The sequence below is a fragment of the Olea europaea genome, chromosome 16 (genome assembly GCF_002742605.1).
Source record: "Olea europaea var. sylvestris chromosome 16, O_europaea_v1, whole genome shotgun sequence".
In the NCBI taxonomy this organism is placed as follows: Eukaryota; Viridiplantae; Streptophyta; class Magnoliopsida; order Lamiales; family Oleaceae; genus Olea; species Olea europaea.
The window spans coordinates 16,215,599-16,271,198 of NC_036252.1; the positions used below are offsets into that span (position 1 = coordinate 16,215,599).

General features: G+C 35.0%; 2 protein-coding genes and 1 long non-coding RNA gene across 4 annotated transcripts in view; 1 reads left to right on the top strand and 2 right to left on the bottom strand.

The window, feature by feature from the left end:
* LOC111412685 overlaps nt 1-2,481 on the top strand; it is a 3,314-nt gene extending 833 nt beyond the window's left edge. Inside the window, exons 1-5 of the mRNA XM_023043608.1 lie at nt 1-92; nt 648-756; nt 1,085-1,247; nt 1,386-1,724; nt 1,936-2,481. The exon at nt 1-92 is cut by the window's left edge and continues 833 nt beyond it. Of these exons, the coding sequence (XP_022899376.1) occupies nt 1-92; nt 648-756; nt 1,085-1,247; nt 1,386-1,724; nt 1,936-2,481 (1,249 nt within the window). The remainder of the gene's footprint in view (nt 93-647; nt 757-1,084; nt 1,248-1,385; nt 1,725-1,935) is intronic.
* A 10,631-nt stretch (nt 2,482-13,112) lies between these two features.
* On the bottom strand, nt 13,113-34,803 carry LOC111412280 (GBF-interacting protein 1-like). Of its 2 annotated transcripts, none has more exons than XM_023043140.1 (11): nt 34,431-34,803; nt 32,602-32,645; nt 25,617-25,716; nt 25,138-25,267; nt 23,346-23,740; nt 23,058-23,228; nt 21,854-22,238; nt 20,347-20,641; nt 19,954-20,115; nt 14,647-15,123; nt 13,113-13,966 (listed from the first exon to the last, which is right to left on the bottom strand). In XM_023043140.1, exons 1-11 carry the CDS (start codon nt 34,615-34,617, stop codon nt 13,676-13,678), a joined length of 2,637 nt encoding a protein of 878 aa, XP_022898908.1. In that variant the 5' UTR covers nt 34,618-34,803; the 3' UTR covers nt 13,113-13,675. The 2 variants fall into 2 exon arrangements, with proteins under 2 accessions (XP_022898908.1, XP_022898907.1); XM_023043139.1 differs by having other exon boundaries at nt 23,058-23,231.
* A 10,452-nt stretch (nt 34,804-45,255) lies between these two features.
* Nucleotides 45,256-47,144, bottom strand: LOC111412281. The gene is made up of 2 exons (XR_002706003.1): nt 46,785-47,144; nt 45,256-46,669 (listed from the first exon to the last, which is right to left on the bottom strand). It is a non-coding gene; the product is annotated as an uncharacterized LOC111412281 (long non-coding RNA).
* Between the last annotated feature and the right edge of the window lie 8,456 nt (nt 47,145-55,600).

The following is a 55,600-nucleotide window of genomic DNA, read 5'->3' on the forward strand; positions in this document are numbered from 1 at the left end:
TAGGTTGCAATTAAATGAATGTGGGGAGGTTAAGGTGACAAAAAGGGTGTTGATTAATTTTTCCATTGGGAAGTGTCATGATGAGGTGTTATGTGATGTTGTACCTATGCATGTGGGGCATTTTTTGTTGGGACGACCTTGGCAATATGATAGGAAAATAATGCATGATGGGTATAAAAATAAATATAATTTTGTGAAAGAGAGAAAGTCTATCACTCTTGCGCCAATAACATCGGCACAAGTGTGTGAGGACCAAATCAAATTGAAAAATGAGGAAGAAAAGAGAGTGAGAGAGTTAGAGAAAAATAGTGAGGTGGCCAGTGGGTAAGAAAAAAGAGTGGGGCCACATGAGAGAAAAGAAAGAGAGTCTTCCGAGAGGAGAGAAAAGCCGAAAGTGAATTTCTTTGCAAAAGGGAGTGAATTGAAAAAGGCGATAGTGGAGAGACAACCAATGATTCTTTTAGTATATAAAGAATCACTCCTCAATTTTGAGGAGTCTAACACATCCCTCCCTAGTTTGGCTCCTTCTTTATTGTAGGAATTTGACGATGTGTTTCTGGAAGACGTGCCTAATGGATTGCCATCCATTAGGGGGATCGAACATCAAATTGATTTCATACCTGGAGCTGTCATTCCAAACCGACCAGCTTATCGAAGTAATCCGGAGGAGACAAAGGATCTTCAAAGCCAAGTGGAGGAGTTGATGAGCAAGGGCTATGTAAGGGAGAGCATGAGTCCATGTGCCGTACCCGTATTGTTGGTGCCAAAGAAAGATGGAACTTGGAGGATGTGCGTGGATTGCCGAGCTATCGACAACATTACGGTAAAGTATCGTCACCCAATTATATGGTGCTTGCATCTTTTCTAAAATTGACCTTAAGAGCGGGTATCATCAAATTCGTATGCGGGAGGGTGATTTATGGAAAACAGCATTTAAAACGAAATATGGGATGTATGAATGGCTAGTTATACCATTTGGACTCACAAATGTATCAAGCACATTTATGCGATTAATGAACCATGTTTTGCGTGCTTTCATTGGAAAATTTGTTGTGGTTTACATTGATGACATTCTAATCTATAGCAAGGGCCTAGAAGAGCATTTAGAACATCTTAAATGTGTACTTGTGGTTTTAAGAAATGAACGACTTTATGCTAATTTCAAGAAGTGCACATTTTGCATGGATAGAATCATATTTCTAGGATTTGTGGTGAGTGCTAATGGGGTTGAAGTTGATGAGGAAAAGGTAAAAGCTATTAAAGATTGGCCAACACCTAAAAACATAACTGAGGTTAGGAGTTTTCATTGGTTAGCTAGTTTTTATAGGCGATTTGTTAGGAATTTTAGTACACTTGCCACACCATTTACTGAAATTATCAAAAAGAGCATTGGGTTTCAATGGGTTGTAGAACAAGAACATGCATTTAACACCATCAAAGAATGTTTATGTAAAGCACCTATTTTAGCACTTTCTAATTGTGACAAAACTTTTGAGATTGAGTGTGATGCATCAGAAATAGGTATTGGAGCAGCTTTGATGCAGGAAAAGAGGCCGATAGCATACTTTAGCGAGAAACTAAGTAGGACGGCTCTTAACTATCCTACTTATGACAAGGAGCTTTATTCTCTATTTCGAGCCTTGGAGACATGGCAACACTACCTATGGCCAAAGGAGTTTGTTATTCACACGGACCAAGAATCATTGAAACATTTGCGGGTCAAGGTAAGTTGAACAAACGACATGCACGTTGGATGAAATTCATAGAGACTTTTTGATATGTCATTCGATACAAACAAGGTAAGGAAAACATAGTAGCCGATGTATTGTCGCGAAATTACTTGGTTTTGAGTGCAAAATTACTTGGTTTTGAGTATGTTAAAGACATGTATGAAAACGATCATGATTTTCTAGCATCTACAATTCATGTAATAAGGGGGCTATTGACAAGTTCTTTAAGCATGAGGGGTATTTGTTTCAAGAAAATAAATTATGTGTTCCTAATTGCTCAATACGTGAATTGTTGGTTAGGGAGGCACGTAGTGGGGGTTTAATGGGTCACTTTGGGGTAGCAAAGACTTTAGACATGTTAAATGAATACTTTTATTGGCTTAAAATGAAGATTGACGTAGAACGAATTTGTAGTCGTTGCATAACTTGTAAAAAGGCTAAATCAAAGGTTTTACCCCATGGACTTTATACACCTTTACCGGTACCTAGCGAACCTTGGGTTGACATTTCAATGGATTTTGTATTAGGTTTGCCTAGAACTAAAAACGGGCGTGATTCAATTTTTGTTGTAGTGGATAGTTTTAGTAAAATGGCACACTTTATACTATATCACAAAATTGATGATGCCACTAACATTGCAGACTTGTTTTTCAAAGAAGTAGTGTGTTTGCATGGTGTTCCCAAAAGTATTGTGTCCAATAGGGATGTTAAGTTTCTTCGTCACTTTTGGCGGGTCTTGTGGAATAAGTGAGGCACGAAATTATTGTTTTCTACAACTTGTCACCCACAAACCGATGGTCAAACTGAAGTAGTGAATAGAACAATGACACAACTATTGCGCACTGTGGTTAACGAAAATCTAAAGAATTGGGAAGAATGTTTGTCTTTCATTGAGTTTGCGTATAATAGGACCACGCATTCTACTACGTCGTTTTCGCCATTTGAAATTGTTTATGGTTTTAATCCTTTAACACCTATGGATTTAATACCTTTGCCTGTGAATGAACGAGGCAACTTGGATGGGAAAAAGAAAGCCGAATACTCCATGAAAAGGTAAGGGAGCAAATAGAGCGGGAAGAACAATCAACGCACAACACAAGCAAACAAAGGCCGAAAATATGTTACTTTTGAACCGAGAGATTGGGTTTGGGTGCATTTAAGGAAAGAGCGATTCCCAGAGCAAAGAAAATCTAAGTTATTTTCACGAGTTGGAATCCGCTTTGCGCAAGCTTTCCCGGCATTTTTGGATGACTCTCCTCTCCGACCCGACCATTCCTTCCTAAGGAATGGAGTCAGGGTCTGGAGCTAAATGCGGAGACAGAGAGAAAGAATTAGATTGCACACACGGGAATGATTAACTGCCTCTGGTCACTTCACTTAGCTTTCATGCCTGACTTCTTGTTATTTATACCCTGGTTTCTAACGGTTCACTTCGCATTCTGGTTTTGCTTTTTTTGACGCCCAGAATCAGAAAAAAAGTAACCCCTTTCCTTTCTTTTATAAAAGATTTTGTTCAAAAAAAGTGAGAATGGCCCTCTGGTCTGGTGATTTAGGCGGTGTTGATCTGATCTGGAAAAAATTCCTTATACCATCGCTCGAAGGGCGGATTCCGCGGAGCTTCTCCCCCCTTACTCAACATAGGGAGAGTAGGTGCTATCCCTTACAAAGAGGACCGTTCCAAGTGATTGAGAAGATCAACGACAACGCTTATAAGACAGGTCTTCCAGGTGAGTATAGTGTTTCTACAACTTTCAATGTTTCTGACTTATCTCTTTTCGATGCAGGTGCAAATTCGAGGTCGAATCCTTTCAAAGAGGGAGGGGATGATGAGATCAGGAAGCACAAGTACTAAAGTCAAGTCCAGAGTCGAGCCCGAGGAAAGATCCGTAGATAGTCGAGGGGCCGATGACATGATCGAGGGCCAAGCACGTGAAAGAGGTGATGGGATTGCTCGTCAAAGCAACGGTTGATGAAACAATGTTCGGGATGCAAAATGGAGCAAGTTTCGGGTTGGGATGAAGGCTGAAGAGTATTGGATTAATGTGTTTAAAGCTGAAGAAAACGGAGCTGGAACATTAAACCATGCGACCGCACAGGTCTAAAGTCCTGCGGTCTCATATACCCAGCAGAAGTCCTAAAGTCACAGACCAATTGCACTATGCGACTGCATGCTCTAAAGCTATGCGGCCGCATAAGCCAAGTTTGAGGCGAATTTTTACAAATTTCGTGTTTTTTCCTTATTTTAATAGAATTTCATTATTAGTAGATTTTTACCATAATTAGGCTATTGTGGACAAATTTTACATTATTCTTAGATATTTTTCCTAGTTTACTTAGGTTCTCTAGAATAGTATAAATACTTTATCCCTTATTGTAAAACATTACAACTCTCATATTATTAAATATAATTCGTGAGGCATTAATTGCTTTCTCTCGTTCTTCGTTGAACAACTTGTGAACTTATCAAGATTAATCTTGTGGCGTTCAAATCAACCAGGTGAAATTCATTTAAATTGTGTAATTAAGAGGTCCGCATATTGTTGACGATTCGGGTTGCTTGGTTCCAGTTTATTGGGTTTAATCCAAAACCTTGTCTTTGGCTTTCTTGGGTTTGATTCTAAATTTGTTGTGGGTTTGGTAGTGATCGCGCTACACAGGTTCGCATCATTGCCCCCTTTGTAAGCTCGCAATCACCGTACCCACTGATCCATTATATCCCGATTTCTCCAAACACCACATTCGTTCGCTCAAGATGTTGCTGCATAGCTTTCAACGTGAATGATTGATTCTTCTCCTCTCTAGTTATTGATTCTTCTCTTTCAGACATCTTAATAACTAGAATTATATGCCTCACGTGTTTACACAGTGTTTCACTTAATATTGACTTTTTCCCGATAAGAAGCCACACCACTCTTGCCTTTTTTCCTCTCTATGCTTTCTTAGTCATATTCTCTTAAAAAAGCAAAAAGAAAAAAAGAAAAAGAAAACCTAATTGATCTCAATAAAAAAATCAACCTCTTGTGAGGTTCAACCCGCAAGAACCAAAGGAAAAAAATTGAAGGATAATGGCTTGAGAAGGAAAGAACGAAAGAAATTGAATGAAGACACAATACAAAATTTCGAGAAAGTGTTTCTTAAAATTGATCTATGCATTCTCTCAACAAGATTGATACCAAAGGATTATATTGGTATTGAATGACTAGAAAGATCGTATTTCTTAATAATTTCACCACAACAATTTCAAGGTGTTTCTTGAAATTGAATCAACATTATCTTGACTTTCGAACTGATCTATGCCTTTTCTCAACAAGATTTATGCCAAATGAAGATATAGGTATTGAGTGACTAGAAAGATTGTATTTCTTGAAAATTTCACCACATGAGTTTCAAGAAGGTGTTTCTTGAAATTCTCTTGACCAATTGCCTTTTTCTTGAATTTTTTTTTTCTAGTCTTTTTCCTTTTTTGCGCCCCCCCCCCCAACACTAAATATGTGAAAAGATCAACAAATGCAATAAACCAAAAAAATTGATGAAGACTCGACGAAGAAGACCGAATGAAGAAGACCGAATGTTCAAATTTGAAGAGAAAAAAGAGAGATATTGTCCATTTCAAGAATTAGTTTTTTAATTTAATTAAAAAAAATGTGCTCACACGCCGGTGTAGTCTTGACTTTGAAGAATACAATAGAAACTGTGGAAGTTTGAAGCATTAAGTTCTTGGAATTAAAAAATTGAAAGTTCGTGATACAGAATTTATTCAGGAATTTTCATCGAATTTAGGTAAAAATTCGAATCATTTATTCTTGATATAACATACAAGTGAACATCTAGGTGATCTTGAATGTTGCATTAAAAAAAATTTTAAAATTTTTAGATAATTCCACTTCCACATTTCAACAAGTGAAACAAATTTTTACTCGATTTTTTGGATGGATTTAGCTATGAAAAGATGAGCTCACATGCAAGTTCTGGATTTTTCTAACCAAGTTAGGTTGGACGGACAGACCGACTTCGAGACACTAAATATAAATCTTTTTAAGAAATGTTTTTGTAAGCAATACCAGATAGTATCGTAGCTAAAAAATAATTTATTTTTTGTTCTTTAATATTATAACACTTGGATAATTCAAACATTCATGAAATGAACCTTGATTAAGATTCAATGCAACGGCAACAAGAAATGTTCGTTGGCCGTCTATCTTGATGGAGAGATCAATACATTTATAAACCTTAATATTTTGGTGTGCCCTTGGAAAATAAATAGATTTCATAATAATTTTAGTATGAGAAAATAATGCCCATTTTTTATCATTACTTTTATTTTTTTATTTTTGACAAATGTAACCTCCTCTCCTCATAAATCTTCCTTCTTTGCATGAACTTTAAATCATTTAAGCATTCTCATAAAATTAGGCAAATTTAACGAGACTTTTTTTTTATATATACATTTAAATACCCTAGTCTTACTCCTCAACTTAATCTGAACGATACGTTAATAAAAAAGGCATTACCGTCATTTTACATGGTTGACTATCATATTTAGTGGAAGACAAGTTTCATTAGCGGTGTGTTTCCCACTCTTTCACGTGGTGTGAATATGGATCATCAAGTAAAACTTTGAGTCTAGCATATCTGACTATGTAAATTTGAGTCCCTAAATGATAAAATGCTTAATATTGAACGTCAAAATCAGATGTAACTTTTAAGTTGAATTAGAGATAAACAATTAAGTGATTTGAATCCTTATCCAAATTTTTTTTATTTATCTTCTATAGTTGATAAATAAGGGTTCATGTGTTAAGCCACTTCATAGCAAGCTAAGCAAAAAGCCACAAAAGCAATGGCCACTTAAGGTTGGCATCTACTCGACATCTCCTTGCCCAAGCCTTTTTCAAGGTGATTAAGCCAGGCAATTTGAGTCTCGCTTGGAACAGTGACTATCCCCTCTTCTGCAAATGTTCTCCGAGATGATCTAACAATGTCCTCAGGCATTCCGTCCAAAAATTATTATCCAAGGTGATAAGCATCTTTCACAAGCTTCACCTCGACCATACCATGGGTATCTTCCACAAATCTTCTCCGAGTCGATCAAACTATGTCCTTAGACATTCCACCCAAAAATTATTAACTAAGGTGATGGGAATCTTCCACAAGCCTCACCTCGACCATACCATAGGTACCTCGCATGGAATTGTAATTATCACTCTTTCGCAAGTCTTCTCCTAGGCGATTGAGCCTTTTCCTAAATGTCCTACTCGGAACAATTATTATCTGAGATGATGCATCACATCTTTGCTACAGTCTATATCGGAGGTAATTGACATGTTCTGTGATGGGCATCTTTCACAGGCACCGCCTCGACCAAGATACATCATACATCTAACATATATGACAATCTACAGCAACATCACTCAATCGACTTTTCAATTTCCAAGAGCTTATTTGCATGAAAATTGTCAATTAAATGTATTTGATTGATTTAATTTTCAATCTAAAAAATGTTATACTTGCCCATTTTTTATTGGCAAGTAGATGAGAAAGAGAGGATGTAGATGAGAGAGAATTACTTGAAAAGTAAAAACATTCTCCCCTCTAAGAAAATATTTTCCTTGTTTTCAAGAAAAATATGGTCATCCAACCAAAAGTAGGAAAATATTTTTCATAAAAAAAATAAATCAATCGAACCGCACAAAACGCTTTCAGCCATAGGCAGTGTTGTCATGTTCCCAAATCTCGAACAAGTACATAAAGTTCTTTCCCATATGTAGGATAATTCAAAGCTTCCCCCCTCCCACCACTTAGCTTTTTATTGAAATAAGCTATTGATCGCCTATCCTACATTAAAACAGCTCCAATTCCTGTGCCTAAGGTATCACATTCAATCTCGAAAATTTTGTCAAAGTTGAGTAGTGCTAAATTAGGTGCAGAGCACAACATATCTTTAATAATATTAAATGCTTTATCTTGCTCAATGTTCAAATGGAATTCAACTCTTTTTTCCAAAATCTTAGTAAGTGGTGTGGCAAGTGTACTAAAATCTTTTACGAAACGCCTATAAAAAGCTAGCTAAACCATGAAAGTATCTTACCTTAGTTATGCTTTTAAATGTTGATCACTCCTTATTGGCTTTGATTTTCTCTTCATCTACTTCAATACCTTTTGTGCTAACAATATAACCACGAAAAAACATTTTCCATTTAAAACACACATTTTTTAAAGGTAACAGAAAGTTGTTCTTGCTTCAAGACAACAAGCGCACATCTCAAATGCTCAATATGTTCATCTAAATTCTTACTATCCACTAGGATGTCGTCAAAGTAAACTAACACAAATTTACCTATAAATGCACGCAAAACATGATTGATTAATCTCATGAAAGTGCTAGGTACGTTAATAAGTCCAAATGGCATAACTAACCATTCATACAATCCATATTTAGTCTTAAAAGTCGTTTTCTATTCATCTCTTTCTTTCATCCTAATTTAGTGATATTCATTTTTAAGATTTGTTTTACTGAAAATACATGATCCAGGCAAATCACCTAACCTAGGTATGGGATAACGATACTTTACCATTATATTGTTGATCGCTCTACAATCGACGCACATTGTCCATGTCCCATCCTTTTAAGTACAAGTAGCATTGGAGCATGGACTCACGTTTTCCTTCACATATCATTTGCTCATCAACTCCTCCACTTGCCTTTGAAGTTTCATTGTCTCCTCAGGATTGCTTCTATGAGCTGGCCAATTTGAAATAACGTCTCCAGGCATAAAATCAATTTGATGTTCAATGCGGTGGTAACCCAACAGGAATGTCCTTAGGTAACAAGTCTTCAAATTCCTGCAATGAAGAAATAAGCAAAGTAAGGAGGGGTTGGTTAGTTTTCTCAAAATTATGGAATAATTCCTTATAAACCAACAATATCAAATGTTGGTTTTCCACTAAGACCCTCTTTGTTTCATTATCTTTTGTAAAAATGATTAATTTTGATTTTTCTTTTCTCTCTAAAGACCCTCTTTTATCTCTTGTGGCTTCACTCTTTTCTCATTAATTCCAACCACCTCACTATTTTCTCTCTATTTCTTTCTCTTCTCTTCCTTACCTCTCAACTTCGATTGATCCTCTAGACCTGTTTAGGTATTAACAGAACAAGAGTAACTTATTTGCCATCTTTCACAAAGTTGTACTTATTTTGATACCCATCATGTATCACTTTCCTATCGTACTGTCATGGAATTCCCAACAAAATATTCTCAGCATACATAGAAACAACGTCACACAACACCTCATCACTATACTCTCCAATACTAAGGCTCATCAAGACTAGCTTATTACACATGCCCTCTTCACGTTCATTCAACCACTACAACTTATAGGTCTAGGATGTTTTAACATAGAAAATCCCAATTTCCTGTACAAGGGTAGTACGAGCTACATTGATACAAACCCCTTATCTATAATTATACTACATACTTTGTTGTTGATATAGCAGCTAGTATGAAAGATGTTCTCTCTGTTGCTCCATATCATCCACCTTAATTTGTGTACTAAGGGCATGCCTTCGCCATCACTAACATCCTCCAACTTGGACATCTCATCACTATCACTCACCACTTCCCATCGTCTAGCAAAATCATTACCCCATGCTTCTATAAGCCTCTCATGATTCCTCCTCCCATTTGTTATCAATTGATCCCACAATATTATAGCATAATCAGTAAATTCTATCACTTCTAGTTTTATCTTTTTCTCCTTATAATAATTATAGCAATCAAATATCAACTCTAACTTCTTCTTCCACTCCTAATAAACTTTAGGATCGTTTTTACCTTGGAATGAAGGAATTTTCTTCTTAATCCTATGCAAATTTCAACCAATTCAATCTCCACAAAAGTCTCTAAGATCTTCTCTAAGCCCCGTTTTGACACCTATCTCCTTTATTACTCATCCTACGCACTTCAGCCTCTAAGATTTGGTCATCCTCATTCTCATTCTCTACTTCATTCTTATAATATGATCATGCATATCTTGCCTCCTAACATCAGGTACTCTAGGTAGCCCCCTTTATAAGCTTGCAATCAACATATCTGCCAATCCATTATATCCCTAATTTCTTTAAACACCACATTCGTTCACTCAAATTGTTGTTGCATAGCCTTCAACATGAATGATTGATTCTTCTCCTCCCTAGTTATTGATTCTTCTCTTTCAGACATCTTAATAACTAGAATTATATGCCTCACGTGTTTACACTCAAGTGTTTTACTCAATACTGACTTTTTCTCGATAAGAAGCCCGCCACTCTAGCATTTTTCCTCTCTATGCTTTCTTAGTCAAGTTCTCTAAATAACTAATCTCAATAAAAATATTCAACCCCTTGTGAGGTTCAACCCTCAAGAACCGAAGGGAAAAAATAAAGGATAATGGCTTGAGAAGGAAAGAACGAAAGAAATTGAATGAAAATACAATAAAGAATTTCAAGAAAGTGCTTCTTAAAATTGATCTATGCAGTTTCTCAATAAGATTGATACCAAAGGATTATATAGGTATTCAATGATTAGAAAGATTGTATTTCTTGAAAATTTCACCACAATAATTTCAAGGTGTTTATTGAAATTGAATAAATATTATCTTGACTTTCGAATTGATCTGTCTTTTCTCAACAAGATTTATACCAAATGATGATATAGGTATTGAATGACTAGAAAGATTGTATTTCCTGAAAATTTCACCACATGAATTTCAAGGTGTTTCTTGAAATTCTCTTAACCAATTACCTTGAATTTTATTTTATTATTATATATATATATTTTACAATCTTCTTCTTCTTTTTCTTCTTTTTCTTTTTTTTTTTTAACTCGAAATATGTGAAAAGATCAACAAATGCAGCAAACCCAAAAAAAAAAATGATGATGACTCGACAAAGAAGATCGAACGAAGAAGACACAAGAATCAGAATTAGAAAACACGGAAGCATAAAAGAATAAAACCCTGATTTTACAGCCAGAGCTCTGATACCTAGGGTTGGCAACGGTTCGGTTATGGGTCGGTTCGGCCAAAACCATAACCGCACCACCAATTTTTTGACCATACCATAACCGCACCACCAATTTTTTGACCATACCATAACCGCACCATAACCACGTAAATCGGTTCAATTCAATTCGTATCTAGGTTCGATACGGTTTGGTTCGGTTAATAACCACGAAAATAAATTATTTTTTATAGGTTCATCCGTTAAATTGATATAAAACAATTTATGAAAAAATTCAATGAAAATAAAAATATAATATTCCAAACGAAAATGCAAACATTATGCCAATTTTCAATTGTAAAATACAAATTTAATAAACAATATTATAAATTTAACAATACTAAACTTTTCCTTCATTCTTAATTGTTGTGCATCGAGGTTACTTGATTTATTCTTCCCCACAAGTCTTACTAGTATAGATCAACACTCAAAATTGATTTCTATATAGTAAATAAGAAACATAAGTAGAGAATACAAATATACTACCTATTCCAGAATGGTCTTAACTAAGATTTAAATAAAAAAATGTACCTCTTCGTCAGCTTTCTTCTCGCTAAACGTTGCACAAACTCTAGAGTATGATGAAGAAGTAAAATTTTTTACACACAATAGAAAAAAATTAACAATAAAAGGAGCCGTACATGAGTTTGTGGTTTGTGAAGAGTAGGGTTTGCATTTATATACTGTCATACAATGCTATTATTATGGGGTAATGGTAAGTGGGTTGGCCGACTGAGTCATGTAGATGTAATGGGAGGTAGATTTTGTTTTGGACGAGATAGAAAGGTAGTGTAAATCTCAATAATCAATTCAATTATTTTTTTTTTAGCGGGTAATCGGTTCGACGAAGTAAATATCATACCCGCACCGCCACGAACTGGCTCATTAAAATAAAAACAATATCTACTCCATTGCACCATTGGTTCGATTTTTTTCGACCCATTCGGTTCGGTTAACCGCGATTTTCGATTTTGACATTGAAATTGCCATCTCTATTGATGCCTACTGATGTAAACACACATAGCAATAGGAACTCTGGAACCCACAAAAGATTAAAACAAACCCTAAGAAAGCTAAAATGAGTTTGATCCAATGATTTATTAAATCAAAGAACTAAAGATATTGATGAACCTTGACCCCCTAATTATAAAAAATCACAAACCTTGCTATAGGTGTCACAAAGAGCATGAATTTTTGAAAAGTTCTGATTGAATTCGATTAAGAACAAATAGAAAACAAATCTTGCTTTATTAATTCTCTCAAAATAATGATTTTTTTAACAATGAAATAGTAAGGCCATTTATATTGGCATAAGAAAGAAATCCTAAATAACTCATAAAACATTAAACAAATAGAGTCCTAAACGAAAAATGAAAACTAAACCGCCTTCACATTTTTGTACTAGGAGCACGCCGTTCAATTGATTTGGTTATGAATTAAAATTTTACCTCTGTGTACGTGCAACCTATTTTGCTTGCCCACACACCGCTTTCCGACTGTACTCCAAGTTTCGTTGCTTCTAACTTAACTTGAATTAAGTGCATTGAAGTTGGTTCTTCTTTCATGCCCATCTTGAGATTTGTGTGTTAGTTGTTGCACTCGAACTCTTGGCCTACATAACATGGACAAGTTATTGCATGGCTTCCTTAGTCCCTTTTGCTTTTGATCTTATCGTTGGTCCATCATGCATTGAATCCTTGCTAGCTTATCTTCGATGATTTTCACCATTGTGGCTGGTCTCAACCCTAACATAGATCTAGATAATCTAATCCGTTTATCAAAGACTAGTCTAACCCGAAGTTTTGGATTTGTGTATAATATTATTTTATTGAAAAATGTGTGACTGAAATGATGTCAAATCAATTTTTAGAAATACATTTTTTTTTTTTAAATGTGGCTCAAACATGCCCTAAATAAAATCATATTAGAAAACTAAACCCCTAATTAATGGTATTTATTTTGGAAATAAAATATTTTGAATAGTGGATTTTTGAAAAACGTGTGGTGAAAAAATAAAAATAAGAAATAATGAGTTTATATGCATAATATATTATTATATAAATGTAATTGAAAATAGGTGTTAAAAAAAAAACCATTAAACAAAGGCTAAGAAAAAAAACATTAAACAAAGGCTAAGAAATCAACTGTACTCTCAATAAGTTAAGTTACCCAATAATTTGGAATAAATGAAAAAGTAAAGGAAGTCAATCTTTATGAAATGAAGTACATTTTATGAATGAGAATTATAGACCATTATAGTTGCGTTTCTTTCCCTTCAGAACATTCAATAAAATTAGAACTATACAAAGAAGATAAGCACGATCTCTATACAAGGATGACACGGATAAATCGAAAAATGTAACCTGTTTCTTAGCATTGACATTCAACAAGAATATACTCAAATCTCAAGCCAAAAGACTCATTATTCTCTGTCAAAAACAATTGAATGCCCCAATTGCATACACCAAGGCCAGCTGTAACAATTCCACAGTACATCCCTTTTGCCATCACAAAATATTCAATTTACAGGTAGAATAGTTGGAGACCTATAAAAACTCACACCAGTCTGCCAATGGTCCTACTTAATCCAAAACTACAGAAAATTTGAGAAGAAAATAATAATTTAACCTGTCCTATGGTCTAAATATAAAGCTTAAACCTTGAGAGGGGCTCTCCGGTTATGTCAAGCCAAAACAAACCATCTATCAGAAGCAAGAAAGAGATTGCTAGCTAGCATGTTCTGGCCTTATTTGACTCAAAAAACGTCTTCCCAATTCATTGGCTCCTTCCATAAATTTACACTTGGGTGCGCCATTTGTTTCTTAAATCAAAACTTGTTTGACGTCACAATAGACAATTCAAGATTGTTCGAACATATAATTGACTTTTGAAAGAAACATCTCCTTATTCAGTAGTTACTTGACCAGTTCAGTTGCGTATGCTGTGGTTGCTGATAAACACTGCTAGGGGGTCCAACCATATCAAGAGCACTTGAAATGGTTTGAGATTGTTGCAGAAGAGGGTGAACAGTGGCTGCTGTCATTGCCTGTGCAGGGTGGTACATACCTGCAAATGTACCGTGGCCATGCTGTGTTGGAGTGAAAGCCAGCTGACCCTGAGGTAGATTGTAGAAGGAACTAGCCTGCAAGGAAGAAATATCCTGACCGGAAGCTGTAAACAATACGCCTGAACCCTCACTCTGCAAGGCAGCAAATTTACCAACATTAGTGTACTGACCCAGCGCACCAAAGAGGACAAGGCTTTTTTCCTCTCAAAACAAGAAAAATTAATAAACCAGTTATGCCAGTTTCGAACATTTTCTTCACTCTGATATAACTTCTTTGGGGAAAAAAGAGCAGTATCTACCTGGATTTTTTTTTTTTCTCTCTTTCATCATTCTGTGTCTTTATATAGTCCCACAAGGACTCAACCAGCAAATCATAAATCAAAGTACAAGATTATAAACCTTAAATATGCCTTATACTAATAATCAAAACCAGAATTAAAATGCATGTAAAAGAACAAGACAAATTCTTCAGTAATTCTGTAATATGAGTACGACAACATGTTTAAGAAGAGTTTTACTAGATCAAATGTTGAAACTGTTGGCCAAGATTGCAAATGGGGGAGTATAAGCATGACAGCATTTGCAATATCAACATGTTCTTACCATAGAACGTTGTAAGGAGTTTCTTGGTTATTTCTTAACATAATTCCAGTACTACTAGCTATGCATACCCTCTGATGGCAGAAGGTATTCAAGATTAATTCTTACATTACCTAGGAGGTAAAGCCACCTCAATAACCTCAATAAAACTAACTTCCAAAATGTGTGAACATTGTCAAAATAGATCCTGAAAGAAGCACAAAAATACGCACCTGTTGACCACCGACATAGAGACTATTTTCTTTAACTTGATGGGCAGCAAGAGGATCCCCATCAGAGGTTGAAGTAACAGTTCTGGCTGAACTGGAAGTATAGTTGGCTGTGGAAGCGCCATATGGCCAACTGCCAGGCACTCCCATGTAGACTGAGTTTCCCATACTATGCCCCTGCTTAAATTGAGATACCGAATATTTGGCATTTGCCCCATGTGGAGTTGGATACATACTGCCAGCCTGAGGTTGCTGTGGAAATGTACCATTACTTAAGAATTGATGAACTCCTGGTGGTGGGACATAATATGGAGAGAAATAGGGGTTATATGGGATGTAGTTTGGAGGATAATGAGGTAAATGCATCCCAGTTGGTTGCCGAAAAATTGATTGCGGCTGCTGGGAGCTCTGCACAACTCCAGCAGCTTGAGTCACAAGTGGTGATGGAGCAGCAGTGGATAAAACCATAGGGGCACCACCCTGCAACCAAAATATTTCAAAATAAGTACAGTACCTTCACCTATTGAATGGAAATTACAGGAATTGATAGCAGCAAGCCCAGGATCAGCTCAAGACACATCTCAGTGAGAGAACACCTATGAAAATGATATCAAAATTTGTGAAGTGCTTCCACCATATCCATACAAATGCACACTTGACATGGTCCCCTTTGGGAAGAAAGAATAAAAATGTCAATGTAACATAAATTCGAACAAGTCAATTTTTTCAAACTGTGCTAGAGTAAGAAACAGCAGTACCAGCCATCACCACTGAGATGCCAAAAAATGCATCTAGCAAATTTACTCTAACAACGTATTTAACACAAAAATCCATTCTATAAAGGTTAATAACATGCCATCAGTAAACTTCCAAACTTCGCTTCCCTATTTTGTTACTAATGTGACAATGTGTCTCGGGGAGAAGGATATCCTAATTGCAAAAGTAGAAGCAAGTGTTTCACTATCAAGATAAAAAAGATCTTTCCAACTGCATATGCGCAATAATTCACCCATTTAAAGGATCAATTATTCACCATTTAGAATCAAAAGAGAAATATATATATATATATATAATAATTGAGGAATCATAGCTCAACTTCTAGCAATTAAACCATATAGACTTTCCTTTTTTTACGGTTTCGTTAAGTAACTACATGGAAACTGCATACACTATAGAGTTTCTTATTAAGGGTCCATTCTTTTTCCTCTTCTTCACAGTCCTTGCACTTGACAGCAGCACTTCGGTTTCATGTTTTGGTCTTTCATAGACCATTCTTTTTCCTCTTCTTCACAGTCCTTGCACTTGACAGCAGCACTTCGGTTTCATGTTTTGGTCTTTCATAGATTCAGATTAGCTCTATCTTGTACTGCAGAACTCACAGCTCTAAATACCTCACAGCATCAAACCACCACAACCAAGGTCCCGGTTACTGTTCATGAATGCCCAACTCACCAGTGAGAAGTACTTTAAGGCAATTCACGCCTATGCTCTCTCTACATTCATATGCATCTATTAATCTTCAGAGCCCAGAAGCTTTTCGACCCCGTTTGAGACGGAGATATATATTTTTGAATTGTCGTTTTTTGGAGAATGTGTGGTTAAAAATAAGGAAAAGTTTTCGGTTTATGTGTAAATGTATTTTATGGGAGAATGTAAGGTTGAAATTGAATTTTGAGAAAATGAGTTTTTGAAAGAATGGAGGCCAAACATAGGCTTAATATTTAGCCAACACAATTTCATGTTCATTACCAAACCTAGATCATTTACTGGGACTGTCCATCAAATACGTTCTAAGGGACAACAAAAGAGAAACCCCAAAAGGAAGGTCTACAAAAGCTTTAGACAACCTTTTCGACCAAAGTTTTTACCACTCAAGCAAGATTAGAGTCATGATTTACCATAAGAAAAAGAAGGATATGGATCTTATAAACAAGTTTAAGAGGGGGATGAGTGATTTAGAAAGCGTGAACAAATTCCTATCATGCAACAAGAAAATAAGAAACAATGTATCATTTTGAACTGGAATATATGCAAAAAGTTGGCAAGTTAATGCTTTGAAGCCTAGGAAGCCCCTTTACTCCAAAACTCTCTTTAACATTCCAAATGCCTAGTACAATACTCGTCTACTATTATGGATTCTATTGGATAACTTTAGATCCATGTAGCACAAACCTATACATGGGACATGATCATAATTTCTTACGTGGACACAGACATGATATTTTCCTCCAAAAAAACTAGGATGTGCCGGAAGAGTCCCTGAAGCTCTTTAACAGTAAAGGTTGTGAAAGGACAGGAGACCGAAGACTTTCCAGCAAGTTGAAACAGATGGCAAACACCATTCTGAAATATTCCTGTACTCCCATCCATTGAAGAAACTGAACATTCTGTACCACCTACTCTTATGTAATATCAGCTAGTTTTTCCTTTATAATACTTCAAAAATTGGATTCATCACAAATGGCATATTCACCAAATGAAAAGGTCAATACAAAGAAAATGCATTCTAATATTTTCTACACAAAGTAATTGCATTCATCTTACATGCACATTCTCACATAAAAAAAAGGTTGACATATAGAAACTATTCTCAGTCTTAATTTTTAGTCTTCCAAAATAAATATCCACAAGGTTAAGCATGAAAACAGAAAGATCTTGATTGTCACAGACTCACTTTTCTAACAAAGTGACAGTTTTTGAATTAACTAAATGGTGACATGAAAGATTTATCCCAATATTTACTTTATATTTTTATCAAATGGAAGAACAGACGCCCAAAAGTATAAAGGAAAATAGCAGCAGAGAGCATTGAGTCCCCAAACTTCCATTTTAGTGCCAGTTAGGTCCCTAGAGGACCATTTTCCCCTTATCTTTAAAAAACATTATAATTTTTTTAAACAAGACGAACTCACCCTTATATTTAAATTAACAATATTTAATAAAAGACAAGAAAAAAATAAAACTAAAAAAAACAAGAATTATGTTCCCCAAATCTCCCCCAACCCGAACCCCAAACATATAATTCACTCTAGGCAACCCCCAACCAGCCAGCTCCCTGCTTTCATGCTTGAAGCCCATGCCTCAAAACAGATCTATGATCCACACCTCAAACAGCATTGTTATCAGACAATCTACTAAAAATCAATTTGCTATTGTCATTTTCTATTCCCCATCAATTCTAACATTCTCAATATCTTTTTCATTTAACTAGGAATATTCTTTCTTCATTTATCCCTTCTTCAATGAGGATAAAATAAGATATAATGCAATATATGTTACCACTCACTCGCTGGATGCTGTTATGAATCATCTTTCTGCCAAAATTGGCATTTAAAACTCCAACCTTCACAGCCAAGAAAGTGGTCAGAGTAACTTTTTTAATCATTCACAAGGATACCGAGCAACTGAAGCTGGTGTGGAAAATGGATTTTGTCATGGGGCATTAAAGCTGGAGAGAAACTGATATGGACCCAACCATCTCTTCCGAAAGCCCAAGCTGGAGGGTAATTGAATCTCACAACTATTAGACCATAACAATACCCCACGGCCCCAAATCCAACGTCCTTGGCGGCCCACTCCAAGACGACCTTCTCTTTACCCGGCTAGCCCTTCTTTGGCTATCGGTATTCGGCACTTCACTTGGGTCGCCCCTTTTAGGACTCGAACATGTGATGTGGGTTTGTTTTGATACCAATTGATAGAGACTCAATCATCTCTCCCAAAAGCCCAAGCTTGAAGGTGATTGAATCCAACAACTATTAAACCCTAACAGAAACCAGCCAGTGCAAAAAGCTTTGCGACTCAAACTTGTGTCAACTTTCCGTTGCTGGGGTCTATTGGCATGTAAGGATACATTATCTACATGCCAATGAAAAGAACAGATCTAGAAGATGTTCAGGGGGGTTGCCAGAAGAAGGTTGTTTGAGGGGGGTGGTTAAAATGCACATTTTTTTCCATTTCTTGCTTTTTATTTAATTTTTTGGTTTTTTTATGATAGGGTAAATTCGTCTTTGGCTATATTTTGGTTTGTTAGGTAAAGGCAAGGACTAAATTGTCTGGTGGGGACCTAGCTGCTATCAAAATGAAACATTGGGGAGCCAAATGCTCCTTTTTTACAGTTGAGGACCAGAGTGCAACGCATGTTAAAGATTAGGGACATCTGCTGCTATTTTCTCAAAGAACAAATTTATAACAATCTCCAATTATGTTTCTTAATAAAAAAAATTTTGGGGGCAATATAGATTCTTACCATTTAGAAACATTTTCAAGATAATTAAAACATGACAAAGGTCAGAAGTTCAAGCTTGATATTACACAAACCAACACCAAAAAAAGAGGAGGGGGGGGGGGGGGGGGGGGGTTTTTTGTTGCAAGTCCTCATGATAGGGAAAAATACCTCACTACATTTTTGTAAATTATTAATTAATTAAACATGTCAATGTCATAATAACGCACCATTTGTAGTTACAATTACATATCAATCACAAATTGCACAAGGTTAAAGGCACAAATTACAAATTATGAATCACAAATTGCACATTTTTTAGGTCCAATATTAATTATTAATCACAAATTATCAAATAATTGATCACAAACACTTTTTCATCCCGCTCCACTCCACTCCAATACCAACGACACCACCCAAATAGGGTTGGCAACGGGGAGGGTTTCAAACCCGCCTTGGTACCCGTTTAAGGCGAGGCAAGATGGGTTGGGGTGGTTGCCCCGTTTACATACCCATTTAATTTTTTTATTTTTTTTTAGTTTGATAATTCATTTTATTGCTCTCATTCATTCAAGTGAAACAATAATATATTTATTGAATGTTTTAATTAATTTATTTATTTTTAAAAATTATTCGAATATATCTTCTATTAGAATTAATAAAATTTTGTGAAATTTTTTCGTTTAAAGTATTAACGGGTATTTTTGCCATACCGACATCTAAACGCAGGTTTCACCATCACCACATGCACCAACAATCACCACCACCTCCAACCAATCACATAGACATGCACAACCAAAGATGCATTGTCACCGCCACTACCACTTCCATTTCCTCAAAATCGCCATCACTTTCACCTCCAACACGCACACCCCCTGTTTATCAAATACACATAGATGCAAAATTAGAGATGCATCGATACACTTTCACACAAATTGCATAGTCAGAGCTTCGCTCACCTCTGGGGGGGGGGGTGGAGATGTTTGTCATGTCCACTTTCTAGTGACAATCACAGTTTATGTTTCCTTCACAAACAGCAAAAAAATATGACAGAAGGTGAACTTTGAGGGTGTTGAAGCACAAACCTCTTGAGGAGACTGCGAATTCAATGCAGAGAGCATGATAGCATTGCCATTATATTTGGATGCAGCTCCAGCTGAATGGAATGGTGAAATGCGGCCATCACCGTGTGCACCAGGCCGATAAAATTGCAAATAATAGCTTGTGGGGTCAAATGATTGCTGTACCTGTAAGTATAAATCTATTATTAAATTATTTTCTTACAAACGGAAACCAAATGATGCACATCCAAATATGCATCAACTTTCCTAAATCTGAGAGAATAACTGATTGCTTATCATTCTGAAGGAAAATGCATAATAATGACCAACACACTTTAGATAATTAAAACTTGAAAGCAGATAGTAATTAAAAAATACAATATAATGGATACACAATAATTGACGTCTAAGACATACAACAACATTTGGAACTTGATGAGTATCAAGAGCTCGAGATTCTGAACTTTCCAAAGTTGAAACCTGGCTACTCAACATTGGTGGCACAAAACCAAGACCATAGCTTGAAGAAGATTGTGCTACAGGATGTTGATGGCTTCCAGGAGCAACCTCCTGCTTGGACTTGTTATATTCTGGGAGAACAGAGGATGAGACTTCACCCTCAGTAGATGAAAAAATTTCTAGTCCTTGCAAAGTTGGAGGATTGTCAGGGTATTTTGCTTCAGTATCCTCTGCAGTTACAAGCTCATTCTGACTGTAACCATAATAAGAGAATGTGATAATTAGAAACACAAAAATGCATGGTACAAGTAGAAACTGTGTATGAAATGTGTAGAAGGAAAGCTTATGGAATCAAGAAACCCCTAATCAAGCAAGAAAATTCATAGTGTGGCCTCTTTTGCTTCCACCCTCCATGTATATAAACATGCATTTCAATGTATATAGGTGTTTTCACAGTTAACAAGTAGCATATAACAATGAATCACTTAGTCCAATGAGCAAAACAAGGATGAGACAAACAAAAAAAGAGGAAAGAGAAACGGCTAGGGATCAGAAAGAAAAGCTCATCAGTGGTTAGTTACAGATTTCAAGGAATAGTAACAAAAAGAGGAACAATATTTTATGAGACAATAGAGCAGAAATGAAATTCCACCAATCAGAATAATACCGAAGAAAAGATATCTCATTTTCTTATTCTTCAAGTGAAACAGAAAAGGATTTATTTCTGCTTAAATGTTTATAAGCAAAATATGATACATGTATTCAGTCATGTTCACAAAGAGAAAAGAGATTGCACAGCCTCTAGGGCACACTCAGGAGGAGGATGACTGAACATAAACATGTTTTCATACCTTCAAGTTTTTCCCTCTGGGCACCATCCCCTTATCAATTTAAAGACCAAAGAGAGTATTTATGAACCTAGCAAAAGTTCTAGTTGCCACCATAGACTCATTTAAGAAAACGATACTCGGTGATGAATCAAGTTACATTCCCATAGAAGAATATATGGTAACTATTAATGTTCAATTGAAGTGGAGTTGAGTGACAATCGATCCCCTCGTGAACACCTAAAATGAAAAAGAAAAAAGAAAAAGAATCCCAGAAACTACTGGAACAGTCATTTTAATCTTAAATGGTTCTATCCAGATTCTATGAGGTTGCCCACATTCAGCTCATAGTTCAAAGATATAAGCATATAAGAGTTCAGCATGTCAAAGGAAAGTTTCTTGTCTTGCCCAAAAGATTTGTTCATTCTTGTAGGAGAAATAATTTTATTGACCAAAAGCCGACCTGGAAAACCCAGAAATAGAAAAATAAAACCTCATTGATAGATCCAACAGCGTCCATACAGACCACTAAATGTATCAGTGTGTGAAGTGCAACATGGCAGTGAAAGAAAGAAAGCATTTGAAGCAGAATAAAGACTGAATGAAACTTGGGTGAGATAGAAAGGGGATGGCGGGACCTTGGAGATGGCTCCTTGACAGTTTCCTTAATAGCCTCAGGAGATTCAGACAGAGGCTGACTCTTGTCACTCTCGGGGCCACTGTTATAGCTCATATCTAGCTCAAAGCTAGCATCAAAACTTCCGAAACAAAACCCAAGTTTTTCAGCATCAGGGACATGCAGATGATTAGGTATAATGACATGTTGACTATCTGAAATGTGAGTCTCTTCCAAATTCCTCAGCAGCTCTAAAGTAACTTCCTTTGAAGAAAGGAATTCGGGTGTTGGCTGCAATTCAGAATGATTTTCAACAACTATAGAAACCTCAGATGAAGCAGCTGTGCTAACACCCTGAACAATACTGTGGTTTGTAGACTTTGGTTTCCACTCCTTGCCAGGACCCACTGTAAGAAAACACACATCCACCAGTTAGTTATTGAGTATGGAGCTAATTGCATCCTCAATAAAGAGATAAATGTGGATTCAATTCACCTGGTAGAATCTGATCCTTATGTTTATCAATGGTTATGGTTATCGTCGACTTACTCTACCTGACTAAAATCTACTCGAAATTGCAAAATGTTCTTTCCATTACAGTCGTAGCTATATCACATATTGAGGCTACATACTAGGCTGGGAGACAAATTTAGGAGTTCCGTCAAGAAAACAAAACAAGATGTAAGAGAATTCAGAGAAAATTGAAAAATGCATGCATGACTCCAGATGAAAGCACTGCTTTCAAATCAAAGCTTAAATGGATATTTTTTCCTACAAGCACAAAACTCGTACCAATGTACATGTGTACAAATAACATTTACAAACTACACACACGCACAAAGAGAGAGGAGAGAGAGAGAGTGTGTGTGTGTGTGTCTCTCAATTTCTCTCAATTAGCACTGAGCTGTCAATATGTTAAAAGACAGGAAGCTAAACAATATCCTTCTAAAAACTTGGTTGATATTATTTCCCCAAACATCCTTTCTCACTTCTGCCTTACCTTGTGTTTGAGCAGCCAAAATCAAGATTTCAGTCATTGAATTCTAAAATGAATAGTCTCATCAAAATCAGTCAAGAGTGTTTGGAAGAGTAGCAATGATCTCACAAAATTTCAGTCAAGCAGAAAAGCAGCCCAATCACAGACCAATCCACATTAGAGTTAATAATACAAAAATAGAATATGGCAGCAAAACAGGATTCTTGACAAGATCACATAAGCTTTTTACCTTTCTGTAGGCCAATCACATGTGTCCGATTGTTTTGATTAGATGAAGGCCTACTACCAAATGAGCCATCGTGTGTTGAAGATGCAGTCTTTCGAGTTTCTAAAAGCTGATTCTTTCCAACTCCCTGGGACACGTTTGGCATCTGCGGCACAATAGAGCTGCCAACCGAAGCTTCTATCACAGATATCAAATCGAACAAGCCTCATAAGCTTAATCTTTTTGAAGATTAAAAAATAAATAAATAAAAAAAGAGGAAAATAGAAATTCTAATTGGGGCACAAATTCTACCTGAAGCTGATTTCCCCTCAGTAGGATTAACTGCAATTTGCTCAACAGGAGTACACTGACTATCCATTTCATGTCTAATAGGGGGCCTTACATGTTCAGATGGCAACAGTACAGGATCAGATGAAGAGAAATGAGCTCCTGAAGAAGTTCCTGACAGAACAGGTGCTGAACTATTGCTGGATTTCAGCATCTGGTGTGCCCGTATTCCATGAGCAACATCATGGTTTTTAGTGGAATCAATGGGGGATGGAAGTGGCAGCAGTCCTTCCACCTTACGTGTGCTGGCATCACCAGTTGCATAGGATTGATTAACAACTCTACTTGCAGTCACATGTGTCTCGCGTAGAACACTAGTACTAATACCAGATGGACCATTGGATAGGGCAGTTACTGGGCTGCAAAATGAAGAACACAGAACTTTTGGAGCACATTGGGGATGGGAAAAACAAACCTTTTAAGTAATAGGGTAGGTTGTATCATAGAAGAGCAAATTTGGTTACTTGGAAGAGAAGAGCAACATTAGTTAAACAATTAGGGCGCATTTGAATTGTTATTTTCAGTTTTACAAAACACTCCAAACTTGTTTGGTATGATATTTTTATTTTTTTTTAAATACATTTTCTAAAACATTGTTAAACTTACAACATAAAACTCAAAATGCATTTTTGACGTTTTGATTGTTTTCATTAAAAATTCATAAAATAGTCAAAACATGGAAAACAAGTGTTCAAATAAAATTTTATTTAAATGAAATTTTAAAAAACAACAAAAAGTAAACTCCAGAATTTATTTTTAAAAAAAATTAAATTCTAAAAAATTAAATTAAAAATAATTAAAATAATAAATCTAAAAATACAAATACTAAGCCCTTGTTTGATCCCCATTATTTCCAAAATTCATTTTTTCTCTCTTTTTTTCAACCACAAATTTTTTAATAAAATAAGATTACACGCAAACTCAAAACTTTTCCTATTTTTTAACCACACATTATTCATCAATTTACTATTTCAAAATGTATTCTTTGCTAAAAATGGGACTCAAATATGCTCTGAAAAAACGTAGAAAAAATAGAATCTAAAAAGTAGACCGAGTGCTACCCCTGTCCACCGACCCTGGCTCTTTCACACACACATAAAATTCTAAAAATTAAAAAATAAAATTATAAAAGATTCAAGAAAAATAAAAATAGTCCAATCTCTTAATAATTATTTATAGGAAAATTCTTAAAATTAAATGAAAACATATGAAACCCTTGTTTGATCCCATTATTTACAAAATACATTTTTCTCACTTCTTTTCAACTAAACATTTTTCATTAAAATAATATTATTCAAAAACCTTAAACTTTTCCTTATTTTTTAATCACAAATTCTCTATCAATCTATTATTCCAAAATGCATTCTTAGCCCAAAATGGAGCTCAAACGAGCGCAAAATTATTTTTAATCCACATCATTTATTTTTATATTTTTATCTCAATTTATTATTTGTTTTTATTTTCTTCTATAACAAGAAAAAAATATTGTAATATTCATCAAAAATGTATATATTACTAGATAATATATTAACAGAAAAGTTTTCTATTTTACTAAATAATCAAATTTCGTGAAATAAATGTCATAAAACAATATTTCAAAATTTCAAACCAAACGTGATTTCTAGATTTCTATTTTGAGAAATAGTTTTTTAAAATGATAGCCTAAACTTGTTTTTAGCAATCTCACACTATCAAAACAAAAAATTGAAACACAAACCAAACGGACCCTTAAAGAGTCTAATAACACCTATTGCACCTTCCAACAGAAGTTTCGTTCCTTTTTCTCTCTTGTGAAGTAGGCAAAGGTGGTATGCTAACTCCTTTATCTGATATTAGAGTGGTTGAAGTTTCCTTCACAGCAGCATAATTCCTCCCACTGCCAGTATCTGACAAGAAACAGGTACAGAACATAAGGGAAAAGAAAATGAGTGGAGCAAGAAAACAAAGCTTCATTTTGCAAAAGCTAGGTTTCACACCAACAATAAGTACACAGTTTATCATGGCTTTAAGACAAGTATGTCCTAAACCAGTTGAATCCAGCAGAATTGTTCACTAAGGCAAGTGGTTTTAAATGCGAAATTAACATTAGCATATAAATGTAAGAACCACCCAAATTTTCCAAATTGACAAGAAATATAATTCAAATCAAAGTGATTGTCTGCACAGAAACTAGCATCGAATATAAGAACAACTCCAGAAGAACTTGGCTGGGCTTTCCTTTTAAGTAAGGTTTACCGTGAGAACTGTATCGTGAATAGTTTCCTCGGACCCCTTTATTAGCCCGTGCCTGCACACCTGGCTTCCATCTCGGGTCTGCAGACTCCTTATTCAGATTCTGAAAAGATATGAACAGAACATCACAAATCTTGTATAAGTAACAGAGAAATAAACTGAAGAAATTAATAACCCTCATAACCAGCTTATAAAAGGCAGAAATTTATGAGAAATTTCAATGGTAAAGGAAGTATACATGTTAACTACTATAGAATTATATGAAACTACGATCAACACCAGCATGAGTTCTCTATTTGAATCAATTGGGTCAGATGCCATTCAGAGATGAAGCTAAATGAACAACATCCTGATGCGGAGCTCAAAAACAATGACAGCACATGATGCAATGGTTTTCTTTCTTTCTATTTTCATCTTTTTCTTTACGTATGCATAGGGGGCTTGGCAGGAGACCAAAGGCATGTAGTTGGGTGTTTCTAGGCTTTATGATGTAGCATAGATTGAGAAATTTAGAACCTGTGAAAGTTGAAGAAACCAGCAGAATACATAAAAGCTAGAGAAAAAGGAAAGAAGGGAAGAGAAGGGGCGGCGGAAAAGGGGGGGAGTCCTACAACTAGGGTTGGGCAAATCTCCCGAACAAAACCGACAGAACCGAACCCGACGGTTCTTGTCAAATTAAATACCCGAACAGGTATCTGAATTAAGAACCGACGGGTACGGTTCGGTTCTCGGTTCTAGACCAAGAACCGAATAAGAGCCGAATCTTTCTAATTTTTTTTTATATTGAATAAATCAAATTATTTTTATTTTAATTTTTTCTAAACAAATTAACAATTTCTAAATCCAAATTTTTGGCTCAATAATTTGTTTCATTTCTAATTTTTTAATTTTTGGCCCAATTACCCATTTTATTGTCTCATTTTTTAGCTCAACAAGATCCAACCCACTAAATGACCCTATTTACCTACACTAAAGTGCATAACGCTGTCTCGACTCTCATAGCCTCCATGACATTCCAAAGCCTATACAATCATCGACCGACGCTGTGACCTCTAATCGAAGTTGTGACCTCCGCCAACCGAAATTTTGACCATAGCGATCATTTAAACAAGATAGTCTACGAGTCTCTGACATTTCAAAACCATTGAATATGTCATTAGTTGTATTTATATAATGTTGTTATAAATGTTAAAAAAATTAATTATAGTACAGAACCGAATCGAACACGAACGGTTCCATAATTATATTTGGACCCGACGGTTCCATTTATTAAATACCCGAAAATTTTGGTTCAATTCGGTTCTAAAGACCGAACCGAACCAACCTGCGCCCATCCCTACCTGCAACACTCAAACTTCATTTCATTCCCGCCATCTCTGCCTGTCCATACAGCAAGCTGTCTAAACAACAAAAAAAGGCTTGGGCAAGCCCAATACATGATAAAAGCCCAAAAAACAAAATAAAAGGCTTGGGCAAGCCCAAATAAAATACTAACTAAATAGTCCAAACTAGATGTCCTCATCAACTCTCCCGGGATGGGAAAAACTCGACTCCGTCGAGGGAATAATTCATAAAAGGCTGCAGTCATTTGCCCAACCATAAGCTGAGTGGTTGGAAAAATCTCTTCCGACGTCCATATACGCGTGTGATAGGTGGTCTAGCTAATGGAAGATCATGCTGACTCCTATAAAACTCCAACAAGTCAGGATTAAGCTGTTGGAGTGTCTTTCTAGGAATCCATGTGCAATCAAAGTCAGGTCGTCCTACTCAACGAACAAGAAAGCGTTGAATTTCTCCATCATTAGTCAATATAATCTGTTCATTTAAAATAGCATCAATCTTATCTTTGGGTATTGTGATGGGGGGTGTTGAAGTAGGGATAGCAATAGGTTCAGATTGAAAGTCAACAGATGGGGCTAAAAAAGGGTCATCAGAGGGCTTAAAATGGCCTTTATAAGCAACTAAATCCTCAACATTGAAAGTAGAGTAGTAGCCAAAATGTGATGGAAGATCAATGACATACGCATTTGGACCAATACGCTTTAAGATTTTAAAAGGACTAGCGCTACGGGCTTGCAATTTGGAAGCAAATCCAGATGGATGCTATTCCGGTCTAATTCGGATCATCACAAAATCCCCAATTTTAAACTCAATATATCGTTTATGCAAATCAGCTTGAAGTTTATATGATGCATTACTTGTCTCTAGTTATTTATTGATCTCAATATGCAAGTCATGAAGATGTTGTACAAATACCTCAACTGACACAGACACATTAGCATGTGGAGACATAGAGATAAGGTCTAAAGGCTTCCTAGGTTTGTAACCATGAACAACTTCAAAATGACTCGTGCCTAAAGACCGATTCACAGAACTGTTATATGCAATTTAGGCTATCGAGAGGATTAAATCCCAGTTGCTCAAATTTCCCTGAACTAGACATCTTAATAGGTTACCAGGACTGCGATTAACAACTTCAGTTTGACCATCGGTCCGAGGATGATACGTAGTGGAAAATTTCAACTTAGTGCCAACAATGTGCCATAAGGTTCTCCAAAAGTGGTTAGTGAACCGAACATCCCTATCCGACACAATGGTCTTAGGAAAGCCATACAATTTAACAATCTCATTAAAGTACAGCCTAGCAACCTTAGACACATCTGAAATCTTGCTGCAAGGGATAAAGTGGGCCATTTTTTAGAAACGATCCACTATAACAAAATTAGAATCATGTTTCTTTGGAGTACATCGGAGTCCTAGTACAAAATCCATACTGACGTCTTGTCAAGGACAACTAGGGACGGGAAAAGGTGTGTAAAGACCAGTGTTTTGTCTCTTCTGTTTGGCCAATTGACATGTGTTATAAGCACTAACAATCTTAGCTACATCTGTCTTCAAACGAGGCCAATAAAATTGACGTTCAACCTCTTCGATTATCTTATCACGTCCAAAATGCCCAGCCAAGCCTCCTGCATGACTTTACCAAATTATAAAGTCTCATACTGAAATTCAAGGGATGCATAATTTATTGGACCTAAAATGATAACCATCCTCTAGACGAAAACCATCAGTTGCAACGCAAGGAAAATGTCCTTGAAATCGGTACATGACTCATAATCTTCTTTGAATCGTTCAAAACCTATGACCTTGACACTCATATTGGTTAAAAGTGAAATGCGGTAGCTTAAAGCATCCGCCGCTTGATTTTCACTGCCCTTTTTATGCTTCAAAACAAAAAAGTAGGCCTGCAAATACTCGATCCAACGACCATGCCTAACATTCAACTTCTTTTGGGAATTAAGGTAGCGAAGTACATCATGGTCCGAATAAAGAATAAATTCCTGAGGCAACAAGTAATGAAGCCAATTGCATAAAGCTTTTACGACTGCATACAACTCCTTGTCATAAGTCGAGTACCGTCGTTTGGCATCATTTAATTTCTCCTTGAAATAAGCAATAGGGTGGCGCTCTTGGCTCAAAACTCCACCTATCCCTACCCCAGAGGCATCACATTCTACCTCAAAAACTTTGGAAAAATCAGGAAGTGACATGACTGGAGCTTCCACCTCTTAACCAACTTAAATGCTTTGGCCGCTTCATGCAACCAATAAAACTATCCTCTTTTCATGCACTCCGTAATAGGAGCCATGATCGTGCTATACCCTTTAATGAAACGACGATAAAAGGTAGCTAAACCATGAAAACTCCGAACGTCATGTATAGTCTTGGGCTCAGGCTAACCAACAATGGCCTGAATCTTTGCAGGGTTAGCAGACACTCCTGTCACGGAGACAATAAAACCTAGAAATACAACTTTATCTGTGAAGAAAGAACATTTATTCACATTAGCATATAGGCTTGTAGCGCGAAGGGTAAAACAAACCTTCGTGAGATGATCTCTATGTTGTTCCCTAGATTTCTTGTACGCGAGAATGTCATCAAAGTAGACAACGAGGAATTTACCCATGAATGGTCGCAAAGCTTGTGTCATTACTCTTATAAAAGTACTCGGGGCATTGGTTAGCCCAAAAGGCATGACCAATCACTCATAAAGACCATCTTTCGTTTTAAAGGCAGTGTTCCATTCCTCAGCTGGGCGAATCCTAATTTGGTGGTACCCACTCTTTAAATCAATCTTAGAAAATATCGTGGCACCGACCATCATGTCCAACATATCATCAAGTCTAGGGATTGGAAAACGGTACTTCACTATGATTTTATTGATGGCATGACTATCAACACACATTCTCCAAGAACCATCTTTCTTAGTAGTCAAAAGGGCAGGAACCGCACAAGGACTTAGACTCTCACGAATAAATCCTTTGTGAAGGAGCTCCTCTACTTGCCTCTGAAGCTTAGCATTCTCAGTAGGATTCATTCTATAATAAGGTAAATTTGGAAGAGACAATCCAGGGACAAGATCTATAGCATGTTGAATATCCCGTAATGGGGGCAATAGATCAGGGAGGTCTTCAGGAAAGACCTCTCGAAATTCTTGAAGAACTGATTGGACCTCATCAGGGATCAATATTGGAGATTTCGATGGAACTTCCATGACGACCACGGCAAACACAACAGAATCATCATCACTTTAGCTTGGGCAAGCCCAATACATGATACAAGCCCAAAAAACAAAATAAAAAGCTTGAGCAAGCCCAAAACATAATACAAGCCCAAATAAAATACTAACTAAATAGTCCAAACTAGATGTCCTCATCACTTTAGCTGCAAAAATGTACAAGAATGCAGTGACGCAACAGGACAGAGAAACCAAGAGATTCTTCAAGGTATGTGTAATAAGACAAACATGCAATTAGTATTTGAAAATACAACAACGTTCTGGTTAATTTCATTAGATGTATTGCTGCTACATCTAATGAAATATGGGATGCAATTGGATCCTTAGCAACCACAACACGCTATGTTAGCTAAGATCTTCCCTCTTACAACTTAATCTACTTTAATCTTACAACTTTGATAAACCGAGGCCCTTTAGGCAAGTAATGTCCAAACCACCTAAGTAGCAAATACTGTATTTCTTATCTTATCCATTCTAGTGTGACCATTTATTCATCTTAATATCCTTAATTCTACAAGGTTCATCCTATGGATATTTGACACTTGTGATCCATATTTTGTCATTTAAAAACTCAACAATGATTCACAAACAAAAAGCATAGCAAGTCTAATAATTTTCATGTACCACCACGGCGTTTATAGGGATCTTCCTATCCACAAAATTATTTCATCCATCCATTTCTAATTCTATGCATTTCATCTTCTTTAATTTTTCTTTATAAATAATTGAACCTAAACACATAAACGGTCACATTTGGGGACAATAAGGTCATCTACAGTCAATTTATTGCTACTCTTACTCTTCCTACTATCGATAAAATGGCAGTGCGTTACGATATATTCTCCTTCTTTCAACTTAACCTAAATCATTTAGATTACAAAGTACTTATCTAGTGTTCTACATAGGATTTGACCTGGTCTTAATCGAATAAAACTCATGGAGCTTCAACTTCAATGTCTCTTAAGCTCATCCATGATTAAAGCGAAAAGAGAACATAAAGCATAATGTTGGTACAAAGCTATAGTCATAAGCAAAGCGATCTTTTCGTAGGCATTTGTCCGATTCAATCGGGAGATCGAATTGTTATAGAAATATGAGTTTATTTAATCGATTTATTAGTGAACAAGGAAAAATAATCCCCTACTATTACCACCATGATATCACACTTTCGCGACTGTTTCATCATACACATCCTTAATAATGTCAATATATATAGTAGAAATCCATTTTCTTTCTACCACTCACCATAGTCTTCCCTAGCGCCCATCATGGACTTCTCTAACTTAATAAAAAAACAATTCTACATATTATTTTCTCTATAGTTCTCAATAATGGTCCAAGCATCAGGTGCATGGCTTCCACATTAGATCTTCCTCGAATAAATAAAAAGTGATTCTCCACTGTGAACATAAAATACCCACCTCCCTCGTACATTTCCATATTTCCCATTGGAATTCTATATAGGCTAATTTTTTGTATCATCCTCGTCCTCTTTATACAATCAATCCTCTACAAAAATTGAATTCTTATAGTATAATAACATTCTATCTATAGTTGACTTCATCAAATACCCAACATCGCCTTTCTTTAAATAATTTGTCAAAATATATCCTCCATGAGATCTCATTGCTAAGGAATAAAACTACTTGATTTTCATCTTTTTATATGCTCAACTAAGATCTCTACCTTTTTTTCCATTAGCCAAGATATTTGTTTCTATCATTTTCTTACAAGATAATACAAGTTTTCATATCCTCCTCACTGGACTCAAAATACCTTGCTTAAAACATCAATTGTCATTACACAATTTGAAAAGAGGCCAGAGATATACGTGATTAGTTATAATGATTGAAGGAAACAGAAAATATATGGGTAGATTGGATGGTTTAGACATGAATTATTGATTTATTCCCAATAAATCAGAGCAGCTACATGAATCCTCCGTTGTCTCCCAGTTTGGCTTATTGCTATGTTTACCGGAAGATCCAAAGCAATAGATCCCTTGGCAACCATCACTTGCCATTTTAGTTTAGTCTACCCCTCTATCTTCCAACGTGTTTCTGAGATTGTACCAAGGTAAAAGGAAGAATCAATTAAATTTAATAGAGAACGTGACATGATAGATTGTTGAACCATGACAAAGGTCATTGGATGCATTCTGGAATAATTACTCTCTTTCCTACAATCTTTTTCTACCCTTTTCTCTTTCTTGTCCTTTGAAAATATAAGTTCTCATTGCAAAAAATTTTCGTGAAGCCACAACATATACATTTCAAATCATAAATAATCTAACATGTTCATAGAAAATCAGAAGTAAATTATCCTTCATCAGTACATTACAAATACTTAGAAGTCAACGAAATGGGAACATTTTGTACATAAGACATCAAAATCATAAAGTAGCCATACCTCTTTTCTCCTATTATGTTTCCTTTTTACTTCATGGAATGTATCTGTACAAGAATATGAAAAAAAAAAAATGTCCTTGTCAGCTTGAAATATAACTCATACAAGGAAAAGCTAAACTAATAAATGAATCACAACTTTTTTCAAGTACATATAGTAATCAAATCGATATCAGTTTATATATCAACTATGAAACTTATAATGTAAAACAACATTGCTTAGCCCACCCATCTTTGGCTATAGCCACATAAGGAAACACCAATGTCCCACACGAGAGCCTGAAATTTAACATGTAACCCAATTTTCAGATAAGAAAAAGGTCCACTAAGTGAATCTACAATTTAGGCTTTTCACAAAGTTAACTAAGTCAAAGGTGACCCATAGGTATCACATATAACTAGATGCAAATCAACATTTTTGTAACCACCACAACAATTCCCAGCATATTTTAAATCTTGTACCCAACATGCACAAAAAGATGTCATTTTAGCTATAAAAACAAAAAAATGAAGGCATAAACCTTATGATTCAGCAGGGGGGGAAAATTCTGGACTTAATCTTCTTTCTTCTTTTTTCAAGATAACTCACTATGCATTGATTCCATTATATATAAAAAAATATTAATGCATAAACACAAAGAGCATACGGAAACAGAGACATACACACACTAAAAATGACATATCAAAGGGAAATGAAATATAATAAATGGCCTTTAGAATACCGTAATTGGCCTTTTGAGTGTCATTAAACGAAATGCAACCAGGGGTCATGTTTTTCTGAAAACGAGAAAATTGCAAGGCGAGATATAAACCAAGAAGTAAATTCTAAATAACTTGTTCCTAGTGGTGAAAGCATAAAAGGCCCACCAAGATCAGATATTTCATATATTCATCAGTACTCCCCCAGGCTAATAACCACAAAATTGTACAATACTTCCATTTGTGCAAAAGAAATACCTGATTGCATCAGTTCTACTACAAGTATATCAGGAAATAAAAGGATATACATGTTAGACATCCAAACACACGGAAACAGGATGAGAGAATCCAGTAGAAAGCAGAAAAGAAAAATGACAAATTCAGCCATTAATTCTCAATGCCACTACAGATAAAAAAGGAAATCGAGATCAAATACAAACATTCATGCAGCACGTTGTTTTCGTGTTCAAAAAGGGCCAGTATGAGACATCCCCTAACCTTTCAGACAATATCAGAAGCACCCCTTAAGTTTCAAAAATATCACTAAAACTTTTTGAGCCGTATATCATCCAAAAATTAGGTTGATATACCTAAAACTACCTAGCAAAGAAAAGATCAACTGTTTGTTGAATTTAGATGATGTATAGTCCAAAAGGGGTCAGGAGGGCATCTGATACTCAAATCTAGAAACATGGAAGTTAGTGATATTTTTTATTCGTGAGGGTGTATCTGATATTGTCTCAAACGAAAAAGGGGTAGATACAGATAAAACACGAAAAAAGGCCAACCAAGATCAGTTGCTTAGTACATTTATCCCAGGCTAGTAATCACAAATTTTTATAATTTTTTTTTTTCTTTTAGCTTAAAAACCCGGACTACATCAGTTCTACTACATATATTATATATATTAGGAAAAAAAGGAACATACATGTACATTAACACAAATACACACACTCAAATGGGGAGAGAGAATCCATTAGAAAGAGGAAAAACAAAATATCAAGTTCAAGAGATAATTCTCAATGACATTACAGATCAAAAAGGGAATCGAGATTAAACACAACCCTTCACACAGCACAATCTAGATGAGAGAAAAATAAAGCAAATAGTGGGTATAAAGAGAGAAAACAAGACCGAGTAGTAGTAGCCTTTGGGCAGTTTCGTTAGGATCCATGGAACATTCCTTGAGCATAGCATGAATCTCATCATCACCATGACTTTGACCCGTAATCTCTTTTATGTTCTCGATCGTCTTCTTCACGCTGCCCGGAATCGAAGCCCTACTACTTGTTGCTGTAGCTCCTTTACCCCCACTGCTCATCTTCTCCAATTCAACCTTCCCCAAAACTTTATGTATCTATAGATGAGAATATAAAGCGTGTATATATCAAAATCAATGCAATTATAAGTATCTGTATGTATAGAGAGAAGGGGCCGGTTGGAGAAGGGTTGAGTATTTAGTGAGAGGGAGAAGTAAAGGAGGACTTGGGGAAATGGGTTCTATAATTCTATGATGGGTTTTGATATCTACGGTGTTTGAGCTCTATGAAAATTACATTTTTTTTTTTTTAAAGTATAATATTATTCTAATGAATAACGTGTGATTAAAAAAAATTGAAATAAATATATTTTGAAAAAAAATAAGAATTAAACAAAGCTTATATTTTAGTTGCTCTTCAAATTTTCAATGTTTGCTCACCGTAAAAATCATTTTTCTTAATTTTTCATCAAATTTTTATTTCAATTTTTTATGTCTTTGACGATGATTTATATAAAAATATTTTATTTTTATAATTTGAAATAAGAAAAATATTTGCACTTTTTATTATTTATATGATTTTTTTTAAAAAAAATTGTTGGAATACGAAAGCATAATTGTCCAGAAATTAAATTTTTTTTTTAATTCAATAAACAATGTCGTCTAGACATTCACATGTATGTTATATCAAGAATAGAGAATTAAAATTTTTAACCTAAGTTCTCGAATTAATTTTGAATCACGTACTTACAACTTTTTTGATGCAGAAGCATATAAATTGATAAAGAACAAATAAGAAATAAGGGAGATCACGGAGAAGAATTGAGGGCAAGAGGAATGCTTTTATTCATATAATTCACGTGTGTTTGTACACATTGCCCTAAGTCCCTTTATATAGGAATGACTTTAAAATTAAATAAACTTCCTATCTAAACAAATTTGAAACTAAAAGATAACATTGTCAAAATAAAATTGCTATAATCTAGATAAATTTGAATTCTACTAATTATTAGTCTTTCGTCTTGAATAGACTTTTAATTGTTTCCTTGTTGCATTATTCCTCCAAAGTTGAGAAGAACTCGACTCCGACTATGTATAGTCCAAGTAAGCATCCAAAAGCCTTGGATCCAATTGACGAAATTATTCTTCATTAATTCAAGTAGGATCACTAACTGGACAACCTTTCCAACACACAAGGAACCTATGAAAATTCCCATTTTGGGAAGCAATGATCTCATCGTCGAGCACCTCATCAATAATATCCTGATGCGAGAATGTGGTGATAGGGGCTCAAGGGAGCGATTGAGAAACTTGTCCTACAGACATGTTAGAAGACAAAATCGAAGGCTCGAATGTGCCTCGATAAGGATATAAATCCGCTCTATTGAAAACAAGACTAATATTTAAGTGCGTCGACAAATCAAGTAGATAAGTGTTAGTTCGAAGCCTTTTAATAACAGGGAAAGACCAAGTGACCTAGCACAAAGTTTTTTTGCAGCATGTTTTTGAAAATGTTTAAGTGCAAGTCTTATCATAACAAAATCGTCAATCTTGAACTCTCTATGCCTACGATGTGCATCAGCTGTCATTTTATACTGATCATTAATTAAAGCAATTTTTCTTTTAATCTCATCATGCAAGGTACGAATATGATCAGTAAAAAATTGAGCAGATGCAGCATGACGAAAATCAATAGGTGAAGGAACGAGATCTAGTGGTTGACGTAGGGAGAAATCTTGAACAATCTCAAATGGGCGATGACCGATAGACCTATTGACAGAATTATTGTATGCAAATTTAGTGGTAGGTAATATTAAATCCCAATTACCCGATTTTTCCCCAACTAAACAACAAAGCAAATTACCTAAACTACAATTTACTACTTTTGTCTGACAATTTGTTTGGAAGTGGAATGTTGATGAAAACTTAAGAGTTGTCCCAAACAATTTCCACAGAGTTTTCCAAAAGTAACTAACAAATTTAACATCTCGATCAGAAGCAATATTGACTAGCAGTCCATGCAGACGAACAACATCTTTGAAGAATAACTTAGCGATATATGATGCGTTCGTAGACTTGGAACAAAGAATGAAATGGGCCATCTTAGAGAATCTATCCATAACAAAGAAAATGGAATCATAACTTCTTGCAATTTTAGGCAACCCTAGGACAGAGTTCATGCTAAGGTCACGTCAAGGAGTATGAGGAACAGGTTGGGAAGTACATCCCCATGTTTTGACGTTGGGCATTACCTAATTGACAAGTATGACACTGAGACACAATGTGAGCCACATCATTTTTAAGGGAAGCCCAATAAAATCTATCTTCAACTAAGGCAACAATTTTATCTTAACCAAAGTGACCTACGAGACCACCTGTATGTAGTTCCCAAATGAGGAACTTACGAAGTGAGGTACGAGGGATACATAACTTGTTACCTTTAAAAAGATAACCCTATTTAAGCAAGAAAGCAACATGATTACGAGAGGAGTTAGTTACGAGGTCTTGAAAAATGATACCGAAGTCAGGATAACTAGGATAATAATCTTTCAAATACTCGAAACCCACCATCGTAGTACTCATAATCTGGAGTACAGTAGTAATACGACTAAAAGTATCAACTACTTTGTTGTCAACCCCAGCGCGATGGTGGAGTACAAATGTAAACTCTTGAAGAAACTCTACCCACTTAATGTGTCGATCATTCAAATTACGTTGGAAATTGAGATAACAGAGGGCTTGATGATCAAAGTAAAGAATAAACTCTTGGGGCAATAAATGATAACGCCAGTGATAAAGAGCTTGGACGACAACATAGAACTCTTTGTCATAAGTAGAATACTTCAACCATGCCTGATTGAATTTCTCACTAAAATAAGCATAGGGTGACCCTCTTGACTTAATACACCACCGATATCGATACCAGAAGCATCATATGCCACTTCAAATACTTTAGAGAGATCGGGTTGGTGTAAAATGGAAGCTTCAATCAACTTTTGCTTAATTGTGATGAATGCATTTTTTGTGGATGGTGTCCAATGTAAATCCCCTTTTTTCATGCACTCAGCAATAAGGATGGTAATAGAGCTAATGCATGAAAGCTACAGGCCTCACTAAAAGTTGTAGGTTCTGGCCAATCACGAATTACAGAGATTTTAACTAGATCGGTAGAAATCCCTTGAGTAGAGATAATGAATCCTAAGAATAGGACTTGTGATTTTAGAAAGGAACACTTCTTAAAGTTAGCGTACAATTTGGTAGAAAGAAGTGTAAGGAAGACCTGTCTCAGTTGATCTAAGTAGTCCTCTCGTGATTTACTGTAAATCAATATGTCATCAAAATAGACCACGAGAAATTTTCCAATGAAAGGTCAGAAGACATGATTCATTACTCTCATAAAAGTGCTAGGTATATTAGACATTCCTAAAGGCGTAACTAGCCATTTATATAACATATTATGTGTCTTAAAGGCCGTTTTCCATTCATCCCTTGGTCTAATCCTGATTTGGTGATATCCACTTCTTAAATCTATTTTAGAAAACCAAAACGATCCTGCTAACTCATCCAACATGTCATCGAGGCGTGGAATGGGAAATCGATATTTAATAGTGATTTTGTTAATGGCACAGCTATCAACACACATACGCCAAGATTCGTCTTTTTTTGGAGTAAGGAGGACGGGGACTGCACAAGGGCTAAGGCTATGATGAATAAAACCTTTAGATAATAATGCCTCAACTTGTTTATTTAGCTCGACCCATTTTTCCAGGTTCATCCTATAGGGAGGGCATTTGGTAATTGTGATCCCGACACCAAATCAATTGCATGTTGAATATCCCGAATGGGGAAGCTCATTGGGTAGGTCATCTGGCATGACATCGATAAACTCCTATAGCAACAGAGTGACAACAAGGGGACGATTAGAGGTCAGTTCAAAAGTAGGTTGGGACGCAAACATCAACCCGATGTTGTGCGCTTCATGCTTTAAGTCCTTATGGGACAAGAGCTGAATTTAGCTGTTTGTAGTTGTAGCACAAGTGGGTTTTGTTTTAGGTAGTGATCTCTTTGGAGAGTCAAGTGGTTTGGATGGAAGAAACCGAATAGGTTTACCATTATGGACAAACTTATAAGCGTTATCACGCCCAAAGTGCTTAACATCGTGATCGTAAAAGCCAAGGGCGCCTCAAAAGGATGTGAGCAAGATCCATAGGTAGAATGTCACAGTAGAGGTCCTCTGAGTAGAATAGACTAAACGTTAGGGATACAAAACAACGATGAGTGATAGGCGAAGAAGTCTTTTCAACCAATGCAACCTTAAAAGGGCGAGGGTGGGGTTCAGGGTTGAAGCTGAACTTGGTTACAGCTGAGGTAAAAATGGGCATTTATAGTACTACTCCCGTCAATTACTAATTTGCAAGAGCGAGAGTTACATGGGATGTATGTATGGAAAATTGATGTCTTTTTCCAAGAAACTGAGTCTATAGGGGTGGAGAAGATGCATCTAATGATTGAAACAATAGTCTGATCCTCTTCGTGACACTTAAATTAATTGAGGTCCTCATCAGAATGGTCAACAGGATCGGTTGTAAAATGTTCATTGGTTTTCGGTATTGGAAGTAGTGGTTCTTGATTAACGACGATGGTACAATAAAGGCATTGAGATGTCGTATAACCACGATTATGACAATGATGACACATGATTGAAGGGTTAGCAATACATGAGGAAGCGGCGTAAGAAGGTCGACTTTTATTGATCTCTTGGGAAAGTGAAGGTGATGGTGATGAAGACCCAACAACTATATGAGACTAAGTTGGTGCTGGGATATTACTAAGAGTGGTGGATAGGTTAGGATGGGGTTGGCGAGGGTTCACAAAGTTCTAAGGGCCCCTTCGAGTGTAAGGTACTCGAGAGTACCTCTCATATTCAAGGGCTTTGTGATAGGCGTCTTTTAAGGAAAAAGGACTGAGCACATTGACGTGGTGTTTGAAGTCGGGTTGTAGGCCATTAAGAAATCTAGTGATAGTGACATCCTCAGGTTCATGAAGACCGGAATGATGGAGCAACTCATCAAAAATGAGATCTATAGTCAGACACGGTCGAGGAGTTTTATCTATGGTTAAGCAAACGCTTTAGAAGCGAAGAACGATGAAAAGGTGGGACATACTTTTTGTGAGTTTTGTTTTCATTTTTGCCCATAGAGGCCTAAATGTTTGAGGTTACATGTCACATTTTGCCAGTAACAATTAGAAGATTTGATGAGTTTCATTTTGGCGAAGCGAAGGTGCTAATAGTCGATTATGTGATACCAATCAAAGTATTCTTTGATGGACTCCAACTGATCTAAAAAGGCTTCGGTTTCTAGACGGCCATCAAATTCAAGAGCATCTACTTTAATGTTTCTACTTATGTCCTCAACAGGGTCCCTGTGTCGATGGTAATGTGGGAGAAGGGGTTCAGGTCGCATGTTATGTTTGACACAAGGGTCCAAATATTTCGAAGTGTGTGCGTGGTGACTTGGATTGCCTATAATAGGCAATTCCTTATTGGGTAGCATTCCAAGAGCTTGGAGAACAGTGTTATGACTGTTCTCCTATGGTCGATGATTCAGAAATATTATCTATGGGATGTTTTTCTAGATTTTGACGTAACTCAGTGGAAAGATCCTTAAGTTCTACTAAATCAGCTTTCATATACGCGAAATCAGTTGAAAGGTTGGCAACTTGTTGAGATAAGACTTCATGCAAGTGTTTGAGCTCTTCGAAATTCTTTATTTTTTATTTTTTTAATCTTGGAACTAAAATGAAACTACTTAAAAGCCAAAATACTTAAATATAAGCGAATAAAAGCAGAATTATATTATTACCGACAAACCGTGAGCAAACCAAAAAGTTGTCGGACAGGACCGACGAGGACAGTGGCGTGCAGTGTAAGAACAAGTCGGGCAAGGGCAAAAACTATCTATATAATGGGAGTGGAGGTGGCTGTGGACTTAAGAACCAATATGTGTTATGGCAGTGCAACCAAGGAAATTGGAACCTGTTTGGTAGGAAACCAAAGCTGTGGTGCAGTGGCGAGGAAGGCAGCAGTCGAGCCCTGGTAGTGTGGAGCAGCAAATCGTTTCTAAAAGAGTGGTAGAGAAGTCAAAAGAATGTTGAGATGTGGGTGCCTGTGGTAGAGCGTGGAGGTGTTAGGTTGTCTAATGTGTGATGATTAGCGGTTGGGGCAGGTGAGATGGACCGACGAGGGGTGCAAAGCAGTAGAACACAGAAACAGTGAGTAACTGGTATAGCGATTGAAGCCAACCGAGGCAAATGATGTGGTTATGGATGGCGGAGCCGTTGGCAGTGGAAGTGGAGTTGAGGATGCATGTGACGATGTACGACAAGTGGCAGCAGCTGGTGATATTCTTCCTTTTGAGGTAGGTGGTGATGTGGACAATTATGAAATAGAGGATTGGAGCTTTGCAGGCGACGGCATTGGTAGATGGAGAATGTGGTGTGGTTAGAGAGGCAGGTGGTAATATTTAGGTAGTGGGTTGGGTTAGAGTAATTGGATATGGATTTAAATCAACTGTGTATAAATCTTGTCGGCTTTAGGTTATGGGATGGTATATTAGGCTATCAAGATGTTGGATTGGGTAAGTGGGTTGTCTGACGGTATTGTGGGTAATATAGGGCTTTGTTGAATAGCAAAAGAAATTTTGATTTGGTAGAAGTGTACCATAATCCTCTCTCTCTCTCTCTCTTTTAAACTGATAGAAAAGAAGAATGAATCAAAAGCTGAATATTGGGCGTGAACCATAAGCCTATTTTTTATAACTAATATAAACTACTAAACAAATGAAAACTGCTGCATCAATACAATATCTTCTGCTTTTTGCTGTTTCAAGGGTTGAAGGTTGTGTTTCGAAGGTGGTTGTAGAGTTTGATGGGTAGTGGAGGGCAATGTAAGTGGCTTGGATGGAAACGACTCGTGGAATTTAAATTAGAGCACAAAGGATGTCAGCCCAAACGAAAACGAATTGCTCTGATACCAAATTGATGCAGAAGCATAGAAATTAATAAAGAACAATAAGAAATAAGGGAGATCAAATGGAAGCATTGAAGGCAAGAGAAATACTTTTATTCATATAATTCAAGTGTGTCTGCAAACATTGCCCTAAGTCCCTTTATATAGGAAGGACTTTGAAATTAAATAAACTTTCTATCTAAACAAACTTGAAAATAAAATATAACATTGTCAAAAAAAAGCTACTATAATCTAGACAAACTCTAATTCTACGAATTATTAATCTTTCGTCTTGAATAAATTTTTAATTATTTCCTTGTTGCATCATTTGTGGATTACGAGCTTTCACCCTTTTAATTACAGGATCTTAATATTTCAAATCTCTAAATCTTCTATGATATTTTTCAAAATCAAAACTACATCGATGGATAAGCACCTTCTTTTAATAAAATCAAGAAACTAATTCTTGAATTAGACATATGAATAAAAGTAAGAAAAATATTTTTTCTTTCTTTTTCTCTCTCCAAATTTGAACACTATGAAATTATGTATTATAATTGTTGTAGAAATTCTAGGTTCTTTCTAATCTCTATTTATAGAAATATAATAGTTACAATTCTTGTACAATAATAATTTTACATTCAAATATATTTTTTAGTTAAAATTCAAGCATGAGTTATAATTGACGTCCAAATGCAATCGTGTTACATTTACTTACATATGTAGTCCTGAAATTTCAATTACAATTATAATTGATTGTACAACTTTCATAGTAATTACAACTAAGTACAAAATTTTGTTGCAATTACAATTAAACCCGAATCTATTATAATTATCGTAATTAAGTTCCAATACCTTATAGAACTATCACAAGGACCTGATCAAACATATATTATCCAAGCTCCAATAATTATCTAGTTCACCCTAGACAACCCAATCTAATTTTTATTTTTTTTACTAAAATCAAAAGACTGAACTCTTGAAATATATAAGATCATAGAATCGAATAAAATCTGTATTACTTTCCTCTGACCGACCGTATATATATTTTATCCCAATCCAATATCCAATAATTAGGTATGAGCATAAATGACCGTTTCTCCCTTCTAATTATTCTCACTAAATTAAGCATCATTTTTCTTAGCGATCCTGCGAACTAATCACAAATGTCGAAATTTAGTTGTCGCTAAACACTAAGATCAGATTTTAACCGTACAACATAAAATTAACTTGACACGTGGTCCATTTAATACACTCCAAGTGTACTAGTGTCATCTTTAACTATTTTAGTAATAAGGACAAATTATAAACCTGCAATAGTGATTCAATCAACACTACAACCTTCCGGTACAATGTGTCAACCCTTATACATTAGTTGTGAATAAATTATTTAAAATCAAAATATAAGTTATGCCACACTATATTTCTCAAATCAAGTACCCAACTTATATTATTACAAGAGATCATATGCACTTTAATTTGTATGCTCAATACTAAATAAATGTAATAGATAAATAAAATCACAATTCATTTATTATGAATTATTATTTTATCATAGCAAAACATACTGTATTGGCACACAACCCAGCACATTTCTCACTTTCCCTAGAGTATATGTGTCATGTGTTGCAAACTCATGTCTTGCAGATATCCCTCAAAAACCTTAGCTGACAGGCTTTTAATAAATGAGTCTACAAGTTCAAACTGTTACGTCTTGTTACATGTGGCTCCACGTGGGTGACTCACTGTAGCCCTTGGCCCACCTAAGCCAAACCACGTGGCATGGTGGCTGAGGCCCTTAGAAGATCAGTGTCTTGAAGCCCAAAGTACATCGTCAAGATGGTTCACTCCAAGGCCCAAAGTACATTTTGGCTTATTTAAAATAAATTAATTAAAAAATTAAGAAAATTCAGTTCTTATTCGATTCTTGATCTAGAACCGAGAACTGAACCAAACTCGTGGGTTTTCGATTCAGATATCCGTTCAAGGTATTTAACTTAAGAAGAATCGCTCGATTCGATTCAATTCGGTTCGGGTCTAGTTCGATCAGTTCTGTTCGAGAGTTTTATCTAATCCTAGTATAAATTTAAAAAAATAAAAAAGATCATTAGTGTGTAAAGTTATATGATTGTCTACTTCATAGTTGGATATATAGATTTTCTTCGATTATGTATACTGACTACTTAAATAGAAGAGAACTCACACTATAGATGGATGTGCGTTGGTAATAGGGACTCTCCGACAAATGGAAGATGACTCATAAAACTCGCAATACTTAATAGTATAGCTCCATTGACCTAAACTAAATCGGGTTGAGTTTTATTTAGCCCCCGTTTGACCCCCATTACCTGAAAATGGAAATGGAGAGAATAATATTTTTTAGAAAAATGAGTGGTTGAAAAAGAAGGAAATTTTTTTGATTTACGTGTATTATTATTTTATGGAAGATTGTATAGTTGAAAATAGGAAAGAGAAAAATGGAATGGAATGTAATTAAATTTAATGGGGATCAAACGAAGGCTTAATTTGGTCTTGTAGGGAATTAAGATAAATTCCTTTTTTATGTGTCATCAAGTATTTCATTGTTCGAGAAAAATAGAAAATACATGAACTATCAAAGTTTTCACTATAAGAAAATTTTAAAATTATATAGCAAAATATTTAAAAAGACTTTATATCGCCACAAATTTCACTCTTTGTACAATCCACAAATAAAAAATATATTAAATTTATATTTTTTCTCATAAAATTTTCAATATCACATACCAAAAAATTGAACAATAACTCTTTTATAATAAAATGTGTACGAAAATTCTAAATTTCCTTCTAGTTAAAAAAAGTCCATGTGACACTAATGTGATAATAAATGAGATGTATAATTCAATAAATAATTAAATTTTACCTTTCATTAAATCTATCACTTAATGCCACCTAAATTATTGTTGTAGTACAATGATATTAGATAACATTATTCTAAAGTAAAGTGATTGGCCTAAATCTATGCCAAATCCTAAACAATATCAATTTACGTTATTATATTACAACGAAATTGCCACCATCAAAAGGAATTTGATATCACTAAGAGTGCGTTTAATTATCAATATTTTTTATGAAAAATATTATTTTTTCACCCAAATTTCTACTTTTGTACTGTTTAATTTTTTTCCCATGGTAAATATTTGTCTACTTTTGGTCATGTGGTCCATATTTTCCTTGAAAAACAAGAAAAATATTTTCTTTAAAAGGAGTAAGTTTTTATCTTTTAGGTAATTTTCATACACATATTTTCTCTTTTATCTATCCACTAATAAAAAATGGACAAGTATAACATTTTCTAGGTTGAAAATAAAATCAATCAAACACATTTAGTTGACAATTTTCACTCAAACTAGTGAGACGCACGTGTTATAATGTAATTGGTTACATAATAGCGTAGACATAAAAAAAATTATTTATGTCAAGTAGTTACATCAAACTTTAAGCACATGAATACACCAAGGATTGGAAAGGGAATAATAATGAACTTTTCATTCTTTTCAAAACCAAATCTAAAGCAATTAATCAAGCTGAGCAAAAAATCACTTAGACCATTAATCTAGTGAATTTTTTAAAGTTAATTCACCAATATTGAGGTTACTAAAGCAAATTACTCAATAAAGAATCAAGATTTCCAATCTAATCTAACAAACAAATTAGTACACAAAACAAATTCTTAGTCATGAAACTTAAATAATACAACAAAAAAATAAATAAATTATAAAAGGTAAAATTACATCACTATAACTCTAGATGAGCATATCTTCTATAACATTCTATTCGTCGAGCCAACCAAATCTTCTTAAGCATGTACCTATTTTTCATTTCAAGAATAAGGGGAAAAAACTGTTACATTTTTGCGAACTTTTCAAAACAGTTTTTGCAAAATCATACGAAAATGAATGGAACTAATATAATTTCATATGATATACTTTTTTTCTTTCCAGCTTGTGATTGAAAAAAATGGCTGCCCCAAAAGCTTCTTGACCAATTTTCTCCATGATCTCGTACTGATCCATCCCTGATTCCATCAGTCACCAATCTTGAATCTCAAAACCCTAAATATCTCACCGCATCAATACATAGAGAGCAAGATATATTCACAAACATTAGAAGGAAAAGATTGACAATGTAGGGCACTATTTCTAAAACCAAAGATATGAAGACTAATAATTTACCCAAGTATTCCAATTCCTCGAATTTTGATCTCGTCTTTGTCATCATGAATGAGGAAGAATCAAACACCCTTCGAAAAATCCTTCAACCCTAGTAAACAATAAAACAAACTCGACTACAAGATTAAACCCCTATTTGATCCCCATTAAATTCAATTACATTACATTCTATTTTTTCTCTCTTCTACTTTCAACCACACAATCTTCCATAAAATAATATTACACGTAAATCGAAAACTTTTCCTTCTTTTTCAATCACTCATTTTTTTTAAAAAAAAATACTATTTCCCCCATTTTCATTTTTAGGTAATGGGGGTCAAACATGGGCTAAGTAGGTAAATTTGTGTTCTAAGACATACTTGGCCAACACAATGAAATGAATGTCTACGCTTAGTTCAATATATTCTAGAAATTAGTTACACGTTAGTGTCAAGCAGAATATGATTCTACCTTAAGAATAACTACAAAGTGATGCTTAATTTGAAGATAGAAGTTCAAATGATCTATAATCATTTTCACTATCATTTCCAGATTATGCTCAATATAATAAAGAAACAATTTTGAAAAATTTAAGTTCTTTAAATGCATTTATATAAATTAAAACCAAGCAGTGAAAGACAAAATCTTGATCAATAATCCGAATTCAACAATTAATATTTATTTACAACAATAATATATAATCAACTATTCACCATTCAAAATCTTAAGTACACATAAAAAAATTTCAAGCCAATATAATTTTGTTTTTCTCATCATTCAAACTCTACTTTTGCCCCTAGCTTCCAACACTGGCTTTGTAACATAAAAATTACACTAAATCAAACAAATTGCTACATCCCTGCAATAATTATATCATGATCTCCAGTTGCGGCAATTGATTCAGTATCCCTTCTACCTAGATCCAATCAACCCAAAAGAAAAAAAATAAAACAAAACGTATAATTAAAAATTTAGATATTACCATATCAAGCAAAATTGTAACGGAAAGAAAAGCAAATATAAAATAAAACCTCGAGAGCAGCAGTTTTGCGCTTTCGTAGAGCTTATGTGAAAGGTTAAGGAGAAACGATGCTGAAATCACAGACCATCAGCTATACAAAACCCATTTAGTGGGTGTGAGATTATCGATAGGGAAAGAACTCTAGAGAAGGCGGTTTGGTTTCTACATCCTCCGACGGCAACTTGATTCCGGCCATGTGAACAGTCAAGTACTGAGGACAATAGAGAAAACCCCTGCGAAAGGTGAAGAGAAGAAAATTCGGGGAAAGAATGGGAAAGCAAAAGAAAGAGAAAAGGAAAGCAACAGGAAATGAAAAATATGGTGTGCAAAGAAAGATGTGTCATGAGACTGGCAGAGCATTTAATTTAATTTAAAAATAGTACATGTCTTGGATTGAATTGTGGCGAACTGACACTTTTAAATGTTCAGTAAGAAGAGGGAAAAAATATATATATATATAAAATAAAATCAGCACTGTTCCTATGAATAGTGCCACACAAAGTGGCTCTTTTGCCCCTGTCTGATTCCCATTAAGTGGAAAAATTCATGGGAGGAATAGTGTTTTTTAAAAAAATGAACGGTTGAAAAAGAATGAAAAGTTTTCGATTTACGTGTAATATTATTTTATGGAAGATTGTGTGGTTGAAAATACGAAAGAGAAAAATGAAATGTAATAGAATTTAATGTAATGGGGCTCAAACAGGGGCTTTATGTTATAGGAATAATTTCTAGGAATTTCAATTGCCTAAAATTTTTTTTCTTTTTATGTAAATTCAATGTTGGTAATCAAATACACTTTAAATTCAAAATTAGAAACTAATTCAAATAAAAAACAACAGTAGTGTGAAAATTCATCTTCAATTATTATCATAACATTTTCTCTTATTTGAATTAAGTCCTCCTTATCAAGGACCTTTGGGTAACAACCCAACTAGGACCTTTGGGGAACAACCCAACTACCTTCACTTTATAAAAAATAAGACAAAACTTTGGTCATTTCGTCTACAGCTTTTGATCATAATACTTGAGAAAAATTAGTAAATCTTCTTGAAGCAAGGAATTAACATACTATACTACAATATATGAGTATAATCATTTAGAATTAAACAAAATATACTTATGAAGTTCCACGCTTCACGTCTTTCAAGTAATACGCCCACTGTGTTGTACCTTATTTAAGCTCTTTTTCCTGCTAACAAAATCTATGAATTGTCCATCGTTCTGCTCAATTTAAAGTGTATATTTCAATTTAATTTTATATACGTCTATTTAATTAAATTTACATAAGATTTAAAAATATGATATAAGTATCTTTTCAAAAGTGAATATGCCCCCGTTTGACCCCCATTATCTTAATTTATAATTTTTGGAATAGTATTTTTTGGAGAACATGAAAATGAAGGAAACTTTTTCGATTCATGTATAATATTATTTTATGAAAATTGTGTGATCGAAAATAAGAGAGAAAATTATAATTTGAAATAATGGAGACCAAACGGAGCATATGTATAACAATGATGGAGGTAGGGACCTTGCCGCACCTAAGCTGGCTCTGGAACTGCATAAACCCGTCGCTCCCTTAAATTATTGTTTTATTGTTCACATTTCACAATAATAATAGGTTAGCTAGGGAAAAAAGGGACTTTCATTTAAAAAGTTTATTCAAATAAAACATTAGTTTAAAAAGTCCACAAACTAAGTTTTTAGGTAGAAGGCCTAAAGATATGGAAAATGAAAAATATAATTTGTAAATAACTAAAATGACCTTACATACAAAAAGACATTACTACCATAATTCCTATTTCAATTCCCATTTGACCCCAATTAAATTCTACATTCCTTCAATTTACTCTTCAAAAACTCACTTTAGAGGTATGCAATTCTTTTCTTTGTCATCATTATTTTTCTCTACTTAATTAAACCATAAACTCTACATTCCCTTTTCCTTGAACACTCATTTAATTCAAATAAGTAATAAAATCTTGCAATATTATTGTTGGGCATTAAGAGAAGAAGATGGTGTTGTGATTTTCAATTTTTGGGTTACTTTCTTTCTCCATTTTTTGAATAATTTCTTCATGTTATTGTATACATGTTTATGATTTTTATTTGTGAACAGTGATTTTGAATTCATTTTATCATTGGATTAGAGTTTTGATATGGGTTACTTTCCAACCCTTTTCTCATTACCCGTCATTTGTATCAGTTAGAGTGAAATGTAAGTTGGCAAAGGCATGCTTGGCTATTCTTTTTATTGATCTACTGTAAAACATACATTTGATTTTCTTCTGTACATAATGACTTACATGTCTTTTTTTGCAATCCGTAACAACTTACATATAATTATTAATATTGTACAATGTTTGAAATTTAATGAAATTTTTATATTGAATTATAGTTATGGACACCGCGAATATGGTATGGATATCAGTTTGTTATCCAATTGAATATGAGTAATCGATTGATGGTGTATGGAAATGAAAATATGTAGGGAATGGCAGAGAAAAAACAACTCCTATTCTTGTTGCGAAAACTATTTTTTATGTAGAATTATACGATAAAATCAAAGAGGTGTTGAACGTCAATACAAGGCTATACAAAATGGAGATTTCAGATCTTGCCCCTATAATGTCTAAAACTCTAGCTACTCCGACCACAATTGATTGTGATAACAACGTGAAGTGGTTTCTATCTGTCTGTAAAGAAACTTTTCTTTGTGTAACCCTTTCAAATGAAGTTGAAAATCAAGAAGATTTTGGTAATGAAGGATGTTTATTATTAATAGAGGGTAGATGACAAATTGCAAATATGAACAACGAGGAGAAACATGATCGAACGGATGACGATGGTAACCATGACAATGGTGATAACATATTTGTCAATTGTAATAATTTTGATGTAAGTGAAGATAGTCCTAGAAGAGTGGATGGCGACGATAATTTTCCTATAGCAGGTGATAATGATGTGGAGTTACCCATGGATGAACTTTATAGTCGGAATGTAGCGAATGATAATGATGTTGAATGTATTCGGATTGAATATACAAATGTAACTTCGCTTCGCTGCGGAACTTCAGTAAGAATTCCAGAAAATGAAAATGTGCAAGTAAACTAGTTGTTTGAATCAAAATATGAGCTAATATCAAAGTTACAATAGCTGGTTGTGAAATTTCACTTCGAATATAGAGTTAAGAAGTCGAATAAGAGCACGTATACAATTGTTTGTATTGATGAAAATTGCAGGTAGCACTTGCAAGCAACAAAGATCGCACAAAGTCCTATTTTCAAAGTTCGAAAGTATAATGGTCATCACTCTTGCTCCATGAGTATTCATCGCAAAGACTGAGCATTCATCGCAGAGACCATAAGCATGCTTCATATTTGACATTGGAAACCACATCGTCCCTAAGTATCAAGATGCCAATCGAGTTTACAAACCAAGAGACATCATTAATGACATTCATTGAGAGTTCGACATAGCCATAATCTATACTAAAGCGTATAAATATTTTGCTTGTGGACTGATCTATGGAGAACCCTGTGAGAGTTATGCAAAATTACCAGCATATTGTCAAGTTTTGGAGATGCAAAATCCTGGTACGCTGACATTCATTCATACTAGTGATGATCGGCGCTTTAAGTACTTTTTTATGGCATTGGAACTAAGTAGATTCCTCAACTCGATATGAAGGGTAATATCTGTAGATGATACATTCTTGAAATCGAGAATGAAAGGTACTCTGTTCGTAGCAACTTGTCAGGATGCAAATGTTCAAATATTTTCACTCGCATGGGGAGTAGTTGATTCGAATAATGATAAATCTTGGACTTGATTCTTTCAGAAGCTGCGCATAATAATAAGTGATACAAATGGGTTTGTGATTATATTTGACTGTGCAGCATGTATCAAAAATGGATTTAAAGATATTTTTCAATATGCTCATCATGGTAATTGCACATTTCACCTACAAAAGAACTTGAAGACAAATTTTCAACTAAGTGATCTTGTAACTTTATTTAGGGTCGCTTTGAAAGACTTACACTATACCGAAATTTGAGTCTAACATGGCAGCTTTATACAGTAAAAAGAAGGGCATTAAAGAGTATCTATTAGAAGAAAATTTTCATTAATGGGCTATAGCACATTTTACTGGGATACGTTACAATATCATAACTACAAATAATGCAGAATCTCTAAATAGTTGTTGAAGAGTGCTCGAGAATTTTCCATATTGAATATATTCGAGAGGCACTGCAAATGTGGTTTTATAAAAGACATGTTGATACAGAAAAATGTGTGACCTACCTTATGCCACCTTTAGAGAAAAAGATGTGTATGAAATATAGTGAATCAAATGGGTTGGAGGTAAATCAAGTTTCTCCTGACATTTATCAGGTTTGTAACATTTTAGAACACCAATTTGTAGACTTCAATGAAAAGACCTATACGTGTAGGAAGTTTGATCTGGACAAGTTCCCATGTGTGCATGCAATTGCTACCGTGAGGTTTAAAGGAGATGACAACTATAACCTATGTAGCCACTTTTGTACTAATATTTGTATACCCTTTGCCAAATGAGGTCAAATGGCGAATTCCTAAGTATGTGATGGTTAGAGAAGTACTTCCACCATTGGCACGAAGACGAGGTGGACGACCGCAAAAAAGAGGAAATGATTAGTCGGACAAACGCATCGCCTCGTAAGTGTAGTAGGTGCAAGAAAACTGGTCATTTTCAAACCACTTGCACGAGCCAATTAGCTGGTTGTGAAATTTAAAGTTGTAATATTATCCTAACTTGTAGCTTTATAATTTTCTACTTACTCGAAGCACAAGATGTTTTATTAAATTTTGTAGTCATTGTGCTATAAAAACCCTTTGTACTATTGAAATGACATTAAAGTCATTTTATGTTTTTGTGCCTTTTTTTTGCACATTAAATGCAAACGACGTTCATATAGTTACAGTAGATATAAATGCACTCAATCTAATGAAGATATGCATTTTCTTCCTCGAACATAAGTGTTTAATGTCGTTCTAGTACACAAATGCACTCATTCTAATAACAACATTGAAGTCGGTCCTGAAACACAAAACGATATAGATGTCGTTCCAATACAAAATGTGTATTGAATAATGTAATGATATTTAAATCGTTCTTGTAGAAAAAAAAGATTTCTATATCTTTCAGTTTGAAATATACACTGCTTAACTTATTTTTGGTAATGACTTAGAAGTCGTTGTGGCTATACATAACGACATAGAAGTCATTTCAGTATAAACATGCACTTATTCTAATTACGACATTTAAGTCGTTCCTGAAGCAGAAAAATATCAAGAGAGGTAAAGAGTTGGGCACCATAGTGCCAGCTCCTAGGCACCGCAGCGCCGCCCACGCGGAGGATAAAAAATTTGACGAGTTTGATAACATAACGATATTTATATAGTTCTATTACAAATTTGAGGAGTTTGGACTCATTTCAATACAAATCTTAACTATAACAACATTTATGTACGTGCAATTATATGTAATAATATACCTAGAAGATGGAGTTTCTATCAATTTGGAAAGAGCCTCAACTTTCATGAGATCCACTTCTCGATAAGGATCATATACATTGATATCCGACAACTTTCTCCTCTTTGTCAGGTCCGTGAAGGGAGAATACAATAAATGTGTGTTTTCTTTAAATGATACCCTCGACCTTTCGGTGCATCACATCCTACCTCATCGATTTGTACACTGTTACCTATATGTTGCAAATACCAATAATTAAAAATCTAAAATTTGTTTCAGTTCGATGTAATGACATGAAAATTAACTTCAAATTGTTTTTTACATACCTTGATTGGATTTATTCGCATCCCACCTCGTGTTTCTCAAGCGTTACAAAATCAGCGATGACTTTCTCAACGTCATGATGCTCATCTTCTGCTATTGTTCCTCTATATCATTCCCAGATCCAGTCTCAACTTCATTCCCTCCTTCATTCTTTCCTTTGACCTTCTCTTCTAACTTTGGGTCCTCTTCAGACTCTTCCACCTTTTTTTCATCTGCAAGCACATCCGTCACATCATCAAATCTAGCCTCCTTTTCCAACCTACCCTTCGGTTCATGTTTTGGTATATAAGCTGCTACTAGTGCCATCATCAAATGCACTAATCGCTAAATGGAATCGACCCGCTACAGCCAATTCAACCAACCTATCAACCTTTTTCTCCACCTGAACAAGTCGAGTTGATATGACTGGCTGTAGTCGTCCCTCAAGTTTTTCCATTTCCGTTCTCAATAAATATACTATGTTGATCTCATGAGATATCGATGGTGGTTGAGATGCTATAGAAGAGTGTTGGTTGAATGCATGCTGTGGCTCAGCATCATGCTCAACCTCGTCTACTTCGGAATGGTGTGAAGCACTCTCATCTTCTTCCATAATCGGTTTCAACTCTTTCCAATAGGCCTCATCAAGTTCGACTTCAGTGGGAATCAATGTGGAATTAACCTCTAACTGCAAATATTAAATCGTGCAAGTCATTAGTCATTCACTAAGCTAATTCCACAATTTGTTCCTATTAAACTTAAAAAGGGGAATTTTACGTCCTTCTTATTCAACATGTTATCAATGGTGACAGACGTTAACCTCTACGACATTTCCCAAGCGACCATTCTTGGTATTACATCTAGATCTTTCGCAGCGAACTTCATTCCCAAAGTTGGGATTGCTTCGAATGCCCGAATCTATTGCAAAACAAATATTATATTATCTCACAACACAAATTTATATATAAAAAAATAATACGAGTCAAGTGTATTGTTTGTTCATACCATTATAGTGAGGTGAAAACTGTGCAATGAATATCGACAATGTGATTCGCCTTCGACGTCCGAACTTTCAATTTACCTTCCATTTCACATTTGAATATACTAATCATGTATTCAAAATAAAAACTTTCCCCATGGATACATCTCGAACTTATCTAAATTGTCCACCAAGTCCAGCCACCATAAATTGATGTAGATATTTTCCTCTGTGGCTCACAAGACGTACGCCAAGATTACGATCAATCCCAACTTATACTGATCGTGTATTCAAATGAAAACTTTGCCCATGGATACATCTCAAACCTATCTTGATCGTCCACCAAGTCCAGCCACCATAAATCGATGTAGGTATTCTCCTTCATGGCTGGCTCACGGGACGTACACCAAGATTACGATCAATTCCAACTTATACTTGTTGCTGCAACTTACAAATGTACTGTAAGTATCTCCTTTCGTAAACTTCAACCCACATTTTTTAAGATACTCTTTTAAGATCCGACACTCAGTCCCCAAGGCCTTATCTACGTTGTTATCATCATCTGTACTTAAGCCCATTACTAAAACAAATTCTTCTTACCTAAATATTACCTGTTTCTCTCCTATTTTAAACCATACTTCTTTTTTGTTGGTCTTCATCTTTCCCAATAACAATTGATGTACGACCTGTGAAGCCAACCTCATATCTTTCAACCTTAGGAGAGATCCAAAGCAGCTTTCACAAAACTTGTTTTCGTAATTTGTATCGAATTTCTCATAAACGTCGTGCACTATTTGTAATCTGCATCTTATCGTAAATATAGCATCTACTTGAAGAATGTTCTTCATAGCACTGCAAATTTTAAAGCACGAACAAATATTAGAACAACTGATGGAAATAAAGCACATAATAACAAATATAAAAATTAGAAATATTAAAATAAGGTATATGTTATCTAACTCTTCAAATCTCTCTGTTTTCCCCAAATGTGTTTTGGGAAAATGATGATTAACATTTTAATTAATGAGTTCATTATTAAACTGAAGATAAATAAAGGGAATAACTGGATTCTAATAAGGGCCTGTATTGCATACAATAATGAATAAGTACTTCTTGTTTGAAAGATCAATGTGATCTCAAGAAAGCTCTTAAAAGAAGAATAGGCAAAAAAATGACATTACTTGATGATATTGCAAATATTTAATCCGATGCAACTTTGTTTGTAGACTTAGTTTCAAATGTATTGATAAATTCAGAGCTTTAACTTTGTATTTATTTAGAATGAGCCTCAACTTGGTGCTGTTACTTCAATAGATTAGTTCAAGTGGAATGACAATCATGACGATAAAGTTAAAGGGATCTACAGTTCAATGGTGTAAGAAATTTGAAGAGCAATGTGCTCAACAAGGCAAATCAAATTTTTTATTGGGGAGAGCAGAACGCCAAGCATTCTAAGAAACTTTTGTGTGCAAATAATATAGTTTTCACACAAAGGGGCAAATTAATATGTTTGGGTAAGAGATGCACTAAATAAATTGGTACAAACAAGAGTAATGAGCAATGACATCTCTTCATCTTATCAATCTTTACCATTTAACTAGACATAAGATCAAGTTCGATTTTTCAATCGGGAAGATCTTTGAATTGGTCTGTGGATGGTAGAAAAGAGGGTTTGTGGTATGGTACAAGAAAGTCTTTAGTTGGACGCAACCTAGCAGAAATCTGAAGGTATTCAAAACATTCTAACTGAACAGACTAGTCAAAATAATTGCCGGGGATTAACACATTCTTAGGAATATAATCTCCATCACAAGGATTTATAGAAAATAGTTTATCTACACAGATTTCCATATTATTTTAGGTTAAGATACATAGTTCATAGGACACTTTTGGCAACGTCATAGAAGGTATATTATCAACTCGATTGAAAAGAAAAAAAAACCCTACTTTCAGTAGCTAATTAATCACACCCAACGTTCGACAAAAAAAGTATCTAAACTTTCACAAATCGTCATCAATTCATAAATTA

Excerpts from the sequence above, each read along its gene's own strand:
- LOC111412280 (XM_023043139.1), bottom strand. The coding sequence starts at position 34,617 with ATGAGCAGTGGGGGTAAAGGAGCTACAGCAACAAGTAGTAGGGCTTCG. Across the intron at positions 32,646-34,430 it reads CCAAAGGCTACTACTACTCG|ATACATTCCATGAAGTAAAA; the intron begins GTCTTGTTTTCT and ends ATTCTTGTACAG. Across the intron at positions 25,717-32,601 it reads AACATAATAGGAGAAAAGAG|AATCTGAATAAGGAGTCTGC; the intron begins GTATGGCTACTT and ends ATATCTTTTCAG.